This window comes from Aptenodytes patagonicus, chromosome Z (assembly GCF_965638725.1).
Source record: "Aptenodytes patagonicus chromosome Z, bAptPat1.pri.cur, whole genome shotgun sequence".
NCBI lineage: Eukaryota > Metazoa > Chordata > Aves > Sphenisciformes > Spheniscidae > Aptenodytes > Aptenodytes patagonicus.
The window spans coordinates 74,400,480-74,472,568 of record NC_134982.1 but is presented as its reverse complement, the minus strand read 5'-3'; the positions used below and the strand labels follow the sequence as shown (position 1 = coordinate 74,472,568).

Genomic DNA, 72,089 nt, shown 5'->3' with positions numbered 1-72,089 from the left:
GTTTGTACATGTTAATTCAGAGAAGACGACCCACAGACTGGTGATCTGTGGAAATCTGGCTGTTCCTCTGAAAAGAGTCTCCTTTTCCTAAAATACCTGTAAAGAGACATCCTGGGTCTGAATTCTACCTACTTTAGCAGGTCCTTGATACCAGCATGTTAGGGCCTGGCAAGGAATTGTACAGTTTCCTCTTACTGTTTCAAAAATACTCAGAAAAAGCAACAAAAGCCAGATCTGCATACTCTAGGGCAGGCCTTTTCAGAAATGGGTACTGTAAATAACTCTCCCTCTCAAGTGCACTGCCTAGACTTTTACTGAATGTCAAAGATTCAGCCTTGACAAAGCATCTGTAGAGATGAGTTCACTAAATTACTACTACAACAAAAAAGTATGTAGTACAACACAAAAACAATATGCTTATTCAGTACAATTTAGCCCACTCATTTGAGACAATTCAGTTAAGCCCTTGAGACTTATATAAAGTACAGCTTCATTAGATGGACTAATTTATGTGATATAATAAGCATAAATTCATCATGTTTGAAATTCTAGGTCACTGTGCAATGTACTAAGATAGAGTACTTGAGAGCTCATCAGATTATCTCTAAGACAACCCCAAGTGTTCTTGTAGTGTTGTACCAAGCTGTTTTCCATTTTATATGGTCCACCATTAAAAGTATTTGTTTAACTTATTTAACAAAGCTGCAGGGTTTTCTACAGCTTGGGAATATCTTACATTCTACAAGGCAGTAACAGTCCATGGTAACCTTAAAGATTTGCAAAGCGCATTTGTAAAGATATCTAGTCATAACCACTGTACATACAAAACTATAAAATATTTTTATAAGTACCTATAGAAGAGCTGTTCCATATATATATTATTGTCCTGGTTTCGGCTGGGATAGAGTTAATTTCCTTCCTAGCAGCTGGTACAGTGCTGTGGTTTGGATTTAGGGTGAGAACAATGTTGGTAAAACACGGATGTTTTAGTTGTTGCTAAGCAGTGCTTACACTAGTCAAGGACTTTTCAGCTTCCCAGGCTCTACCGACTGAGGAGGCTGGAGGTGCACAAGAAGCTGGGAGAGGGCACAGCCAAACTGGCCAAAGGGACATTCCATACCATGTGATGTCATGCTCAGTACATAAACTGGGGAAAGCTGGCCCAGGGGGGCCGCTGCTCGGGGACTGGCTGGGCATCGGTCGGCAGGTGGTGAGCAATTGCATCGTGCATCACTTGCTTTGTATATTATTATTATTATTATTATTATTATTACTATTATTATTATTTTTATTATATTTCAATTATTAAACTGTTTTTATCTCAACCCATGAGTTTTCTCACTTTTACCTTTCTGATTCTCTCCCCCATCCCACCGGGGCGGTGAGAGTGAGCGAGCAGCTGTGTGGTGCTCAGTTGCCAGCTGAGGCTAAACCACAACAATTATATTCATAAAGGAAATTGGTATTTTATATATAAATATATTCTACCCTCATACAAATAGAGCCCCAAATTACTGTTGTAACTGTAATACTCCTTACACTGCAAAGTAAATGTTTCATACCTATGCATATGTTCAGAAGTGTACTCGGCCATTTTTTATTTTTCATTTTTAAATTCAAATACTGATTATGAAACGAAGTGGCCAGTTTTCAGTCACTTTGAAATACAAATTAGGAAGTACCTGAAACTTCCACAATCTTCTAAATAAAATACAATCTTTGTAAATAAAACACTATTGAATGTTTTCAAAGTAATCAGATTACTACTTCATCAAACAACAAACCAAGTGGTCATTTGCCAAAAAATTCTTCTGTGCTTTTAGGGTTGGGGTTTTTTTCAGTTTTTTACTAAAAAAGAGGTCCTTATCTTTAAGATGTTTCCTACAAGGAACTGAAGGCAGAAATGCAGCAGCCTTATTCTCCTGCCACAGCAGAGTATAAAATGCGTGCCTGTTCTTTTACAGCTATAACTGAAAGCAAGGCAGTAAGGGAAGTTAGGGAAGGAGTCTTAGTTTGACTCTTGAGTCAGGTAGAGACAGAACAGCCTTAGGCATAACAATGTTTTCCTGTGTTACTAAAATCACTTTCCTAGCACTAAAAGAAAATGACTCATTTTAAGACTTTTTTGTTGTTACAGTGCAGTCTATATGACAATTTCTTGTATAATTTGGTTACAGTTCATTCAGTCTCTCTTAAGATATTCATCAATTCAGTGAACTATATCCAGAAATGAATACAGAATGAGGTTCAGATTCCAACCACTGGTGAGACGTACTCATAACGGGGCTGCTAACTCAGGAGCTGGGGAACAAATGGTTTCCCCACTGCCACATATGCAGAGTCCACAAATGTAATTCTTTAAACAAAACAACTCGAACAACACTTACAAATCAGACACAAGCATATTGTTATCAAAACCAGCAGGTGATAAAAGTCAGTAAGTATTCCTGTATTGATGTGCCTGTATCAAACACTCGGCTGCTGCATGAAGACGTGAGCAACAGTGTCAATATCCAGGGCAAATAATTCTACACCTAGATTCTTCCAATTTGAAGCTGCCTCATCCTACATTCTACTTTAATCTGAAACTGCTAATTAAAAGCATATGTAAACTGACATCCTCTTGAACAGGGTATTAGCATGTCAACACAACACTCAGGCCTCCAGAATCTTCACATCAAAAATGATGGATTATGAAATAAACTGGATTTTATGGATTTCTTTGGTGACCCTTCATGAAGTTCCAAAATTATTCATGGATGACTTCTGCAAAATTCATTTTCATCTAGCTCTCTCTACAGCAAATTACCATCACCAAAACCAAATTTGCAGATTATTTAAAAATGATAATTTCACAAGAGTAACCAGATTAAGCAAATCCATAATGAAATATATATCCTCATTTTTGAAAGTAATTTAAGAACAAGCATTTCACTTCATTTTCATTATTAAAAAAAAAGCCCATGTTGAAAAGTAATTCATGCAATAACTTCAATATTTTCTTTCAATGAATTTATAGTTTTGTCTTCCAAAAATATTTTCTGAAAATCTCAGGCTAAATATTATTGTCTTTTTTGTGATTGCATTTTACAAACAAGAAAGAAAACTAAACTGATAACAAAAAGCTTTAAAGAACTGAAAGAATAGCCACTACATTCTGTATTATAATAAACACTTAAAATTGCCATGATGGAAAAAAGGCTTTCATTTAAAACTTCCCAATCGTTATACCACACAGTATGAACACATGGGAGTGTAAATTTAATTTTCACCAAAAGCTAGATTGGTAAGTCCTTTTTCTGGAATAAACCCCCAAATCACATGCACAGCTCCAACCACCATTATAATTCCAAAGGGTAGAATCCTTTGCAAATTACAAGCTCAAAATTGAGTGTCTAACTCTTTAATCATTCAAAATTTGACAACAGCTAATGCCTACTGGCTGCCATTACTGACAGTATTGCCACCTACTCTTGAGAGAATCCCACAGTGAGTTTGATGTTAAGAGAATCTCAGTCAACTTCAGGTTAAAAAAATGACTGGCAGTACTTCCAGCCAGAAGAACTGAAGACACTCCTGAGACAGCTTTACTGGAGATCAAAAGAGTTCCATTTATATGCAGCCATTAGACAAGTGTACTCTTTTATACTGTTCTTCAAATAAACGAAGAACCAGACAGGCCTGGAGCCCCACTGTGCCAGGGTGTCATAATAACAAAACAACAAAATCCGGGAGTAAAACAGACCAATGCATAAGGACTTTTAAGATGCTATCCTGTACAGAAGTCCTACCAAACTTCGTTACCATAGCATATTTAACCATAGTGATAGACTCAGTGATGGCACCTTAAACTTCGTAAAGATGCCACATGCAAAGAACAGCTCCTGCTTCCTTCTTTAGGCAGGGTATTGCTGCTGATGGTTTTAGGTCTGCTAGGCTCTTTAACTCTGTGGTTGCTGTTCAGTAACAGTGTTGTTGCAGTAATGATGTCCTAGGCCCACTTTTGAACTGGGGGGGGAGTTGTTAGAGCAGCCTATTCACAGAAGTTTGTTGAATAAACCATATCAGCCATACACCTTGCTAGCGCTCCAGCAACAGAAGGGATTAAGTCTTCTTACATCTTCCTGTTCATTATGCACTTGGCTAAAGGCTGCGTTGACTGCATTGACAACTGAGCAATTTAAGATTAGAAAAGCTAGAATTGTCAGCTAGCAAATTTAGGATTACATGACCACCTTCCTGCCAAGAAGTAAAAGATATACTTACCTGCTGATTTACAACTGGAGAAGATATCAGCAACACAGAAATTGAAGAATATTCTTATTGCGGCTTTTTGGCTGACATTTTTCATTCACTAGTCCTGGAGTAGAGACTGTCAAACAGCATGTTTCTCCTCTTGCCAAACACTTAACCGAAAAAGCAACATGTTTAGGGATCTAACTTTCCTCAAAAGTTATTTTAGTCAAATTTTCCTGCCATTTGCCACAAATCCCAGAGAAATCATACCACAAAACCAGTAACAATTCACTATATCCTCTATCAGAAAAGAGAATTACTATTTTAAGAAAAGGAAAATATAACAACTTACAAAGACCATAGAGCAGTGCCATCTAGTGATTGCCTCCATAAATATAAACATTTGTATTAATACATGCTGCGAGTGAATATTATCAATAACTGAGCTTCACTCCTGTTTTACTTTCTGAGGCAAAATATTTGTGTAACAAGCTGTAAGGGGAATAATGAGTTATATCAGAGTTCATGCACTTACCACTTCAATAGAGCTCAGCATTGGTATTTCAAAGTAAAAATGCTACAGGTAGCAGGTTCACAGGAAGAACCTACTATCATCCCTAACTACAAAGTGTTAGGGAAACAGTTAATATTTTCAGTACTCTAAGAGTAACACAGAAGAAGTATCAGTGATCAACATCTCTGTTAGCTTTGAAGGATGTACTGATAATTATTAACTGCAATTAAACTAAAGGAGAAAGAGGAAGGTACATAGTTCATACACAAGTCTAAATTATTTTCCTGACAGCTGCAGAAAATGGCCCTGCTGGTACTCTAAGTGAAACACCGCAAGTGTCTAGTTAGGAACCCCGAGTGTAAATATTCTTAAATATTGGATTGCTTGGATAAAAATTCTTATCCAAACACAGGAGGGAATGCAGAAAGCAGAAATATTTCTCATTTTTTAATTTATCAAATATTTCATGATCAACAACTGCTGTAAACATATTTTCTGTATACTTTCTTCTAGGGTATACTGTATACTTCTGTATACTTGTTCTTCCAGATAACAACTACAAATCACTGAAATAGTATTTTGGGTCTCAGATTTCAAAGCTGTGCAAAAACGCATGCAGAATTGTGCAGAATTCCTTTAAAAAGGACATCAGCTTGACTTATGAGATGAGTAACAGGTCATTTCTGCAAGCCAGAACACAGAATCATAGAGCAGAAGTTTGAAAAGAGCTTGAAGCTGTGCATCAATCTCCTTACTGTAAATTTCAGTGAGCCTTAGTATTCTAAATTCTTCTGTTGAGTTCAAAATGTAACTAATTGTTCTAACTTAAATCAACAGAAAGGACCACACTATTATGTCTATATTGCAGTATTACTTTCTTCAGTTTTCTATTTGCTTCAGAAAGACCGAACAAACAGTAAGTTAGAGTTTTGTCAGTTGCATAATCTATGTGTAATAGAATGTACTGGTGACTTGTCAGGCCCAAAGGCATTACCTAATTTTCACAGGTATTCACAATAAATTTCAAATCAGAGATACGATCATATTGCATTCAATAAAATGTTACAGCAGAACATGTTGTACTTTGACAGCTGCTGAAGAAGACATATCCATGATACAGTTGCTCCAAACTGACTTTGCATGTCTGACACCATCTTTGAAGAGGCTTTAGGAATTTCTAGGTATATCCTACTTCAGTGTCTCACTGTTCTCCTTTTCTGCCTCCATGCTGATCCAAGTACATACCCAGGGTGACTGTACCTGAAGACAACAATAATGAAATCTGTTTCGATCAAGAGCAGAAAGTTTAAAAAATACACCTGTTACCTGCACATCCTCCTCTCTACTGTTCTGGTACAGTGTTTTTTCCTGTGTCCAGAAAACCCATGAAATATTACTAGTACCAACAGAAACACCATACAGTTAAGACGGGTAAATTTAAAGCAGGAATGTAAGCTCTTGGTATATTACAGGCACTTATTTAGTGTTCTTCCATATATTGTTAATACCTAGCTAGCATGTGAATAAAATAAAACTGTAATCTTGATTACAGATTTAAGTGTAAAATCCAGTAGCCATGGACATAATACAGAGTTCTCATACCATTAGAGAACACCTACAATGACAAAGACGTTCCTCCTATATGGAACGTCTCCTTACTTCCAGTAAAACTCCATTTTCCAGCTAAAGAAGAGCATCTCTCAACTGCAAACTACAGCAATGGCTTCATTACTTTATAAGAGACAACACTGAAAAAAAGTCATTATCTTTAGATGCACCAAGTATTCAGTACTGTTACCCTAAATTGAACGAGCAATGAACTATTGGTGGCTGGCAGCTGTCAAATCTAACCATAATCTGTTTTCTTCAGCTGCAGCTCTCACCTGACCTATATTCAAATGAAACAGAAAATCTAAAATACTTATAACAAGCTGCTTTAAAGTAAAATCAAGCAATACTAAGCAGAAGTAAAAAAATTAAATTGAGCTATTTTTTAATCTAATATGAAGATTCTGTATTGGTATAGCATACTACACAATTATAACTAGGTGCTAATGTAAGTATTCTGAGGCTACTGTCTACCTACACTGCAAAGTAACATCATCTCAACTGCTTTTAAGCAAGACTACGAAGAGTAACGTGCTGGTCAAACAGCCATGTAAGTCAAGCTCATTAGTGGTGCAGTAACCAAAAGAGAAGCAATTAAATTGATGATCCTTACTGTCTGGTACCCTTCCTTTAGAGCGATGTAAATTGCTTCAGCAGAACAGCTAAACCCCCCCAAACACAGGCAACCAATTGTATAACATGATGTAATGCAAAAGATTTTTTACGGTATTCAGAGGATACACTCTTTTTTTTTTTTCTTGTTTTGCTCTTCTACTGCAGTTAAAAAAAGGTTCACCTGGATATAATACTTTTACAGTCTTGGAAGAGAGAAACTCTCCTGAAATTCTTACTTCAATACTGTTTGGTTAATGTATTATTAATTTTAAAATATTTTGTAATTCAAATGTCTTTTCCCATCATATGACTTTTTGTTTGTCTAATGGGAAAAAATAAAATCATAGAAACTAGGATATGTAGTATTAAATATCCTCATCATATCTCTACCTTTTCCATTTCAAAGCTTTAGCATGTTAATCTCAATGTATATGTAGGATTTTAATTATCTACTCATCACAATGATTTTTTCTCTTTTACCTTTGTCTGTTTTCAAAACTATGAGAACTGTTCACATAGGGACAGTCCAAAACAATTACTGAAATAGATCTAAGTAAAATTTTTGTATCCTCCTTAATCACTTTTTTCTTTTAATGTACAAACCATTTTAACTTGTCTTTTCATTGCAATTGTTTGACAGAAGATATTTGATGACTTATTTTGCAGTCCCCAATGCATAACACTGCCCAGTACTTAATTAATGTTGAAGCAGAAATTATATCTATTTCTTCACAAGAACTAGTTTTTCCAAAATCCCAAATGACTCCTGTCCTGCAAACTCTATCCCTAAAAGAAGAGGAAAGACCTAACGACTCAACACAACTTCCATTTGCAGAATATGGTATGAGCAAAATAAAAAAAACTTACAGAAGTGTTTGCTGTAAACAACTACAATGTCAAATTATTTACAATCTTTTTTTTTTTTTAAAGAACACGCATGTAACTGTTGCTTTAATCAAGCTGTTCATGAAAACATATGAACAGTTTGAAGGAACATGTTATCAGTAAGAGAAGCGTTTGATAGTAAGACTGCAATTGTACACTCACTTTAAGTCATGCTGACAGTGAGAAAGAGGTTGAACAGGACTATTTCCACCAGCAGTTCTGCATACTTGTCTCCTTAAAGTGAGCAGCAGCCTTATGTCCTCCTAATATGTTCATCTAGGTGTTTGAGGATGTTGACTTAATTTATTTTTCTTAATGTTTGGGGTTTGACATATTATTAATTCCTGACATCATTTTTCTTCCTAATAGTTGGCTATCCTCCAGGTCAGACATAGTATTTAATAATAAATTATAGATTCAGAAGTCACTCAGATGCTCAGCTATGTATTTCCTTCAGAAATCTTGGAAGCAAGCCATTGCACCCTTATGATCTACTGCAGTTAATTTCTGCAATTGTTCCACTGCTTTTTATCTTGATACCTCTCTTCACTACCTTTGTAGAACTCTAAGGTAACTACTTCCTCCTCATCCTCTATGGAGGCAACAGAAACAAGGATTTCTTGTTTTTTAAGCTTTCCTGAATCTACTTATCTACTTTATAACCTAGTCTCGCAAACTCAATCAATTCCCAATTAGAATGAATTCTTGTTTGCACTAGGATGTGCTTACACTGAGAACACAGAGAAACTTTTATGTCATATTAAACTGGTTCACTCACTCTTTGAAGGCTCCCACTACCCAAACTGCAATAAATTAACATCCTCTGTTCTTCACATGTTTGCCTATAACCCAACTGCTTCTTTTGCATTGTAAGGTGTGCCAGTTCACGTGGGAAAACAGTCAAAAGCTGGCATGAGACAGGTATTTTCTCACCACATTTGGTTGGTCACACTCAGTATTCCACAAAAAAAAAAAAAAGATGACAATCAAAAGGACTATAAAGCCATACACTAATGTAGAATTCTGCTTATTCTTCTAGACTATCTTGTGTACTGATCTAAACAGAACTCATTTCTCATTGGTTCCTCCCCACATACATTATTAACATTAAATTTTGCATGGATTTCAAATCAAAAAGCTACTCCTGTAACTACTGGTGAATGTAATCATTTCTATTCAATAAAATTATAAATGTCTTTTCTTCTCTATAATTGCCCTAGTCCGGATAGCTACATGTAGCACTGGAAGCACTCAGAGGAACCTCTAAAGCAAGTCTTGTACTCAAACATGGCCCTTAAAGATGTGTTTAGTTTTCTGAATCTCGTGACACTTTCCAACACCCTTGACAGGAACTGCAACATACTCTCTCCTTTCAGGACAATTATTGCTATGCCTAGAAAACCATGTCACAATTTTTAAGCTTAAGTGCAGTTGGTTACTTTTGAGAACGGCCAGCCACGTTGGTGCAGGGAGGCCACAGGCTTGTCTGGCGCTCTCATTCCCAGACATACTGACAGGCACACAGCACCGTCGTTCCCGCTTCAGCCTTCCCTATCCCTTTCCCCTTCAGAAACATGAGATTTTGCTTCAAGCAGCCACAAAGCCTACCCCTCTTTACTGGGGCTGTCAGCTGCAGTATGTCCCAGCTAAGGTCTGCAGATGATTGAGTGGCAAAGTCTCACAATCTTGAAATCTCTCCCTCCTTTTTTTCTCCAGGGCCTAAGAAGCAGCATAATTTCTTCTTCTCAAGGAGCTTGTTTCTCTCCTTGTCTCTCTCCTGATGTTAGCCACAGTCTTTATAACCCAGTCAGTCCACCTGGACAACCAGAATTCCCAACTGCTACCTCCCAGCCTGACTACAAATCCTTCTGACAACCTCCTGCCTGGCAGCACCAAGAATTTTCTACACCATAAGGAATGAGGTCTCAGTAATACATTTAAATACTTACACATTTGTAAGATACAGGTATTCATTGAACCCACCTTTGGCTGGGAATTAACTAAAGACTTTGATAATCCTGAGAGCTTTTTTTCCAAAATAATTTTAAAAGTCTGAATGGTCTTCTCTCTTTCAAAGATCTGAACCGTATGCATATAATTTCTCTTCATAGCTGTACCATATGACTTCCATACAAAAAACTCAGGCTATAAATTAGTTCCTGACATAATCATGGGTTCGCAGACATTCGTATTACCCTGGGTCTATCAACAGAGTGAACTACTGTTCTAATAAACTGAAACTGGAGCCACTGGAATTAACTGACCTTCGCTGGTATTTCCCATCAGACAGCCATAACAGCAAACCTCCACAAAGACTAAGCATCATTCCTGAAGAAAGTGTTTTAAACACACAGCCCGCTACCACCACTTAAAACCTAATGGGCTTTACTACCCACTACTGTGACAAATTAATGTAGTCCCATGGACTTTAACAGAGCTTCACTAATTGATACAGCTGAAGAACTTCCACTTTTTTGCTGTATTCAGGGAGAGTCACTAACACAACCCATGACCCACGTCTAAATTCAAACTGAAAGCAGAGGTTGCAACAGGACCCAAAACAGGGTGAGCTCACGGAGTTCAACAAAGAACCGTGCAAACAGTATTCACAATAAGATGAAACACTGTAATTTATTTCCTAACCACAAGTGAATTTGTATGTTATGACTAGGTACTTTTAGCCGGACATTCCAGGAGAACTCAAACCCTAGGAAAATACTCCGGGACTCTGGACTGTTTAATCAGTGTGACACATCCTTAGCAGCCTGCTACTGCTAAGAGGAGTACACTGTGTTGCAGTAACAGTATGATGCTAATGAACTGCCGGGTGTAGGCCAACCATGGGAAAATCTCAGCGCTGAGGCCCACGTGCACCGCGAATGGGAGTCTACTTAACGGCTTCTCACAGAGGAACATAAACCTTTTTGCTCTGCAGGAAACAAAATCCTGAAAAAGCCAAACTGAGCTTTTCCTCAAAAGATTCTCTCTTGCGAAGCTCTTCACAGCCAGTATCTACTGCTGTTCCATGAGGACTTCACCAAATCACAAGTTGAAATGCAGTTTATGAAGCACAGCAATCAAGACATAAATACCATTTGCTGAAAAATTTATGCTGTTTTCTCAGAAACAAGATAAAGTGAAGGAAATAATAGGAGGAAAGACTAATCAGAAGTTGAAAAGAGAACAGAGGATGACAGGCTAAGTAGCTGTCCAGTTCTAAGGCCAGCCTATTTGGTTTCTCTAGTGGTGTGGTTCCCCATATCACACTCTCAGTTACAATAAAACTATCAGAGAAAGGACCCCAGTGAAATCCCACTCTTTCTAGAGATGGGGCTCTGCGTTCATAGGGCTCGAGGATGGCCTTTGCCCTGCCTCAGTAAATACCACCCCTATGGCTCTTAGGAGTTTTCAACACAGAAGACAGGTATACTTAAAATGATTTGGGGGGTGGGGTGGGGTGGTCCTATTAAGGTCCTATAACCTGAGGTGGTGACCACTGGTTGCTCTTAAAAATTAAACATGAACATCAGAACAAATGCAATTTTTAAAAGTATAATTTCAAATGTAAAAAGTATATTATCATTGCATGTAAGAGTTAAGATATCTTACCTACATTTTTACACAATACCTGTGATTTTTTTACCATTTAAAAGAAAATGTCTTCACCTGAAGAATGGCTTTAAGAAGACATACAATTTTTATTTTAAAATGTAAAAATAGAGCATACATTTATTAAAAGTAATAAAATATTAATCACAAGCTGCTGTTGTATAAATCCCAGCTAAACAAAAAGCGATAGGACTGTAGAATAATTATTCTTCTTCATTCTGACCAAAGGACAGACATTTTGCAGTTAATCAAACAAACTCCACAATAAAGTCAGATTTTATACAGACAGATCTTTCTGTTGAATTTAATTATGTTCACTCCATTCAAATACATTATAGTTTTATTACTGATGATGACAAAATTTTGCTACTCTCTTATTTTCTTTTTCTTGCACTGCAACTTTAATTTTGAGATTGACAGCTAATAACTTATGTTGCTTCATCTGTATAACTAAAAACCAATTTTCTCAATTTTCTTTCTTTTTGGGAAATGTAATTGGCCCATCAGATGAAAACTCACATCTGCATTTTCTTCAGACATAATTAGTCTTCTGAATTTTTTTTTTTTTTTTAAATCACCCTACTTTGACAATGTCATTTAAAATCCTCGAAGTATGGTATGATTTGGCATATTCTTGCAATCCAAAACCAAAGGGACTTTCTTGTCTATTATGAAGGGACTAAGAAAAAGATCAGCTAAAGTGCTACTCAACAGTAAGAAGCAGTTTAAAATATTTCCACTTTAAATAAAATATTCATTTCAATGCACCCTTACTTCTATTTGTATGTAATTAGGAGTATTTCTGGAAGATAGGTTAAACTCTCCACTAATTCCATCTCACAGAAAAGATGTTCACTAAGTATCCACACTGACCTACTATGACTTTCATAATAATCATCAAGCTGAAAACACAAACAGTATAGCAGTATATAACAAGACTTGCCTACGATCTGCTGATACACATATCTACTTCAAGTTTCAAAGGGAATGAGAGATTAGACTTTAATCAAGTAACAACTCTGAGCAGTATGATTATAAAAAATCTCATGAACTACTGCTTCACAGTATAGTTGCTGAAAGGAAGAGGAAAAAAGAAATAATCACAAAATTTGCATTTTATCAACAGAAAATAGGTCACCAAAATGTCATTATACAACACTGATGACAGTTTCTCTTCTATGTTTCCTCCCTCTACAGATTTTCATCATTAAGAAATGGAATTGTCCCCAGGAATCCAAAGGCTTATGAGATGGCAAGCAACTCAAACATGAGCTCTACTCAGCATATCTCATGGGAATAATATTGATATCTCAGCACAGAAAGCATCGATTAGTATGCTGCATGAACATAAGTCTTGAGGAGCAATGCCTATAAATTTCAAATACTTCAATTTCATTCTTTATGGAGTTATCTCATTTGTTTTAATATTTTTCTAAGATAACAGAGAAGCCACTCTTTCCAGAAAAGAAGAAAAAGCTTGTTTTTATGCTTTCAAATTAGGGAAAAAAAAAGTTCCTGGCTGAAAATACATGAGCTAAAAGATTTTGGAAAATAAACAGTTAAACTAGTCACTGTACTAATTAGAAATGAGCAATAATTTGTAAAGATTCATAATTAGACACAGCTTAGCCAAATCAGCCTTATAATGACATAGGGATGTCAATCAGTGACTAATTAGAAATAGAATTTTCTTAAATGTCCTGAATATCTGTACAAAAAGTTAAGAGAAAGTACAGAGAACTAGAATGTATTTAACATAATGTGTTATAGAACTAGTAGCCAAACAAACTCCTTGGCAAAAGGGGAATGCAGCAATACACATACCTAGTATTGTATAAATTTACTGAAACCAATCCACTTATCACTCCACTTGTCCCTCATCTGGATTTTTAATTATCAGCAACACTAGAAGGAAATCTACCTTCTCACAAAGGACGAGCCAATGAACCAACAGATGACCGTATACCAAGCCTTCAGAACTCCCTAACCTTTTTCCCCGCTTTATTCCCTGAGGTTTACACAGCCAAACAAAAAAAAAACCAACCTACAAACAGGCAACAATCATACCAGCATGAATTATAAAAACCACCACAGGAATCCTCCTAGAATCCTCATCAATACACTCGATGATAACCACACCCACCCTGTGTTTATGTTATTCAAATGGTCTTACACAAGATATGAAAAAGCCACTAGCATAGACTTACGTTTTTAAACTCATCACAGAGTCACTAATATTCTAATCTCCAGACCTCCTTACCTTTCTGTGTTGGAAGAAAATGATACGGCTTCAGAACTACAAACAGCAAGTTACTTTGGTCTTTTTTCTTAACTGCAGGATACCCAAATCCACAGTATTAGTTCACAGTGGCATGCCAACATAGTACTAATCTCAGTACTTGTGGACAGCTGTCTAAACCAACAAGCTTCTCTAATACTTTGTATTCCTTCACCTCTTGCTGCTACTATGCAGGATAACATTTCCACCTAGAGCCCTTTCACAGAATGCCTGGATTCTAGAACAATAACAAAAAATCCCTGATATCTGTTATACTACCAAACCACGCTGTTCATATGTAGCTGATCACACCTTATTGTTTGGTCTACATAGGTGTTATTCCTGCTTTCTCAGGAGGGAATTCAGAACAGTAAAAATGGTTTTCAGGGATCTTCTGTTTACCTAAAAGGAATAATATTGCTATTCTGCTGCACACAGATGAGCTACTGTCAAAATCACTACATTTCAAGTAAGAAAAGTAAGAAGGTGGCACAGTAGCTGAGGAGTCAATCGTTTTAAGTGCTGATCTGAAGGAAAAAATCCCAAATCACATTTTGACTGGAATATTTACACATACATAGTAGGAGTAGGAACATACTGATGTTAGTGTACCCTCCTGTGTGGTCCATTATGTAGCAAAGTAGACCACACTGCAGCTTCACCTTTACAGGGAAGCACTTCCCAGAAAGGGTGTAGCCCCTAATGGCACTACCGGTGCTTTGGTCGTATACAGCAGAGAAACTGATCATCTCTTTTAATTACGTGGTTTTCACTGGAAGGTAGAAGCTCAGGAAAGTATACCCTTTTCTTCCACCTCCTATAGGATTTTTTTTTTTTTCATGTGGATGCAGCTGTTGTTGTTCCTGAATGATGAATAAAATGCTATGTAACTCTTTTAGGGTATATACAGCAGTTTCAGGTGAAATCTTCTTAGACACACTTTACATTGTAGACCCCTCAATCCCAGATGCGTCAGTATAGGAAGCAGAGTAAGGCTTCAGAACTACTGGGTGCATGCTTTACAGGTCATGGCTTACCTCCCTGAACGTTACACGAACTAATTTTCACTTCTATTCCCTTAGTGCTGTAGTTTTGACTGAAATAAAGACTGCATGGCTCATTTTCATGATAAAGCCACAAAAAAGCTGTGTGTTCCTTCCCCCCTGCCCAGCACTTGGGAAGCAATGCAAGTTCAAATATTTATTTTTGAAACATTCAGACGTTTTCCTTTCTAAATGAGAAGGTCTTACTTCTGAAAGAACAGCATTTTGAAATAGCAGCATGTAATGAGAAAGCACTGCGGTTCTCTGCTTGCCAAGGAAAGCTATAAGGGAAAAACGCTTAAGAACATTTGATGTTTGCTCCAGCAACTATGGGACAGGACTTGCAAAACCCTGTAATTTAGACTCATGAGACTGGAGAAACAGTGTAATGGCAGGTGATTTTCTTGCCTTTGTTTTTCTTCCAGGTACGTTCAGGAGCACCTGTATGTACTTCGAGCTGCTCCTTTAAACCGGGGATATTCAAAATTTGCTTTGCAGAAGGTAAAACAGTGTCTTCACTGCCTCCCCCCCCACCCCCTCAAAAAAATAAAAAGCCCCACTTTATTGATGCACGTACTCCAGCGAGCACATCCACCGTGGCAGCGGACACAGGTGTGGAAGCATTTCTGCGCTGGCGACAAAGGACTATTGTGTTTGTGCCACGTCGCCTGGAGCCCCCGGAGGACTCCTGCCCCCATCGCACGGCTCCCAGCCCAGCAGGGGAAGTTCTTCCCCAGGAGCGGGTGTGATGCTGAGCACCCCGACCCCCCCAACCCACCGCCGGGCGGGCAGCGCCATCCGCCGCTCACCCGAGAGCGCTCGGGGGGAGCCGGGAACGAGGCCAGCCGGGAAGGGCGGCGCGGGGGGGGGCGCGGGGACGAGGCCGGCGCGGAAGGGCGGCGGGGGGGAGTCTGCTGCGCCCCGTCCCGCCGCCTCTTGCCCCCCGCAGCCCCCTCCCCGCCAGGGCGCACGGCGCACGGACCGCGCTGAGGTCTCCTTCCCCCCCCGCCCCCCGAAAGTTACTCTGCCCTGACGGGCGGGCTCCCTGCGGCTGCCACCCCCGACGGCACCGGGGGGTTCCCCCGTCGCTTACCTGGCGGCTGCCTGGGCGCTCCCTCACGGCGAGTGGCGGCGGGGCGCGCCGCAGCCGGGGCTGCCTCTGCCGCCACCTTCACAGCCCCCTCCCGAGGTGAGCGACGCGCGGGGCGGCGGCGGGGAGCAGCCGGGGAGCCGTGACATTTAACCGGGCGTGAGCAGGGTCGTGCCAGCCCCGCGGCGCTGGCGGGGGTGCCTCTGCTTCCCGGCGGGCTGGGCGGCCAGTCACCGCCCTCCTCTCCGCGGGCAGGCTGAGACCGAGGGCGAAGCCCAGTCCATCCCCGGAGACTCAGCCGCAGCGCGCTGCCCGAGCCGCCGGCGGCTCCTCTCCTCTCTTCCCGCCTGGCAGTCGCCGCTGCCCCTTCCCTGCGGCGGGGGGCGAGGGGTGCGGCAGCCGCAGCCGGGCGACGGGGGCGAGGGCTGGCCGGCTGCCCCTCGGCGGGGCCCGGCACCAGGGGGACGGTGGCGGGCGAGCGGCGGGCGAGGCTGCAGCGCCGGCAGCGCGGGGAGGCAGCGCCAGCTCGAGGTGAGGGCGGGCGGGCGGGCGTTGGGGGGGCGCGTCTCTGTCAGAGGCGGAGCGGCTCCTTCCGCGCGGCGGCTCGCACACCGGCGAGTCCCGCCGAGGCGGCGGCGGCACCTCGGGGAGGCAGAGCGGGTGCGCAGAGGGGCGGGCGCCCGAGCCCCCACCCCGGTGGCTGGCGGGCTGCGGCGAGGCGCCCCCAGCCCTGGCGGCCGCTCCCCGCTCGCCGCCGCGCCGTGGGCAGGCAGCCGGCCGGCCGTTAGCCCTCCCCCGCCGTGAGGAGGGGGCGCGCGCGGCTCCCGCCGAGGCCCCCGCAGCCCCGAATCGCGGCGCCCCCGCCTCCCGTGCGCGGGCGGCGGCGCGGTCGATACCCCTCTTCCACCCCTGCTGCCGCCCCGCCGCTTCCCGGGGAGACCAGGGCGGCTCCGCAGCGCGGAGGTCGGACACCCCACCCCCCCCCACGGTGGGGTGCCGCGGTTTGGGGGTGTGTCTCCGCCGGGAGCGGGGGGGCGCGCGGAGGAGGGGGAGACCCGCGCGGCTGGGCAGCCATTTCCAGCGCGGCGGGGAGAGCGCGGGTTCGCGGCCGGCGGGGCCCCACGGCCGGGGCTGGGAGCGTCCCGTCCCCCGTCCGACGGCGCCGCTCGGGGCAGCGCCGGACGCTCTCGGGGAGGGAGCAGTGGGAAAGAGGAGAGCAGTGTCCGGCGGGCACGGCGGAGCGACGGGGTGCCGTCTCTTCGGGGAGGCCCCAGCGGGCGAGGGCTGGGGCCGGCGCGGCTCCGTGGCGGGCGTGGGACCGAGAGGACGCGTGCGGCGGCTGCGAAGCAATGAGAATCGCTCTCGGCCTTGTGTTCCGCAGGTGGCCGCGTCCGAGCCCTCCCTGAGACCGTGCTGTGGAGAGGACGTTGGCCACGTCGGTGGCGTGAGGGCGTCTCCGGCCTCTTCGCCGCCTGCTTGGCTTGTGCTTGCTGCTGGAAGAGCTGTTGCTGCTCCGGTTCCTCCCTGCATTTGCAGAAGTCAGTGCTGCGTGGTTTCTGGAGCTCGGTACCCCACTTTCTGTCCTTTGCATACTTTGAAGTAGTTGCATTTAACATTTTTTTTTAATCGAGGACGTGGAATGTCATGTTCGTATTGAGTAATTCAGAGGCAGCAATGCCAGTTCCGTAAGACGATTCTAAGAATTATCTTTTATTTCTTTCTAATTTTTTTACCATCAGCAAATCGCATCCCTGTCCGTAGAAACCTGGTTGGAGGCTGCAGTCCTCAGAAACCTGCATATTAGAAAACTGATGAAAAATTGGCACATTTAAGGAATTTCTCTTACCAGTAGGAGCACTGACATGAAAGTTACAAATAATTGAATGATGACTGTGAGTTGCTCTTTTTTTTGGCACTCTCCCTTCACTTTCGCACATGTACAAACGTGTGCATGTACACAGTTTGCATAGCTTTTTGCTAACATAGAGGGGTAGGAGGTAAATGAAAATACACATAACCACATTCTTCAAAACCCAGGCACAGGTTTTGTTGACTATGGAAGACTTAGAATAAAGGAGGCTAACACGAATGAAACATAGTTCTTTGTTCTTTTACTACCAATGTTTTGTCCAAGGTTTGTTTTTTTCAAGAAGCATCCCAAGCAGTAGCCCTTGTAGCCGTACTTCAGAGATAAGAAAACTGTTCTCTTTGTAGCGGAAGCTTTTCCCTTCAACTTGTGTAGCCAGCTTCTGTATTCATTTCAGTGCTATCAACACTGCCTGTTTTCTTTTGTCTCCACCGCCCCGAATAAGGATGCTAATACCAAAGAAAAGCAGTTAGCTACCTTTAGCCACTAATAAATGCGAAACTAAAGAGCAGTGTCTTGACCTTGGCTCTGTGTCTAGCAGTGCTGTAATACATGTAATACACTCATCAATAAAAGGAAGCACTGCTAATCCAGAATCACATGCCATACAGCTTATCCACACAGGAGAACTATGGCTTATACTACGTTATATGGAATATCTTAGAATTGAAGAGAAACATTAGGAAGGAATAACCCGTAATAAAATGACTGAGAGTTCCTGCAAAGTCTGGAGAAGAACCAGCAATAAATGATACCTGGTAAAACTATTTTCATAAAATAAACTCCCTGTTGTGAACCTGTTGTGTGGATTCAAAAGCAATTGACTCATGGACTTTTTCAAGTGAACCCATTTTTAGAAAGTGCTGAACACATGGTGCAGGGTTCCTGCAAGTGGTCTCAAATTGGGTACCCAAAGCTGTTAGTTACTACTGGGACCCAGCTGTTGAGCTGTAATTAGTGAAAAAAAAAAAATTGCAGGAAACATTGCTGCGGTTTCTGTCGAGTGCTAGTAATACAAAGAGATCGCTGTTCAGAGGAAATTACACTGATGTTTTCATACCCGATGGAAATTTTATACTGCATATAGAAGTATCTAAAATTTGCCAGTTAAGTGTAATTTTTTTGAAGGTTTATAAACAGCAAGATAAAGTACTCCATCTACTCCAAGAAGTGTACTGACAACAAGATAAATGGAAGTCTCTCCTGGATACTGCCACCTCGTGAGTGTTCTCTAAGTGGAAGATAAAGCAGCATAGCTATATAGAGGCTGAATTACTACAGGCTAAAAATAGAAACAGGAAAATACTAAGGCTATCACTGTACCCGTTGGGGTTGTTTGTGAAGTAAGGAGATGCTACAAGTGAAATTTGAAAAATAAATGTCTCTTAAACTTTGCATTAATTTAGAGACTGAAACTCAAGGAGAGTGGATCACCAAAGGGAATTTCATCAAACGATCATGCAATAGGAAACCTTAAGAACTCTCCTGCATCTTATGAGTCAAATCTCAGCTGTGATGACCAGTTCAATGCGTTGTACACATTTTGTGAATCACAAAGGAAGCTTCTGCACTAGGATACTGAACCTTACTGTAGCTTGAAAAGCTTGCCATTTCCTTTCAGTTGTAGGTATTCGGCTTTCAGAAGAGCTGGAACAGCAGTGCACAACAAGAAGCCAAATGTTTCCGTACTGCTGGCCATTCAGTCAGGTCTCCATATAAAAATCGAAGCTGATGAGAGACTTTTTTTGCTCTGGGGAATTATGTGCATAACGCAATCTAAAAGCATTTTTTAAAAAGCCCATTAGCTCTTTAATTGGAAAGGGCCTTTGAAAGGGTGTTGTACTTCCTTTTTGCCGTAAGTTGTGGAAAAGGAAGGAAAAAGAAGATCACAACTATACTTTCTTTGCAATTAACTCTGAAAATGTAGTTCCTATAGAAACAAGAATGATTATGCATTTACCTTCAACTGTATCGTAAGATTACAGTGCCTCTTCAGAACAAATGAAATTAAATAATCTTCAAATCACTGATAATTTAGCAAGAAGTGTTGTTGTAAACATTTCCTCCAATCACTGTTCTAGCACTCTGAGGTTTCTGTAGCAAGAATTCAAGCTTTTTAAAGTGCTTTTCCTATTGTTTTGGGTATCTAAAATAAGTATTTTCAGGTTTTAAAAATGCTTAGCCTTATGAAACTCTGAAGAGTTGGGCTCACCATGGTATTCTCATGTTTTCTTTGCCCCAGTTTTTAGCATATTATTTGGCATCGAGGTAGAATGAAATCATAGACTGAATCATAATTTGGACTTTATCATTAAGTGTGCCTCTATCTATAAACAAAGAGAAAAATAAGAAAAAAGCGGTTTAGCACCCACATACGCGTATCAGCATATGGTTTAAAGTTTCGAACAATTGCTTCTAACACTAAAAGAACTCAAAACTTCAAATTTTAAATATTTTGAGAGTATATTTTTTAAAAATGTTGCTCATACAATTGTTTACAATTTCTTGTGAAAAATAATAATGTTTTGAAAAATTAAGATCACTTTTATCAAATAAAATTATTCCTAACCTTGAAAGAGAACTCAAATTGGAAATCAAAGATTGTTTTTTCATGTCCTTTTTACATTGCCACCATTTTTAATCAGCAGCTAATACCTTCTTAGTCCAGCTGCTTTTACATATGCACGCCCTCCATTTGACTGTTTGAGAACAGTTTGAAATGTTCTGTTGAGTTAAAAGTTGGTCAGCAGATTTAAATGAGACCCTAAATGAGAAAAAAATAATTTAAAGCCCCTACTTGCAGTTTCTCTGCATGTAGCATGAAACCTGTGAATAGTGGTTAAAACCCCTGAATCCAAGAGTGGGCACATTGGTGTTGGCGCATTGCCTAGTGGAGCTGGTGGAGGTGGGACTGTTGCCATCCGTGCCAGAGGCAACATTCTTAGTTTGCTGAACGAGAAAAGGACCTGTGCAGGAGGTACAGTTGCTGCATAGATGAGACCTGCATTTTTGTGACATGATAGATACAATTTAGAATTTAGTGGCGTGAGATGTGCTGTGTGAGAATCAACACAGGCACATATCTGTGAGTTCAAATCATGATGTTTACCAAAATAATACCATTCTGTAGTTCTGCATAGCTTTTGTGCACGCTGCAGTAATTCCCCAGTGGGAATCCCTGAGTTTGTCCTAGCCATACCAGTTTTCAGTGTGGTAGACAGCCCCCTCGCCCCAGCCATCACTCAGTGGGGAAGGAGGCTTCATAAAATATGTGTGTATATATCACTACTTACTGTTAATAAGTTCAGACCCAATAAATACTCTGTTCTGGTTTTTTCATCACAGTGGTGAATGTTTCACCATATTATACTTTTAATCACCTTTGAGGTGTCCCCATTTTATTAAACAATATTCAGCAAGCATGAATCATGTCTTTAGAAACTACAAATCAGAAATTTTATTTTATGTTTTTAGAGGACACAAAATAATTCTGGAGGAGAAGCAGTTCCTCTTAAATACCAGTAGGAAGGCTAGCGAAATAAAACCACTGCTCATTTACTAAGCGTCTAGTTCCCAAAAGCTGGAAGATAAGCTTTTTTTTTTTCCCTCAAAGTCAGAAAGGCCAGCATTACATGCATCTCTGTCTGCACAGAATGATACATTGTCTTCTGTGCTTAATTACCCACCTTCTCTTTTATTTGTCCAGAAGCAGGGCCATAGCAAATGTAAAACTCTCAAAAAATTAAAGTTATGATGTATCCCTGTTCACCTGCTTAAATTATAGATGATGGACATAGAGGGGCATTATATACTTCCATTTTATTTGAGGATTACATGGATGTTGGAGGTAGAAAGACGCTGAGAAAAGCACTGAACTATTCTTAAATCACAATCATATGAAATCTAGCTGAAAGAAAACTAGCTTACCATTTTCTTAAAATAATGTTTTCTGGATCTTATTCACTGTTGCTTTACTTCAATTTCTATGAAAAGCGTGATGTCAATAGCATTCAGAGAGTGTAATTTACCAGTGTAAAATAGGAGTATCTCACAGGTGAACCCAACCTGCATTTTCAAAATTAGCATTTTCTCTCAGTGATTTCAAAGACCAGCTACAGAACATTCATACTCTACTAAGGAACAGGATATAGCTATTGCTGCTGTTCAAAAGCTCCTCTAAATCATAAAATGTTATTTAGGGTTAATTTTACCAAAGTTCTAGTACTTGTCATATACGTAAAGCAGGAAGAGCAATAATTTTATGGACAGACAAGGAATAAAAAAATCTGTGACATCATTTGTTGGAGAGAGGGCAATTTAGGTGGGCAGCTTAAGGCCAGTAGTATGTACCATTACTTCCAACCTTTATTCAACATATTCTGTTGGCTTCTTTTTAAACCTTGATATAGTTGTTAGTTAACTTATCAGTATTTTTAATTACAGTGCACATACGCAATTCAAAGAATATGAGCTACATACAAGAAAGCGTGTTATGAACATAAACTAACAGAACGTGCCTTGTGACTACATGAAAGTCTCAAGTATGATGGCAGCTGATAAATACCTGAGTCTAAGTTTATCATATGGTAGAAAAAAGGGCTTATAGCAAGAATTTACAAATGCTGTAATGAATAAACACAATTTATTTTCAGTGATACCTGAAACTAACTTAGATTCAACTAAGCATCCATTTTTGGCAGTATTTCACTGAGTATTATTGGAGCTACTAATTTTAACACGAGTTTCACGCATTCAGAACAGTTTCTCTAACCCACAACCATTTCTGCCGTCGTCAAGATTCTTCACACAGAGATGGAAATATTCCAAAAACATCAGTGCATTACATAATAATCCCATGTATGGCAACTGCAGACAGCAGAAAGCCGAAGGCTTGTGTCACTCGGTAAACAAAGTCACAATCTGATGTCTTCTCACACTTTGGATGGGTAGGAACAATAGCATCACTCTTCCCAAGCAGTAGGACTCTTATGCTAGTGAATTCAATAGTCCTGGGGGGCATTCTGTGGCCTAGATGGCAACTAAAATGGTCTGGCTACGCTCCTACTATCAAACCCTCCCAGCCTCCAAACAAGGGTGGCTACATCCAAACGCTGTGTGGTCCCAGAAACCGTCTGGGAGGTTGTTGGTTGAGCCAGCCAAAACCAAGCCAGTTCCCAGTCTCTCCTCCCCGAAGGTGCAGCTGATCAAGTTCCAATGCCTGTATCCTTAGACTGCTTATTTTAGTACTTCATATGCAGCCCTTCAGCTTCTGTTTACCTTACAAGTTTCATGGATGAAATTCTCAGAACCTTCAGTTAAATTTGTCGTGTGACTCTGTCGCTTGACTGTGAGGTACCAGATGGTGATAAAGAGAAAATAGGCTTTGTTGCAGTTCCGTAATTGAAAGCCAGATGGTGTTACTAAGGCTGATAAAGGGAAAACAATAATATATCCCTGCCCTACTCTGCCTCAGATTTCCAGCTATTGCTATGGAGCTGAAAATCCATCTGTTCAGACATTACTCACACTATATCATGCAGCTTTTTTGGACACAAATTTCTGAAAATTCCAACAGGTGCAAGCACTTGCAAACTTTTGTAAGTTTCAAAGTACATTAGAATAATACTTCAGGTGCAATTTTAAATCCATTTCTGTCAGAAAATGAAAATATTTGAATCTCTGCAACTAATAACAATCTTGTATTTTATACGGAGAGACAAATCCTCAACATTAACTGAATAAAATTGAACTAATCTAGTAGACTAGTCACCTAGGAGAAACATGGTTTCACATTTAATGTAATGAAATCTGAACTTTTCTCTTTAAATAGGTCTAGAAAAATGGCTATTCTTCTATTTCAAATTTGTCAATGCTTTATTAGAAAATTTAGCTGAGTTTACTGATTCGGTTTCTTTTGTATGAGAAAGTTTTCATCAGTCATCAGTGGTTGCATCACCAAAGTAATAGAATGGTTGTAGACATTAAACAAAAGTTGAAGTTGGCAGGGAATCAGTGAAACAGAAGAAACAAAAACATGTTGTTCTCTTAGCAGAAAATATTTTGCTTAATATTTAGGATGATGTTAATTTCCATAAATAAATTTGTAACTCAAGGACATATAAATAATTAACTAACTGTTTTCATGAACTGATTAGTGTTGTTTTTATTCACAAAAAGGGTATCAACATTGCATATATTTATCTACAAATCTAGCTACTAAAAAATTATTACGGATGCCCTAAAAACTGCACCCAATGATTTTCATTTTCATTTTTCGTTTTTGGTGCTGTAAAAAGGGAAGGACTGGTGTCTGACTTGTTGCAATCCTGTACATTTCAGGACTTGTGATGAAATTCACCCTCACTTGACTGTTTAGGCACACACTGTGTGAGAGGCAAGAGCTAGCTGCTGGACCACCTTGTGTCTTCTTTGCAGGGGGTGTGTGCTAGGTAGTGTCTTGGTGTGTGGTTTCAAACTTGGCACCACCAGCAGAGAAGCTACTTGGATTATATCAGCCGGGCACTCAAGTGTGTTTTGCAGCGCTCTAAGCAAAGACGCAAAGCAAATTCATACCTCAAAAGAGCTCCTTCAGTAATTTCATTTGTTTATGTAGGTGTGCCCACCTTGCAAAGAATTTATAACCAAAAAAAAAAAAATAGAACATTTCAAAAATAAACTGCTTGATGTTGATAAAAGGAATGCTGTTGCTGTATACTTACAACTACTTTCAATTTAACTAGAGTTTGTACAATATTTAAATATTTGGATATTTGAGTTCATGGCCCAGATTTGAAAGAGAATATTTTGTAATTCATGAATGAGGTGAGTAGAATTGCCCTTAGCTAACGAAGGATATCTCGCTCAAAATTTAGGAATTTATCAAAGCATCCTTGACTTGGAGACACAGATGGTGATTGGCACAGACAACTGAAGAGGAGTCACACTTACAGACCAAAAATGAATTCAGTGGAAGTGCTTAAGTGTTCCACTCCAATCCATTCTGAAGGGGTAGCAGAAGTCTTCTGGTTCAGCTGGGAATTGCAGAAAAGAGAGAGATATAGTCTGTGAATCCCCCTTCTCCCAAGCTCACCTCCTAGTAACTTTTGAAGTGAATAGGCCAGACTCAAAACTCAAGGTTGCCTAAACTGTCACCATATCTCCACCTGCAAAGACTGACCTTCATCAGCTAATTATTTTGGTGTCTCCCAGATGCAGCTTATGTAGTTGAAATACACGTGGTGACAAGTTCATGAAGCTGCGCTCAAATACCTCTTTCTACTATAAATCTGAGTAAGACAAAACCTTTTTTTCCTGAAAAGGCTAAATACAAGCTAGATCATACTCTTTCTGAAACTCGTCAAAGGCAGGGGAGAAAAAGTATTCCATATTTTTAGTTTTGCTGCCTGGGAGGAACTGGAATGGTGATAACCCATTTAGCGGTGATTACCACTGAAATGCCACACCTAAGTTGTGGTTGCATAGAATTTCTTAAGTTATAGGTAAGAGCTACTCTGTGACTTCGTATCAGAGAAGTCACTTACAAACGTGAGGATAAACTATATTTGGTGTACTCAACTGTTCTTTAATATCTCTAGACCCATGCAAATGCACAAAGAAACTTGAAAGAACACTTCAAATGGCCATGTTTTAAGGGCATACATATTTCATGCAAGAGTTTCTTACAATAATTGGCAAAGCAATTTCTGTTGAACCTTGCAGCTATGTACAACATTTTCTAAACCAACATTGCTTTAAAAATTCTTCAGCAAATAACTCTCTTTCACATATGTTGACAAGCTCATTCATCACTCTGGGTTTATTGGGAAAATAGCAGAGTAATCAGGAAAAAGAAGAGACATTGGAGCTACATTCAGGTAACTTCTTTGTTCACGGAGGTGCTGTAGCCATGTGAAATTCATGAAGGCATATGAGTCAATCACATAATTTGGTTATGCATGTTCTTTTGTTCTTTCTCTCTGCCTTACTGTATGTAGTATTTGTAAAAGTCTTGCATTTTCAGGAAAAGTTACTGACTTGCAGTCCTTCAGTGTTTTCACTAAGGACTGGTCCTTCAAAATACACTTACTATTTAAAAATCAAATCAAGTAGAATATTTAAAGCTTGAAACATTCAACATTGTTAACTGTTACTGAAGGGTTAGGTGCACGTGTGCATGGATGCAGACGCACTGTGTATCTTATTGCATACCATAGCCTAGAATGCATGCAGGTTTCTTTATTAAAACATCATACTGGTCATGAGTGATAACACTGCCAGCAAGGTAGAGGTAGACATGGATATGGATCCCACAACAGTGCCATCTGTTAGAGTAAAATTTATCATGCCAGATTTGACAGCCTAATGTAGATGAGGCTGCTGCAGCTCCATGTCCCCAGATCCAACCAGCAGTATGGCCAAAGATGTATTCACAGTAGGCACATGCACACGGAGTGCACATATACAGCACATATATACATACATACATTTCCAGCCACACAGATCACAGACAGACATTCCCTCTCCTGCTCCCCTCTCTGGCCGAATACGATGGAAGTTCACTAGGGAGAATATATATGTATATATTTATACACATATATACGCGTGCAAGGTGGATCCCCCCAGCAGCTGGGCTCAGATTCTCAGTCTGCCCAGTAGCTGCCTCTGGATCCCAGTTGCTGGCACCTGGATTCCCGAGACCACAGCCCCACTCCAGCAGCTGTTGCAGAGTGTTGTGCACACACACACATGCACACATGCACACTCAGAGCCGAACAGGACTCCCCTGGTCCTGCAGCCAACCCCACTGCACTCTTGCCCCTAGGGATGTGCAGATGCTCTCACCGCCATAGCTGGCCCATGGGGACCCAGTCAACCCCTTGCTCCCAGGCTACCTTGCCTACTCACTGGCTTGTCCACCTTAATCCTTGCTAGTGATCACGCAGTCACTCGCACACCCGCACTGCTCCAATCGCTAGCATCACCTCACCAGCACATAGAATCATAGAATCGTAGAATAGTTTGGGTTGGAAGGGACCTTTAAAGGTCATCTAGTCCAACCCCCCTGCAATGAGCAGGGACATCTTCAGCTAGATCAGGTTGCTCAGAGCCCCCTCCAACCTGACCTTCAATGTTTCCAGGAATGGGGCATCCACCACCTCTCTGGGCAACCTGTGCCAGTGTTTCACCATCCTCAGCGTAAAAAATTTCTTCCTTATATCTAGTCTGAATCTACCCCCCTTTAGTTTAAAGCCATTCCCCTTGTCCTGTCACAACAGGCCCTGCTAAATGTCTGCCGCCATCTTTTTGATAAGCCCCCTTTAAGTACTGATAGGCTGCAAGAAGGTCTCCCCGAAGCCTTCTCTTCTCCAGGCTGAGCAACCACAACTCTCTCAGCTTTTCTTCATAGGAGAGGTGTTCCATCCCCCGATGATTTTTGTGGCCCTCCTCTGGACCTGCTCCAACAGGTCTGTGTCTTTCTTATGCTGAGGGCTCCAGAGCTGGACGCAGTACTCCAGGTGGGGTGTCACCAGAGCAGAGTAGAGGGGCAGAATCCCCTCCCTCGACCTGCTGGCCACGCTGCTTTTGATGCAGCCCAGGATATGATTGGCCTTCTGGGCTGTGAGCGCACATTGCTGGCTCATGTCCAGCTTTTCATCCACCAGTACCCCCAAGTCCTTCTCGGCAGGGCTGCTCTCAATCCCTTCATCCCCCAGCCTGTGTTGATACCGGGGGTTGCCCCGACCCAGGTGCAGGACCTTGCACTTGGCCTTGTTAAACTTCATGAGGTTCACACAGGCCCACTTCTCGAGCTTGTCCAGGTCCCTCTGGATGGCATCCCATCCCTCTGGCATGTCGACCCCACCCCTCAGCTTGGTGTCATCTGCACTGTTGCTGAGGGTGCACTCGATCCCACTGTCTATGTCATTGATGAAGATATTAAACAGTACTGGTCCCAATACGGACCCCTGCGGGACGCCACTTGTCACCAATCTCCATCTGGACATTGGGCCGTTGACCACTACCCTCTGGATGCGACCATCTAACCAATTCCTCACCCACCGGACAGTCCACCCATCGAATCCCTAGCTCTCCAGTTTAGAGAGAAGGATGTTACGGGGGGACCGTGTCAAAGGCCTTACAGAGGTCCAGATAGACAACATCTGTAGCCCTTCCCATGTCCACTGATGTAGTCACTCTGTGGGCCCCCTGACCCTGTGCTTGTGGAGATGGGCCTGTGATGGGCTGGTGGCTCCCATGAGGAGCTTAGGAGCCGCCAGGGCAGGGTTTTATTTGGGGTCCCTCTCCTGCCAATGTCTCTCTGCGCTCTTTTGGGGATGTGCAGACAAGCTTTTGTCATGTCATAGAATCACAGAATCATAGAATCATTGAGGTTGGAAAAGACCTCTAAGATCATCGAGTCCAACCGTCAACCCAACACCACCATGCCCACTAAACCATGTTCCTAAGTGCCTCATCTACATGTCTTTCAAATATTTCCAGGGATGGGGACTCAACCACTGCCCTGGGCAGCCTGTTCCAATGTTTCACCACTCTTTCAGTAAAGACATTTTTCCTCACATCCAATCTAAACCTCCCCTGGCACAACTTGAGGCCATTTCCTCTCGTCCTATCACTAGTTACCTGGGAGAAGAGACCAACACCCACCTCACTACAACCTCCTTTCAGGGAGTTGTAGAGAGCGATGAGGTCTCCCCTCAGCCTCCTTTTCTCCAGGCTAAACAACCCCAGTTCCCTCAGCCGCTCCTCATCAGACTTGTTCTCCAGACCCCTCACCAGCCTCGTTGCCCTTCTCTGGACACGCTCCAGCACCTCAAAGTCCTTCTTGTAGTGAGGGGCCCAAAACTGAACACAGTATTCGAGGTGCGGCCTCACCAGTGCCGAGTACAGGGGCACGATCACTTCCCTACTCCTGCTGGCCACACTCTTTCTGATACAGGCCAGGATGCCATTGGCCTTCTTGGCCGCCTGGGCACACTGCCGGCTCATGTTCAGCCGGCTGTCGACCAGCACCCCCAGGTCCTTCTCTGCTGGGCAGCTTTCCAGCCACTCTTCCCCAAGCCTGTAGCGCTGCATGGGGTTGTTGTGGCCGAAGTGCAGGACCCAGCACTTGGCCTTGTTGAACCTCATACAGTTGGCCTTGGCCCATCGACCCAGCCTGTCCAGGTCCCTCTGCAGAGCCTTCCTACCCTCGAGCAGATCAACACTCCTGCCCAACTTGGTGTCATCTGTAAACTGACTGAGGGTGCACTCAATCCCCTCATCCAGATCATCGATAAAGATATTAAACAAGACTGGCCCCAGTACTGAGCCCTGGGGAACACCGCTCGTGACCGGCCGCCAACTGGATTGAACTCCATTCACCACAACTCTCTGGGCCCGGCCGTCCAGCCAGTTTTTTACCCAGCACAGAGTACACCTGTCTAAGCCGTGAGCCGCCAGCTTCTCGAGGAGAATGCTGTGGGAGACGGTGTCAAAGGCCTTACTGAAGCCCAGGTAGACCACATCCACAGCCTTTCCCTCATCCACTAGGCGGGTCACCTGGTCATAGAAGGAGATCAGGTTGGTCAAGCAGGACCTGCCTCTCATGAACCCGTGCTGACTGGGCCTGATCCCCTGGTTGTCCCGCTCATGCCTTGTGAGCGCCCTCAAGAGGAACCGCTCCATAATCTTCCCCGGCACCGAGGTCAGGCTGACAGGCCTGTAGTTCCCCGGATCCTCCTTCCAGCCCTTCTTGTGGATGGGCGTCACATTGGCAAGCCTCCAGTTGTCCGGGACCTCCCCCGTTAACCAGGACTGCTGATAAATGATGGAGAGCGTCTTGGCGAGCACCTCCGCCAGCTCCCTCAGCACTCTCGGGTGGATCCCATCTGGCCCCATAGACTTGTGAGCGTCCAGGTGGCGTAGCAGGTCATTGACTGCTTCCTAGCAGTCATCTAGCACCTTCATTTCATGTCTATATGGTACCTTTCCTCTTGTTAGCGAAGCACAGGCGCAAATCAGACCAGCAGAGCACCACAAGCGGTCAGTGCAGTTTGAGGGGTCCAGAGGTAGCAGTGAGGGAGGTGAACCCATGCACTGGGTTATAAGGGCTAGCGGCCCATGAGGTTTTGGGGGAATCCAGCCTGCCAGAAGCAAGGCCCAGCTCTGTTCTGTGATCTGACATTATCTGGGTAGTTAGTGAGCTGAGAAACACACCCATCTGCTCGCAGCAGCCGCTGAAACTTCACAGCTTTCCTTGCCCAAATAACTTTTTTTAAAAAGTCCCGGTTTCACGATCGTAAAATACTCAAGTGCTAACTACCCTTACTAAAGTTGTCTCTATCAAATGCTGACAGAAAGTTGATCCTCATCACAACCAACAAACATTCTTCACAGGCCACATACAGCAGAAAAAGAAGTCTTCCCAAACCTGTCACCAAGTTTTAGATACACCTTGTATTCTGCCTTGAAACAGTGTTCTCAGCATAAGCCCCACTGAGCAGAGCTTAGAGAGAAAGAAAAATTGAAACTAATATGTGTAAAGTATTTAAAAAAGATGAACTAAAATTTATTTTCTGGACATTAATATGCCATAATGTAAGGAAGGATAGTATGGGCTCTTCCACAGTTTGCAGTAAGTGACGTAGTTCCCAGCAAGAAGTTAAGCTTTCCTTTTCCTCAAAGAAGTGACATTCCACTTTTTGACCTCCTGGATGTCAGACTTTAAATCAACAGCTATTTGCTAGAGGACCAACCTTCTCACAGGGGTTAATCTAGCTCCTTTTGGACCTAGGGGATTAAAAGACACATCTATTCTAAGAGTGTGGTGTTCAAAACGGTAGCTGTTGGATACTACTGAGGGGTCTGGAAGTTCAGAGTAATTTTGGGGGAAATGGCCAAGTAGGCAAGAGGTGGGGCTGCATACATGGATGGTTAATTGGGGAAACATGCAAAAACAAATGTATCATAAAATTTTTTCTTTACCTCGCCGTATACATTTATTATACTTACATCTTAACTGTTAAGAGTTATAGCATCTCTCCTTCCATACGTTTTAGATGTGAACCTAAAAAAGATTTATGAAGTCTTTAATTTAATGCACGACTGCTTAAGCAGAACAGGGGCTTTTGCAGTAAATTCTGTTATTTGTCCATGAAGAAAAGATTTCAGTCATTTAAAATACTATAAAAAAGGGATTTAAAGCCAGCAAACACAGAGCAGGTAGCTGCAAATTTGCCAAGACGTTATTCTTATGCACCGGAACAAACCCTGAGCTAGTTTTTGTTTTAAGCCAGAGCAGAACCAACATGGGCAGCCTCACACCTATTTCCTCCATCCATTATACCCATGGCACAGCATGTGCACTCTGTTCTTACCATCCATTTAACAAGGTATTTCTTTGCAGGCCAGATCTTGAGCAGCAGTTTACCTTTCCAGGCTTCCTCTACTCCAGATTCTTTAGAAAAGCCTGTCCCCAGGTAATCCTAGTCTGCCAAGACCAAGCCCAACAGGTGCACTGCACAGCTCCTTCAGCTCTCGGCCAGACAACCTGCGCAGGCTGGGACTGCGGTTGCCTCTAGTGTGTACCCATCCCTGATCAGTGTCCTCTCCAGCAGTGATGGCTCCAGCCTTGGCTATGGTGGAAGAATAGAAAAAAAAAAACAAAACCAAAATAAGCCAGATCAGATCCTTCACCCAGCAAGAGAGTCATTGCTGGTAGATTTACAGGGCAAACTCATTTTGGGATCCAGAAATATTTTCCACCTGATGCCCCAACAAGGATTTTATGTTTTGTGAGTGACCATAATCCAGGAATTCCTACAGGAATTGGAGGGGAATACCAGGTTTTGCAGACCATTGTCGTTCGAGTTCCTATCTTTACAGCAAGAAGGCTGGGATCAAGACAGGCACACGCATATTTAGTATTTGAGGCATGCCCTTTCTCAAAGCTCAGTCATCCACCTGAATGCTTCAATTTCTCTGTTTTCTCCAGAGGATAGTTCTCAACCTAGGTGAGAACACAGATAAAGGCACCTGAGACAGTGTCAATCACTGCTGTCAGGCAGCAGCCCTCTTCTCCTCTAAACTGACATTTCTTGTAGTGGGTTTAATCACATGATCTTAACCACAGGTATTCTGCTGAAGCCTGACATCCCTCAATTTCCCATTCCTTTGTACTGACTGGAGCAAAGTGGTCTGGAAAGCGAAGAGAAGCCACTCTTTCTTCCTCAGCCTGTTCTTGCTCTGATCACCTATCAGGTGATTGGGCACCGCTTTTTCTCCGTTTTCCAAAGGGAGTTAAAATATTTCTAGACTGCCCGTGTAACAGCTCTAAGGCTTTCAGAGGTCTTTTAAAATTAATGATGAGTGTGTAACAGACACCTTTGGAAGCAGCACCAGAAGGTTCTCAGACCCAACCCATATGCTGGTTTTCACCTGCTGTGGGTTGTTTTGCTTAGTCAGTTCATCTCACCAGTGTTAGACTCTGCTTTTTACAGGATCACTGTGTGGTCACAGGTTTTTCTTCCCTCCTCTGTTCCCTGAACTCAATAGTTGCAACGGGGACTTTGGAGAGGGGCTCAGCCTCACAAGTTGTCATGACACGAACACGCGTGGGAGCATACCCAGAAAGAGGAACACACCATACTTTTCCTGTAGCGCCTTTCTGAACGTATGAAGCTTGCTTTTCAGAAGAGCAAAGGGCCCATCACTGGAGATAGTTTCTGACTCTCCAGTTCATTTTGAGGGTGAATGGCTACAGCTAAGGCATCACTTCAAGCAGCACTCAATAGGGCAGGGTGACCTTTTCTATTGTCTGGATTCAATCTTCAGAATAACTGGGAGCAATACACCACGCGGGGGAGGATTGAGCTTTAGGGGTCTAAGAATTGTTTGGCCTTCACACAGAGACTTGAAAGATACCTGTCTTCCTCAGAAACTGCGTGAGAAGAGAGAAAAGCAGATAGCTTAGGCATTTGCTCATATAAAGGGAAGACTTCCATCACTCCAAGCATTAGCAAGAGAGCCTAAAAAAAAAAAAAAAATCAAAGAGCAGTACATGAAATAAAAATGTGCAAAGGGAAATTTTCCATCTGTCATCTCTGACCGAAATGTTGAATACAACATATTTTTCAGGTACAGCAGGTCAGTGTCAAAAGCAAAACCATGTCTGTTTCATATTCAAGGACAACCCCTTAGCCAAGGAAAGCTTTGTTTTGTATTTAAAATCTTTGGAACAGAGTGTCTAGACATACAGCTGGTATGTTTGGGTATTTAAAGGACTTTGCATTTTTAGCAGTGCATTTTTATTCTGCTTCGCTGTTCAGGGGGATAACCTATGAATTTCTCATCCACAGAAATAACAACCCTATGGAGTATCCTACGAAGTATTACCAGCTCATTTTACATACAAATGAATTTTTGAAAATCTTCCCTAACCTTTTGCATCAAATTTAAAAAAAAAAAAAGACAAAATGTTCAGATGCTGGTCTTCTCAACAGTAGCAGTCCAGTTGCAACTTCATGACTGTGTAGCAAGAACAGGAATTAGAACAATGTCTCAGTGAAAGTAAAGTTGGTATCTGCTCGGTTGTTTGTGCCAAATAGCAGCCCACATAGGAAGATGGAGCTGACAAAACAAACCTTAGAAATCTACAGCTTGCTTATAGCACATGAAAAATGTTGGTAGTCAGGGGTAGAGGCCAGATGCTGGTGCTAATACAGAAGATCAGAAAAAACACCTTGATAACTGTAGTTACAGAGACAAAAATTTAAGATAAACAAAGAATGTTTTATCTGCACTTGTGACTATTACAATGCTTGTGTCTGAATCAGACCAGATCAGTATCTAATGCTTTGGTTGACAGAGGTTTACTCTGTTTTCAGTGACTTTTAAAATGTACTTTTAGTGGCAATTCTAATTCAACAATATATGTCCTCTAAATGCACTCTGTAGCATTTCCCTCCCACGCCATATGTGAGCTACATTTTTATAACAAGAACAAAGAGGAAAATAATGGAGCTTTGCTGCTGTTTAGTGAATGGAAACTTTCAGGGTTGCTGGATAGCGCTGCATTAGTGGTGGGAAATCAGGTTTTCCCACAGGGGCTGAAATATTCTGACTGACAACTCTGGCTTAAGGATCACTCAGGAAGGAAGCATGCTGCATGTTAGAAGACAATCCCAGTTATTACTGTGCCACAGATGCTTTTCTGGAGGTATGTAATTCCCATTGGGCTGTATGAGTGTTTCACGAACATTAGGTTAGATTTAGCCTCCTTCTCTCTTACTAAAAAAGAAAAGGTAGAGGAAAGGCAAAGCAGCAGAACTGCAACCTTTTTCCTTAACTATCCAAAGCCAAACTGTTAGTAAACAGGGAAGATTAATGAGGCCATGACAGCAGAAAGTGTCTTTGTCTTCTTTTAAATAAGTGACTACTTGCAGACAACCGGGCACAAAATAAAAATATTACAGAATTGAGTTGTCACAGTTTTTCACCACACAATTCCTTTAAGAGACGTGTAAAACTGTATCCATATTTCCTGGCTGAAACTCGGATTTTCTTAAGCTGGATTTGTTTGGAATCGTGGCATAGCTCTTTGGGAACTGAAGACAGATAAATTGATATTTTACAGCTTCCATTCAGATTCTTACACAGCCATTAATTTATTCTTACAAAACTAGAAACTGATTGGAGGCCTACAGTCCATAGTCTTCAGGCTAAATGTTCATTAGTCTTTGTCAGGAGTTTTGCCTGAGGAAAGCTCTAAAACCTGGCCTTTATAAAATGTGGACTGATTTTAAGTTTCAGAGAGAGAAATCTTCTACCATCCTATGGTCACAGAAATAACGGGAATTCAATTTATCTGAGGTAGAGCAGGAGCAGTTTATTCCTATAGCTATAGAACAGTTACAGGGTTTATATACCTTTAGGGTGTACAACCCATTCTTCACCAAACCCTGTCAGATAAGCAGGACTGTAGTACATTGCAACAAAAAGCGGTAACGTGGGTTAGTTCGTACAGGGAGGCTCCGGACAGTCAGATAAGGAAGCTCTAGGCAGTAGCTCTTTTTTACAAGTAAGTCACTGCTTTGTTAATTAATTTGTGCTGACTCGGTTAGGTCATGCTGACATGTATTTCTTAACTAGTGAGGCCTGCAAAGGATTTAAAGGATTTAAAGCCACTGTGAAATTCGTGCTAAATTTGAGAGTAAATATTTCAGTTCTTGAAGGCTGACTTTGATGAAATTTTGCACTGAAGACTCATTCTGCTGGGCTGCTGCACAGAAGAAGGTCCCTGAGGCACCAGTTTATGTATGAAAGGTTTTCTCGGCTATGGTGAGAGAAGAAAATTGAGGTTCACACTTAAATTGGTGGAAACTGTGCTTCAAGACAGATGTGGAGGGATTTTTCCTGGACATCTGTGCAGTAGTGTAAAGCACTTGGAAAGACCTACTTACATCTTAAAAAAACCCTGGATCGTTAATTCTACAGAAAACGGGTGCAGGCATGGAATAAACATGTACCTAGACAACGGCCACCTGCCAACCCACAGATATTATGCAGTTTGGCCAACAGGAGCGTAAGGCATGAATAGAAACCATTCTGTCAATTCCTTGCCTGAGTGACAGATCCTAAACGAGCACTGAAAAACTACTGTGTAAATCCAACTCTCAGCATAAACAAATCTTGAACCCCTAGTCTTTATCATTCATGTAGTATTCAAATGTCGAAATATTCAACCCCAAATTTGTATGGCAAATAGGTCACATGGCGAATAGAATGAGGGACATTTCAGGAAGAGGCATAATTAATCTTCACTTTTTTCAATGAAAGGAACAATAAAAAGTCCCAGTTAGCTTTGCTTAGCTGGTTAGGCACAGAGCAAATTAATATTCAGTAAATATCCACACTTCTTTTGTCATGAAAGATTCCTTCCACACAGCAGATTCTGACACAGGTCATCACCCACTCTCCCCCTCTATTCCTCAAAATGCTATTTTAATGGTTGGCTTTTCTCTCCCCCTTAAATAGCTTTTAGCCAGACATTATGACTTAAACAGCAACTGAGACATGAAAAACAAAGTAACTGTAGTGTGAAGGTTAGATCAAATGACAAACCATTGGCATCTCACTGCTGAATTTCTTCTTTTATCACAAACTGCAGTTTTCCTGTTACTGCACTTTCCGTATGTTATTTTCAGTGGAAAAGGAGGTTACTCATGCATAACTGGTAGTGTATGGTCTTTGCAGCAGTCCTGGAATCCTGGAATCAGTGTGTAGTATAAGCACAGGAAACGTCCAGAAAACTGTCCTATATGTATTTGGTGTAAGCTTATTGTATAGTTTTGGAATAAAAATTTCCTTTATTTATTTTTTGAAGATTCCTTAGAGGATTAAGAAGCCATGAGGAAAGGAGAGAAGTGAATGCATGTTTTCACAGGCAAGATACTCGGTCATCTTCACTAGCAGGAAATTGTCCCTTTTCTATTGCTTCTCCATGTCTTTGCAAGACTCCCACTCTTAGATCTAGGTTATAAATTCTCAAAGGAGGCTCGAGGATCTTACTTTGTTTGCTTGAACCATTGCTATATTCTAACTATTTAGATTAAAATTGCCTGGTTTGATTACTGCTTTTGTCATCTCAATATCTGGCTTGTTTAGCTAATGAACTGCTCAGAGGAGAAAGAATGCACTTTCAGGTACCCGGCATGGGAGGGCTGTTCTGTCCAGCCTCTCATTCCCAGTCATGGCAGCATCCAAACCTGCTTTATTTCTAACTTAAAGGTTACTGTCAGCTGAGGAAGACCGACTAGATTTCCAAAGCTCAACAAAGTCGATTAGGAATTTAGCATCCTGAAAATAATCAGGCAGTTTGGCAGCTTTTCTGCCTGTATGACTAGCAGCCTGTAGTCCCCAAAAACAGGACAGAGCTCAATTAATTTAATCTTTTCTCAGGAGTCCAGGAAAGACAAAAGTAATAGCGATAATCACATGTGATTTCAGTCTGAAACACAGAGGAACATAAAGCTTTCTGTTACACTCTTCTTGCAGCAACAGTAGTGTATCCCTATGTGATGCTAGAAAGTGCCTGTACAGTCACTGCTTTTCAGAAATGTCCTTCCTTCAGTCTCCTCAAAAATAAAAAAGGGGATTCCTCACTCCCCAACACACACAAAAAGACATTACAGGCTACAGGTACTATTTTATTTGTTGGCATTTAGGTGCAAAATGCCTGTTTTTTAAGAGATGGAGCTCACTTAAAACGCCATGTGAAACCAGCTGATCTACATACAAACTTTGCCTATGCAATCTAACACACCTGACAAAGACTATAAATTAGATGTCAAGGTCACAGGCTACAGCACCTGTTTAAGCTGACAAATTTATGTTTTTAGCATGCAGTAGTTTTCGCTCCCAACAGTAGTCTGTATTTCAGTTGGCAGATTTCCACACATAAGGAATGACGTGCTTATACTGCAACTAACTTATAAACACGTCATGTTAACAGAGTAATTATAGACTTACACAAGCAACACAATTTGCAAAACAATTACTTTACTTTTCAATGCTAGATGGCTTTATTGTGTTCCAGAAAATAATTCCAAGTTTCAACATATCTTGCTTTCTATTGTGCATCTTTGAAATGGAAACTTTGCAGAGAAATGCATAAGGTTCATTCATCATTGAAGGACTGTATAAAACTCTTACTGACTCTCGCTGCAGGGGTAAATTGCATCCTAAATGCACATAAAAGAGTATTGTGAGTAAACAGTAGACCTGTATGACTAACCATCCACAGGACTCAGAGTTTTCACTAAATATGGGCTGAAAAAAACACATTTAAATAAAAATAAAAACCACAAGCCATTCAAGAACATGAAGAACATCTTCTTTCTATAGAACTGAAAGAGATTTTTAAGTAATCTTTATAAAACTGAAAAATTGGTTTAAAAGAACAAATATAAAAAATAAATCTAGTAAATTAGTGTAATGAATCTTGTGTTTCAATATCTGAAACACAATACTATCACTATTCAGAATATGATCACTACTCAGACAACATGTATGGTTTATGATCAGCAATTAGTAGCTGAGGATGAATGACACCCCCCCCCCCATTACCCAAACCAACAGACCCCACACTCAAACAAACCCCATCTGGCCAAATGTATCCAAACTACTTACTGTCTCTACATGGAGGATCTGTTTCATTTTGGGGATCCTATTCAATAAGGCTTACCTAGACTTGACTTGGCTTAAAATCTTCAAATATCTTTTGTAAATACCACTTGTGGAATAACATAGTAGTGTAAAATTAACAGATGGAGATTGTCAAATAATTAATATAACATCTTAGTTAATATTTGTCTCAGGAGTTCAATTGTTTTCCAGGAATACAGTTTGAGCACATGCCTGTTCAAAAGGCTAATAATGCAAAGTATCTTCCTCCAGTTACCTGTCATAATACAGTCTTCACAAAAGTATCATGAGTCTGCAAATACTGATGTCATAGTATTATCGAGTGCATGAAAAGTCCTCAGTACAATATTTGTACCTTTTTATGGATAGACATTTCAGGATTTCTAACAGAAAATACTGCAGAACTTGTGTACAATATTACTGATTTATTACAATGTTCAGGGCAGTGTAGTTCGTGCCTGACATGACCAGAAAGCACTTGCAATGGCAACTGAACACTCATTGTGTGGAGGTGGTATTTCCACCGCTGTAGGCATGAGTTTAGCACTTCTCAATTTCCCCCTTCCTTCTGCAGGGCCGGCGGAATAAGAATGGAGCTACCTGCCCTGCTCTCTCTGTTGTTTGCCACAGATAATCCTTTTTCTCAGGACATCAAACAGGACTGTGTTGCCCTTGTTCCTGGGCTGTCACATAGCAGGGTTTGCATCCTCATCTTTCTGCAGACTCAAGCTGTTTGCCTTTCCGGAGCATGACACCAGAAGGAGCTCTGGTGGTCACTGAGGATAGATGACAGCATCATACTGGTCCAAGTGGTGAGCCCTGTCTCAAGCCCTGTGTTTCTGCTGGTGCTGGAACACGTCCTCCTCTCAAAGAATCCTAGTCCTTTTCCTTTCTTACTGTCTAGGTTTGCAACTGTTTGTGAGACCTCATAGCTTCAGGAGTTGGCACCGCTGCAAGAACTTTCCAGCAGCATGACCAGCTTCTCACCACCATCCCTCCAGGTCCCATCTCTGATCCTGTGCCTGTGGTGGCATTCCTGTCTTTCTCTTCCTTTAGGTCAGCATTAGGCTGTAGGTCTTTTTCACTCATCATTCAGGCTTTCCTCTAAGCCACATGTCTCCAGGCAAATGCCTAATTTTCAGGAGTCAATACAGTTGGAAAGCCAATGCTGTCCTCCCTAGGAGGACTTACAGACTTGCTGCTTTGTGTCCTTCTTGTATCAGGACCCACTCAAATGTCCTTTTGATTCATGGTTTGAAGTAGGCAACACAGGAGAGTGAACAACCATCATTTCACTGCACTGTGGGTGGGGCCTGGTCCATGTTGGTCATACATAGAACTAGATGGTCTTTTTTTCTTTGTAGCAGGTAAGGATCTCTCTTACTGAGGATTGTAATTTGCAGAAATTCTTGTAAGCATAAAATAAAGCTGTATTCAAGTAGAAGGTACAACCTTCCAGGCTGATATTAATAGCAGAGTGCATGATACATTCCCTCAAGAAATTACAGCTGCAAATATACCACCAAACGTTTAATAGGCAAAACACTTGTATTTCTTTTGTGCAACAATAAGCCTTCAGCTAGTTCATATACTTGTGTTGAACTTAAACCTCATTTTTCTTTGACCTAAATTCAGCTTATGTATTGTTTTTTCTTTAATAGCTAAAATGTTTTTACTCTTTAAATATTTATATCTATACATATAACATACAAATAAAGGTTTTGTGTGTTCAAATGTGCAGCGCAAGTGCTATATAAATCTCATGCTTCCCTGTTGATGCAACTAAACAGCAGTGGAGCAAAGCTGATTTACATTAAATTAAATCGTATAAATTTCAACGTTCAGTTTCAAAGCTAAAAATCTTAAGGCTACTGTGTTCACCTCTTCAGACAATAAACTTGTATTAGTTTTATATTGGCTTTAATAAAAATTCGAACAGATGGATCCAGATACTGGGGTGTGGCTGAACTGCAAATGTCTTTCCTCAGTCTGGGACAGGCTAATGACAGGGTCACGTTTACAGCCAAGTAACACAGGCTCAGAACTGTTCCACATCAGTCCATCAAGCAATGGCTCAGACATCTAGACACAATCTAACACTTGGACTGTTGCAGTAGAATATATGGTCACCGTATTCCTGTTCATCAGCTATGCCACTAGTTTTCGAAGTCCAACATCACAGAATGCAAAATTCCCCAGACTCCCATGAAACTGCCTTGTTACTGCTTTCTGCTGCTTTCAGGGCACAGAAAGGAGAGGAGGCTCCATTTCTCTATTTATACAGTACCCTATTTCCTCTTCATTTTTTTAAGAACTATGGCACTGGGTAAGACTGAAGAAATGCCAGTGCCATGCCACACTTGAAATTCTGAATTTCTCAGTATAAAAGTGCTTTCGTAACTGCACAACACAAAATCATGGAAATATGATGTGCTGATAATGCAATTGCGTAGTCTCCCAATACACTGTTGAAAAGTTGCCCTCAAAATAGCTCTGTCATGATGTTCTTACCTATATTAACTGTGTAGCCAGTTGTTGCTCAGAACTTATCTTTGGGCTGATTAGTATTGATGAACATCTTCTCATGTTCAGAAGGTGCATGAGAGTGGGAAGTATGGGTTACAGGGTCTTCCAAATACAATGAGTGTTGCAAATCACTGAAAGCCAGTAATACAATTTTTTTACCTCTACTCCGTAATGGCAGGGAAAAAGCTATTGTTGCTTTTGGCCTCAGGTGTTCATAGTCTGTGGCATTGAGCATGCCTTCCCATGTATGTGTTCCCCCTTGGGCTGAGGAGCAGTAGGTTCACTTAACTCATCCACAGAAAACTCTAAAGCTGTGTGGTACTTGGTCAGAATAAAAATCAGGCTCTGCTGATTTCTTGACCAGCTGTTGACCCTAGCTCACAGTCCTGTGTATAGCCCTCACATATAAAGTTTAAGAATTTCAATTAACTCTCGGCACTTAGGATTTTACATTGAATTACCCATGGCCTGACTTAAGGAGATGCTGAGCATTCACAAGCTGAGGTAAAGTTAAAAAAAAAAAAAAAAAGCTTCAGGGACAAATCTTTAAAAACAGGCTCTTGGTATCTGTGGGTCATTTAACCAGCATCTGAAGCACCAGAGATCTGTAGCCACTTTTGAAAGGTCTTACGTGTGAGGTGGTAACAACAGTGTATTGTCTCTTACACCAGCAAGGGAAATAAACAAAAAGAAACAAACAAACCCAAACAATGCAGGGTATTCTAGACAAGCACAGATTTATCAAAACTACTGCTCTGCCTTATCTGTTTAAATAAACTTCTGATGAAATAAGCATGCCTTCTGCCAGGTTACCTGCCAAAGCTGACTGAGGAAAAGGACCCCAGTCATTCTGGAAGGAAATCAACGTTTGCCTGTCCAAGATTGGCAAATCTTGGACAGGTGAGTCTACGTATTTCTGGTATATGGGAGCTTTTGCAAAGGAAGAAGAAAAACTAAAGAATGAGCCATTTTGGTGATGAACTGTTCATTTGTGAAGTGGAACAAAGCCTCGAGTAGTTTCCCCAGATCTGCTCATTCCTGTAGCATCTCTGCTTGGGTTGGCAGAAACCTTTGTTCTTCTCCTTAAAGCCTGCTATGTAGCCAAGCTTGGCTGTATACTCTGTCTCTTACGACTATTTTCCTGCTTGGAGCTGTATGAAAAATTAACAAACTTATTCATCTGTGTACATCCTACCAACTATTTTCACATGGCTAGTCCAGTTAATTGATCCAACAGGAGTGTACTGTCATGCCTGAAGCAGTCCAGGCTTTAACGGATGCCTTGCACCCCAGCTTTTCCTCTGTTGGCCTTGGATTAACTTGTGTATTTGTCACAGGAAATATTAAGAGATCCTTTTCTTCCCCAGAATTATGCTAATACACAAAGCTGCCTGGAAACATTTAACTCGCTGGAATTTGAAGAGCTCCCAGATCTACTGGAACACATAGGAAAAAAAAAGTGTAAGAGCCATTCTGTGAATATTTTCTGTAGGTATATTTTATCTTTTTTGAGCTGGGAGTACTCAGGTTATTCCCAGAGGGTCAGAAATGCTGAAGAGCTCAGCAGCCGCAGTGGAAGACAGACTTCCAAAGCAGTTTACTTCCCATTCTAGACATCAAAATAATGACACCCTCATTCATAAAATTTTACAGCATGCTAGAGTCTAGGTCTTTTGAAAATGCATCTATATGTGTTTGTCATGGTTTAACCCCAGTCGGCAACTAAGCACCACACAGCCGCTCACTCACCCTCCCCACCCCCGGTGGGATGGGGGAGAGAATCAGAAGAGGAAAAGAAAACACGTGGGTTGAGATAAGAACAGTTTAATAAGTAAAGCAAAACCGTGCATGCAAGCACAGCTAAACGAGGAATTCATTCACTCCTTCCCATGGGCAGGCAGGTGTTCAGCCATCTCCAGGAAAGCAGGGCTCCATCACGCGTAACGGTGACTTGGGAAGACAAACACTGTAACTCCAAATGTACCCCTTTCCTCCTTCTTCCCCAGCTTTTATCGCTGAGCACGATGTCATATGGTGTGGAATATCCCTTTGGTCAGTTTGGGTCAGCTGTCCCGGCTGTGCCCCTCCAAACTTCTTGTGCACCCCAACCTACTCGCTGGGGGGGTGGTGTGAGAAGCAGAAAAAGCCTTGATGCTGTGTCAGCACTGCTCAGCAATAACGAAAACATCAGTGTGTTATCAACGCTGTTTCCAGCACAAATCCAAAACATAGCCCCTTACTAGCTACTATGAAGAAAATTAACTCTAATCCAGCCAAAATCAGCACAATGTTTTATCTAAATGGTAAACTGAAGTTGAACTTTTTTTTTATTTTTAAGGGAAAAAATTAAGAAGTAAAAATAAAATAACTGAGCACCTGAAAAAAAAGTCTTCAATCTCTGGAAAATCTTGTCTTCAGTGGGAACCATGAGCTTTTCTAACAGTAGAGCATGAGCAGATTCCTCATTCTTAGGTTATTCTAGTTTCCTACAAATTCAAACACACCTTTCATCTTAAATCATTTCTGTGTCATATCCATTATTAGTGCTTGATTCTCCAGTCTGCTGAATTCACCCTTTGGACATGGGTATCTCTCAGAGATGTCAAAAAATCTAAACAAAATGTAGACAACTGAACCTAGAGTTTGAGGCAAATAATTATCTGGATAAAAATGGCTGGGTTCTATCCTACTTGTGGAGGCAATAATGACAGAAGAGGAAAAAGGTACTGTCACAGGTAGCTGTGATTTTATTCTTTTTTGAAACCAGACACTGTATGTTTTTCAAGAGACTGTACAGTAGCTAAACACCAGGTACACATCTCTGCCTAAATACTTAAACAGCTCTATTCCTGTGCCACAGCAGCTCTGGCACATCTTCGCTTTTGTTGCTGCAAAACTGGGTAATATTATTTTGCAATGACAGCATCACAGGAAATTCAAAAGCTAGGGCTAGTTCAAACTCAGCCGTGGAGCTTCATCTGCAGAAGAGCCAATATTAGCATTATTAGCAGAACCATGTATTCTGGCCCCATTTTCTCAAGTCTTCAGTGATCTGCCAGATTACTGGTCGCCAGACTTGTCAACCCAGGGACTTGAAAGTCCTCTGTCCTCTTTTGTCATACACACTAGTGCTCAACATCTGGCTGAAAATTCTTAGCTTGGTGAAATATTTTCTTTAGTTTTCTTTTGGTAACAATGTCATGGAATAACTGCAAAACCTAAATCTGCCATCCTAAATCCAGGCCCTCTCCATCTGAACAGAAATTCAACTGGGGCAGGGGAGAGGAATTACTTCCAGCTGCAACTGTCTATTTTCTCCAGTTTTCCCTTCACTGTGGGTACACACGCCTAAAGTATTTCACCATCAACATGACGAGAAGAATGAGCATGGCAGAATCTTGCTATTGTTAGCTTAACACAAAAATTTCCTTGGAGGAGAAACAGCAACATTACTTAATTGCTAGAATGGTCCCCTTATTTCAGGGGTATCAGAACAAATTCATCCTTGAGACACTTAACTGTCAGGGCCCTGAGGGCACTCACAAGCCTTAATGGAGCTCAACAGCTTCCCATGGATCCTCCCACCAACCTTGCCCATGGCCCAGGAGCCCCATTTGAGCACCCCTTGGGACTGCATGTTGGGGTGGACATGGCTGGCACTGGGATCAGCCTGGGTCCCGGCTCTCCATCCTTGAGGGAGCAGACAGCTCCCACTGTTTCTGGACAATAACCTGCCTGGTTCATGCCATTTGAGTTGCTCACTTCAGAATTAATGTGCAATTTCACTGACTGCTTTCTTTAGAAGAAATGTGAAATTATGACATGGAAACTGAGTAGAATAGCATCAAGCTATTTTAATAGAGCACCAACATGTCAAATTATCAGGTATTAATTTGATGCACCACAATCTGGAACTTCTGAATATATTATGCACGTGTGTATAAGTGTTAACCTGGATACGTGTGTGATTGCTTGTGCATGCAAATAACCTTAACAAAGAACTGAAAACATGCAGTATTTCAGTTCACTCATAATATCAACCTAAAGGTGAATGGCATATGATGGCTTACACAATATAGCTTAAACTGATCCAATAGTTTGCTACCAACAACTGCGAGAGTTTCCACTCCTTCATCCCCTGCCCACTGCTCATTAATGAGACCATATTGAGCATGAACACAGGTGCCTTCATCTCACTGGGAAAGAGTGTGTAAACTAAATAAATAGTAAGAGTTATATTACATTTCTAAAATTCTAACACTGAAACTAAATATTTTGCCATTGAAAATGGCACACATGATGGCTACAGCTTTTCATAAAAAGTAGATGGATTCCATCTTGATTTACAGCTATTTCTACTTCAGAATGGTAAGAACATATGTAGGTAAAGCTTTAGATTAAAACAGCAATTGCATTGGTAAAATAATGAAAATTATTATGATAATTCTTCATAAATTATATTAGAATTTTTACATAACTAATAGTACAATATAGTTATACGATTAAGTTTATTATATTCCCTTCTTTTGGTAAGGTCAACTTAATAACAATTTCTTGACGAAAATTTCACAAGTGCTATTGCCCTAAGAAAAGGAGGTTAAAGATATTTGTCCTGTTTATGAAAAAGAAGTGTATGTCAGAATTAGCTTTCAGATTAGAAAATTACAAGAAAAGGAGTTACAGCTTCTTTGTATGTTGACTAGCCACTAAGGATGGGAATATTCCAAATAGTTGTTTGGAAAGGGAATTCTCTAGGCAGCGTACTTAGCAGGAGGTAAAACCAGCATGTTACATTCTGGCGAATGACTGTGAACTCTTGTTATATAGAGAAGCAGAGAAGAAGCAAAGCAATGTAAATTTACATCCTTCTATTATTCAGAGAACGGCTGGTGTTAAAGATTGAATTTTGCTGGATTTTGCAAAGAAAGGGAAAAACTGTTCAAAAAAATCCTCCAAGAATACTTGAAGAACAGCGTCTTCTTGCTCTTAAGATTAAGGACAAGACTTTCCACTGAGGAACACTGCTGTAGTGGTACTGGAGTCAATGATAGTACATTAATTTACAATAGCTGGTTATTCATGATGCTTTGCAAACAAGTGAAAACACAGACATTCCACTCATATGAGGCTGTTGCTGTGTTGTTCCTTACAGACCTACATTCTCATTCAGCAGAGCTACTGAGAACATGTTTAACAAGAGGTCAGACAAATTTATGGAAGAGTATGAAAATCTTCTTATTACTTATGCAGTGCCACATGTATTCTCAGAGACTTTCTGTCAGTAAAGAATAAATTATGAAAACAGAAAACAACGTCCCTTGACTCAAAGACCTTCCTGCTTCTGAGTGCTAGAGGAGTATGCACTGGACATGCAGTTGATGCAGATTTGGAAATGCTCTTATGAATAGATTATGAAAAGATTATGAAAAAAAATATTTTCACATGATTTCAGATCATCAAAAACCAGCAGGTGAACTCACTTGCTTTTTCTGTAGTGAATTTTCCAAAACAGACTGAAAACTTTGAAAGTCGAAAAGCCATGTTTGACACAACCTTCACAGAGACAACACACATGTTGACTAGGTCAGATGGAAAAGTGTTATTCACAATTCTTCCCCTGCCCCCTTAGCCCTCCCATGCAGGTCTATTCTTGCAGGCTTGATTCGAGATGACCCACTTTCCTAAGTGGCAGCAAACTTTGTCCAGTCATGTCTGGTCATCAGGAAGGTTTCTTCATCCTTTTCAAAAGCCTGGCTGGCTTCTCCCCAGGGTTTCTCAGTCTTTCTCAAAGAAAGGCTCTTTTCCATGCTGGATCGGGCTCTGTGTGCTGTGCTCCACAAAACTTCTCTGCTGGGGTGGACCCATGGCAAAGAGCACACTCTGGTCAGAGGGTGTACTTGGCCTCCTCCTCCTAAAAGAGTTTAAGCCAAACAAATAACCTGGTAGATCAAGCATTCATTGTACAGCTGTAACAAGTGTATGCACTGGAAATCTCCCTTCCTTACTTTCGGAGTATTTGTTACTATGGCATCATGGCAAATTTTGGTACTTTCCTGTTAGAATATGACCAGAGTAAAAAGCAAGGTAAGCTACATAAAGAGAAAATATACTGGTTTGGGGCAGGGATAGTTTTAGTCATATTCCAGTTCCTAGTGATACTAAATCTTGTTTTCCATAATGAGTGTCTGTATGTGCTGCATGCACTGTTTCCACTCCTGCTGTTTTTTTCAGTGAGGTATATGGCAAGACAAGTCATACACTAGTGCATAAATTGATCCAGAAAACTGAAATAAGTGGTCATAAGCAAGAAGATTCTGTAACTTCAAAGTTACAGAAGTTGTAACTTGGCCTTGAACTAAGTTTTCACATGCATGTAGCCCAAAACAGCTAAAGAGCTATATCTTAAAAAGTATAAACCAGGTACATTCTCCCAAGTAACTAGGACGAGAGGAAATGGCCTCAAGTTGCGCCAGGGAGGTTTAGATTGGATGTAAGAAAAAATGTCTTTACTGAAAGAGTGGTGAAACATTGGAACAGGCTGCCCAGGGAAGTGGTGGAGTCACCATCCCTGGAAATATTTGAAAGACATGTAGATGAGGCACTTAGGGACATGGTTTAGTGGGCATGGTGGTATTGGATTGACAGTTGGACTCGATGATCTTAGAGGTCTTTTCCAACCTTAATGATTCTATGATTCTACATCCCTTTCTGACCAATTAATATAAAAAATAGAGTAGTTATCACCATTTGCTTTGCAAAATATGATAAAAAGTCTTCACTATGAATTGCATGCTATCCTAGCAGAAGTTGGACTCGCAGTTTCTGAGAAAGATAGGCAAGCTTCTACAAAAAGTCTGAAGTTCTAGGCAAAAGTTAAACCTATTTTTTCCTTAGGCAGATTAAATGTCTAATCTGTACTACAGTGGTTGAATGATTGAAGCCTTACAGGATTTTGAATAAGGTCTTCGGTTTACTAATGGCATGATCCTTCAAAAACACAGTGTCCATCATGTTTTACCATTTAGGTTATTGATCTCAGTATGATTTGCAAGCATTATTTTTCTGTATTTTCAAATCTGTATATGTGCCAGTATATATTCTGCTGAAGAGAGAATGTTCATATGTCAGTAACACCCACATCCGTATCATAACACCAAAAACCGCTGTTGTATACGATACTGGAGTTTTAGGGCAGCATCATACAGAACACTGATAAAATTCCAGCATTTTAGGATCAACTAATTTCAGTTTCTAGTTATATTTTACTAATACAAGTACAGGGCTAATAATAAGCATCTAAACCCAAGACGCTTGTTAGCACTTTCTAGACTTTCCTGTTCTTGTCAACAGCAATACCTGAATTGCTGGGAAGAATTCAGGGTTTTTTTCTGATAGGAGTTAGAGGTGGAAAAGTATGAATGGTAGAATCTTTCCTCCTAGTTCTGTGGTCCAAGACCTCATTTCTAAAAGAGTGTGAGAATACAGATACAGAAAGGAGAGATAGAAATGATTTAGAATCTAGAAACAAAAGCTAAAATTTAGGGAAAAAACCTAATATGGATATTTGTAACTGTACACATTATTAACCACTGAACACTTTATCAAAAGCTATAAGCACGGCAGAAGTTAGGGACTCTGTTTCTGGGTCTGAATGTGAGCTTCTGTGTCTTAACAGACTTTAGCCTTTAAAAATCTAGTTGTCTTTTTTTAAGAAGTTTAACATTAAAAGGTATGAGGTCTTCAGAAAAACAGTTGATATCTTAGGCTCTGAAGAGCCATGAAAACAGTGTCTGCTGCATTGTCTGCTAATTTTCCATTTATTTTTCTGCTTTCTTAACTTTAATTTTCTGGGGGAAAAATAATTATTTTCTTCAAGTAAGGACATTCTAAAAAAAATATATGATCTGGTATTTTCTATTAGATAATGGAGTTAATTCTTATTTGCCATTACTTGCATGACTTCTCTGTAGACTTTACCTGAATGATGTTTCTTAATTACGTGTGGTAGAAGAGTTGTTAAATGCAATGAAGGACCAAAGATGTAGTGGAGCCATTCAGCACAAACTTTGGAAGAAGTTCCTGGACGAGTAGTATTAGTGCATATTACCTCTTACCACAACCCATAGCAATGGGTTACCCACAAATATTTGCTTTGCAAATGGGTTTGCAAGCAGGCCCATGTTAGAAGACATTAGGAGCTCAACATCGCCTTCCATTCACTGAAAAACATATTATTGCATAAGGAGAGCTCTTGAGAGACATGACACTAGAGAGAGTCTGGTACAAAAGCAGATTTTATCATATCTCTACTGAATTGAATAGCAAAACCAAGGTCACAGTTCCTTGTAGTAAGACTGCACTTTCTAAAGAACTTGAAAACAAAGAAAGGCTGCAGTTAAACTTCTTTACATCATTTCACCACTGTCATGCCAAAGGGAAAGCTAATGGGAAAAAACTGGGGTTTCCCAGTATTTCCTTACTGCATTTTAGCGATTCTGTTCTGTGGCAGACTCTGAAAAGATGCCTATGCTATGTTACACAGCACATGCTGAGGCTTCAGAGCAAGCTCCTAATGAGCCAATAAATATCTGTGGCAGAGAACAGTACTGTAGGTCTCAGAAGCAGTACAGTCTTGTTAGCCCAGGCGGAGTTAAAGCCATCAGCTTTTTAACAGAGCTGAATAACTTGCAGGGAATACTGCCTCAGTGCTCCTCTGCTCTTGGTCCGTGTAGAAACACGTAGAGCATCTTTGCAAAACAGCATATGCAGACTTGAATTTTAGAGCTGATTGAAAACGGGGCCAAGACAGAAGTGGGAATAGGTACTGAGCTACCCACATTCTCAAAAAAAGGCAGAGGAGCACTTATACTGCTACGTTTAAACTGCTGAATTTGGGTAGAGGAAAAAAAAGGATAATTTTAACAAGACACCAGCATTTGAAAAGAGAAGAAAGCAGAATGTAAACTGTATAGAGTCCCAGTGTCAGCAGCCACCATGTGACACAGGAGCTCGCTCTGCTACGTGGTGTTACTCACCAGTGTGATTGATTACTCATGAATTTACAGCGTTCTGCACTGAGCTCCAGGAGCTCCTCCTTGTTGCACTCCAAAAGGGTGTTGACTCCAGCTTCACACTGCACCATGCTTTGTTCTTAGCCACAGTCTTCCTGCAAATTAAGGTTGTCTTTAGTGCTTTAGTGTAGTGCAAGCCTGTAAATTCAGAGTGCAAACTACCACACACTGACATATTCATGTTGGCAAGCCCTTGGATTTCTGGAAAAAATAATTGGCTATCACACCAGGTATTTTGAAACTTCTTTAAGTAGGGTTTGAAAGCTTATAAACAAAATTCAAAACAATACTTGGAAGATAAGAGAACAGAAGTTTATTTTTAACTTTTCTGAGATGTGACAACAATTTCAAGTGTTTTAGAAGGGCATTTTTTTAATTAATATTTTATCTGTCATTTTCAGAGGCTGCAGGCATACTGCTGTCTTGTAAATCCATTTGACCACTAAAAAAAAATCCTCTGCTTCAATGACACTTGTTATTTAATTCCTGTTTTTTTCTATCATTGAACTCAGTAACAGTTATGTATGCCCTATCTTTTTGGATTGAAGATCTGTACACTGGGACTTGTACTATCCTCTCTCAATAAACGCAGATAGAACAAAAATCTGGAACAAGGCCATTCTGCCCGCTGTAAATCTTTTGGTATGATATTTACATTAAAAATCCCATTCTATTCCATACAATGCTAATAAGATTGCATAGTGGATGCCCAGTCCTTGGAAAAATAAGGTGGAATCATGTCAAGTGGCATACTTCAGTTCTTTACCAGTACTTCTGCTTTGTTGAGTAGTTGAGAGAAGAAGAGGTTTGTTTCTTCCTAGCTGCATGTAGTTTAATAAAGACTAAGTATTAGTTCAGGATATCATCTGTTCTTTAACACCACATCTACATGAAGTTCTGGAAACAGTAGAGCTGAAAAAGTCTGCACTGACAAATGTACCCACTGGATGCTTGCAGTCCTCCACCTGCTCAGAGATATACTGACAGTGATACCAGAGCCTTTTGCTATGGGAACAGTGGTTTGACTGTAAGCTTGCATATTTCTTAACTACAGCATGAAACATTGCTTTTTGGCATTTTCATCACAGCAATAAAGAAAGAATAGAGCTAAAAATGTAGTGACTAGACAATCTACTCTCTGGCCGGGAGAGAGTTTCGATATTGCAGAAACTGCTTCTTTGTTAACATTTGGAGAACACATATGTAAAGTTATGACATTTGTGGAGAAGTAGACATTTAGTTTTTGAGAAAAATACTTTACCTACATTACAGCAATACTGTTAACTTAGGGTTTTAAAATGAATGTAAGGAAATGCGGGGCTTGCTGCAATGATCATGAAAAGGTAAAACCAAATTAAGTTGCCAGTACAATACTCCCAAGTCACTAACTTTAAACTTTCAAAAACTGGGTACAATAAGATGTTATTATGGTTTTATTGGAAGGACGCAGCACTTCTAGGAGATGTTAATAGCTGTTTTTTTCCTCTGGAAAAAAATTCTCTGTTCTCCAAGTGTTCCAATTCTGAAATCTTTTTGATTAACTTGTGTTACTTTGTAATCAAGTGACACCTTTAATATGAGAAAACTCACACTTTGAAATTTCAATATTAAATATTTTTTTTCCCCCAAATATGATTTTTTTTTGTTAAGTTTAAAAAAGGATATTTATATTCACTGATACTGGCTTTGAATGGCACTAGATCTAATTTCAACCATTTTATTTGCTTTTTCCGTATTTGATCAAAACAAATCATCTTCCGGTTGAGTTTTTTCTATTTTAACTGAAATGATTCTGCTCAGTCAAGGGATAACCAAGCAATTTAAATTGCTGTACATTCATTTTTATGCATACTTGTCTTCACAGAGTTGCTTCATCTTCTTGCTCATTTGCCAAGAAACCAGTGATTTATAACCATGAGTTTGAATTAGCGTACTACCTTATAGTTTGCTTTCACTTCAAAACAATCAGGCAGCAATACACTTTTAACACTCACACACACGTACACACAAACACACGCACAGTTACAGCATGAACGGAAACACTGGGCACAACCAGGGCTTGGGTAGGTGGGTGAGCACCTGACCAAGAAGTTTGCAAAATCATTGGTCCTCCGCCTGCCTCACAGGAGCTCAGCTGAGTACAGGATTTCTTTTAAAAGGAAATTACATGAAGTAAACTATGTGGTAAATACCACTAAAATCGTAACCAAGGAAGCAAGCAATACTCCTTGACAGATCAGCCTCTAACAAGCTTTTGACAGAAATCTCCATTCTTTATGCCTGACAGGCAGACTGAATAAAGTAGTATCAGTCTGCACTGGAGGAAAGGAGACTGCAGAAGATGAGAAGTAAAGGTTGTGGGGCCAAATCCTCCATTTGAAAACGTTCTGAAAAGTGAGACAGTATCTGCGATGTCATCCATTCAAAAAAAACCCAAGCCACCAACCCAAAACCCCAAAATCACAAGCTGTGGCTTATCAAAAAGTTCTTTTGAGGAGCACGGGAGAAACTATATCTAGCAGGACTGACTTACCACTATCTGAAAAGGGATCTATCACAGCAAAAGCACAGAAATGACTCAAACACTTCTTTTATTTCAGTTCTGTGACTTTGAGGAAAGGTTCATAGGAATTCCTCTAGAACAATCATTTATATTGACTCTAAGAGCCCTAAGTTTGTGCAGCTTTTATCTTACTACAGCATAGCACAGGAGAGAACCCTGTACGTTTTGCAGTTTTGCTTTGCTACTTTTTTTCAGTGAGGCCCCATGTTAATGAATTGTATAAAAAAACAACATTATTAAAAAAAAAAAGAAGGGCTAAGTTAAAAATACAGTTTGTGGATAGAAAGGACAACAGTTACTTGCATTTTTAAATAATTTAAACGTTTTTGATACACTCTTTCAGGATGGCTTTTCCTCATATAAGAGAGTAAAAGCTATGAGAAGCAAGTATTAATAATAATCAAGGCAATAGAAGCCATATTGAGTTTTATGCCAGAATTGCATGGTAAAGAAGCATATTACAAAACAAGTTACCTACAAAAGGGACAAATCTCGAAGCTGTTAAAGTTTTCCATGTGGCCTTCATTTTGAATCTGTTACATGCAGCATTACACACAGGAGGCCCTAGATGGTTAAGAAGCAAGGCAGCACAGCAATACTTTGCATTTAGTCATGCTTATTTCCCTGACACAAGCAAATTCAAACTACTTCTGTGCAAGATTTTAAGAGCAGAGGCTTGGGAGACATATTGGTCTCTGTTGTGGCTACACATCATCAATGTTATTACCTTAGTTACAGCCACAAAAATCTTTGCTATGGATGGTGATGTTTGAACCAGAATTAATCCTCCTGACTTTGCAATGTTGGTAGGTAAAGAAATAATAATTTTACCGCTAGTCTGAAAATTTTCTGTGCCTGCCAGTTGTATTTCAAAGCACAATGGATGTGAACCAGCATGTCAATCTTCAGTAAATCATATTTTAGAGGCTACATTTCAACAATCTGAAAAGATCACTTACCTATCCATTGAACAAACACAGATACAGTAAGAAGCTGGCCAAAATGTAGAAATCACAGAGTTTCACTGTTTCTTGTGGTTCTATGTGGGTGTTTCAGGATGTGAATGAACATTGGCATCTTTACTTCGGTACAGTGCTGAGGTCTAGTCTGAGTCTGAGGACATCAAAGGAAAGAGCGAGGTCATGGCTCCATCCCCATCTGCAAAACTGACCACTATGGAGATGAAGAGCATCATTCATCCTTTCAAGAGGAAGGTGCAAAAGATGTGTTCATATACGTGTAAAGAGGAGGAATTCTAGCTGGCTCAGCCTGAATTTCAGCTACAACAGACGAGTGCTATATGACACTACAGCTTTTCAGTCCATCAAAACCAAGTCATCCCTGCTCTTGCTTATCATTTTCAGAAATGCAGTTACTTGCCATGTAATACGTAAGGGGTATGTTATTTTTTTATGTCTTTTTTTTCTACTTAGGCCAGTGTGACATACTATAGCAGTGTTTTCAAAAGGGCAGTACCTCAAATCTTAAACCTCTGACTGTGAAAAGCTCACTTTTGCACAGTATTGTTCTAAATGTTAAGCTTTCACCCAGTGCATATAACACTCTGAGGGAAAAAAGCTAATTAATGGTTGAGGCTAAAAAAGTAAATTGCAATTCTTGTGGATGGCGTTTTGAATAGAATCTCAAGAATTTTTGCATCATTCTTTCAGCTTGATATAAGGAGCCTAAGTTGCAGAGGGCATCTCCTGACCCTCAGCAGAATTTTAAGCAGATATTATCCAGTTTTCATTTCATTAAAGGGCACACTCACAGGTGTTCTAGGTAAATGCCTCCTGTAATGAATTCAGTCTAGCATCCCTCTGAAGAAGGGGACAATTATTTTATACATGGGTACTGTGACACCAAGGAATTAATCGTGATAGTCAAGGCAACACATGAGGTCTGGATTAGTTTAAAAAAAATTTTTCTCCACTCTTCTGCATCATACAGTGGGACTTGAATTTACAAGTTCATGACTTCCTTCTGTGCTCCAGCTATACAAACGTACTTGTGAATGAAAGATGGATTTGTAGAACACACAGAGCAGTATATCATGTCACGCATAATAGTTTTGAATTTAGGAGACCACTTGTCTCTGAGCTGTATACTAGTGCACTGCGTTTCAGTGTTGTTACATAAATTTTCTTGCATTCAGACTGGGGAACCCTGATACTGTCCAGTTTTACAGCTGAGTGCTCCATTTGCATATTCTGCAGACAAATAGCCACAAACTGATAACAACGTTAAGTTTTCACAAGACATCAATATCCAAACAAAACCAGACAGACATTTAAGTCACTGCAAGAAGATTTCCTGAAGCATAGGTAACGTGTGTGCATGTGCACATGGCCACAGCCTTGACTTCAGTAGATTTTTGAGCCCAGAGCCTACGTAGCAGAAACCGAACTGAAGATGAGAAAGCAGAAAGTAGATATATGCAGTTTAGCACTTTTGCCTTCACTTAAAACCTATACAAAGGGCAACTCACCTCTAAGGTTTTACCTGAAAATGGAGGCAACCCACTGTTTATGAAAGCAATTTTTCAAAATTAGCATTTCATGTTACTTCACTCAGTCTTTCATCATGTTTAGGTGAACATCTAGCAGTCTTTCGCTAAGATTCCTTGCCTTCTTCCCTATCTAAAATAATTAAAGACTGAATTGCTATGAAGTATTGTTAATTTGGAAGCATCTATAGATGCAGATATATCAGCATTCTATAGATGTTGAGTTTTTACTGCCAGGTGTAGGATAAGAAGTGGCCCAGCTGAATAACTGTGTGGTAGAAATTAATTCAGACTCTGAGTGTTTCATAACAGCCTCAGGAGAGTAGCCTGAGCCAGACGTTTTGCCACTGTCACATGCTTATATCCCATTAAAACTGTCTTAAGGGATCTGATCACCATAAAAATTTTCAACTTCCTACAAATAATAGACTTAACCAAAGCAAGGATAGAAACCCTACATAAAATTACAGAAAAGTGCTAGGAAAAAAATGCAGTAATCTTTAACTCCACAACCCTGATGACATCAAGGCCATGGATCTACATCATTCTTACTGGTTCAGTATGCACCTCCTTTAATGCATGAAGACATATTAGTCTTCTTTTTTGAAGTATGGCTTTGCAAAGACTAATGTCTATGTGTGAGGATGCTAAAATCCCCCCTTTTGCTATGGCAATTTTGTCATTTTGAATCTCTGCCAAGCACAGATAATTAATTCTTACTTCTGCCTCCTGACAAGAATTTCTTACTACAATCACAGTTCTTAAAACAAACTGTGGTTCATTTTAAGATTCCAGTTTTAACGCTTCAGTACACCTTTTAATATAAAACATGGATTAAGAAGTATAGGCATAGAACATCTCTGGAAGATGTTTACTCAGATAGGCCTTTGAATACAGTAAATGGCACTTTTGCTTTATCATTAATGAATAATTAATTAATTATTAATGATTAAGTGTAATACAAGAGATTTGCTAAAGAAAAAACATCCTCTAATGAAAGAATATTTGTGCACCACTTTCTAAGATGATCATGTGATACTGAATATACTTTATTATGTTAAAATTATTTTCCCCTCTCTTTCACTTTAAAGCATAGAAGAGACTCACAACTCTCAAGGCTGTGACAACTAGCCCTGAATCTTGCGATAGAAGTTTCTGTGCAAGCCTGCAGCTTCAGTTGACTGTTCATATGAAGAGTCACATAATGTGGTCTTATTAGCTACTTATTAGCTTTTTGTATGAAGAAGAGGCAGACTGATATTTTATAGAAACCCCTGAAAAAAAATTATACCACACAACGTACACTGCTGCAAATTAATTATACTATCATTATCCATCAGCAACATCCCTAGAGAAGTAGGCATATAAAAGTGCTATCTTTCTTTTGCAGATGAGAAAGTGGAGATGTTAATTTCTGCTTTTCTCCTCAAGCTGCAAATTATGGTAGTGCATATATCAGAGTCCCTGGGCTGATTGTAGTTTTGATCCATTCTGTTCGCCTGAGGGTGTATTCTGAGATCAATACCAGTTAGCTTGTGCAGCCTGACTTACCTTCATTACCTGCACTTCTCTTCTTCCAGGAACAAATGGTGCAATAGACAAATGCAAAATCCTCTTAAAGCACAATATTATTTATCTAGAACAAAAGACCCTGAGAGAGGTGTCCAAAAAAATGAAATAGGCTATGTAAATATCTAAACTTATCCAACATGTAATCATTTCCTATATGACAACTCCAGTAGATACAGCTTTCCTTCCACTATGTACATCATCCTGACACTGTTTAGTCACTTTGCTTTTCCATTAACAGTTTTTCTTCAGTTCAAACACTTAGTGAAATGATAATTATAGTCACACACAATCTTATCAACTGTATCAGACTGCTATTCTTAGATAACAGATGACAGCTACACAACTGTTGGCAGGGATACCCATACAAGATTTGGTTTTGCCAGTTTTCTCATCTAGGGGTTCAGCTGTCTGATGAAGTGTATTGTCTCTGAGCTGGTAATATAAAGCAACAAGTATATTTTTAATAGATTATATGTTCACACTGGTTTTATATTATTTAAGGTTTCAGTAATAGTTTAGATTTAAGCAAGAATTTAAACTTTCAGCAAATACAATACACAATATACATATACTTTCTGTGCTTTGTTAATTTTCACATCATATGAGGAAAAATTAAAGCTTGAAAGAACACATTTTACTTTAAAAAAAAAACCCAAAACGAAAATATAAGCAACAAAACATGACCTGCTTGTCAGATACAGGGGAACCTGGAAACAAATAAAGAGACTTGCAAATAAGCAATTTTACATACAGTAGCTAATTAAAAAAAATAATAGTGCTACTGACATTGAGGAGGAGATTAGCATATAAGCATTTGAGACAATTTCTTTATGCAAAGTGTAATTAAATTAGAACTTTCAAAGATATTGAGCTTTTATAGTTTTCTCAAGGCAAAAGCCCTAAACAAGCACAACACTGAACACATGCTACTCTTATCACCACCAGGTATTTTGTAGCTACAGCAAGATTTTAAGCAGATGCTTTCAATTCTCCAGTTAATGTAGAACAGCATTAGAAGTGATAAATCTGAATGCCATGTAGCAATGCAGAAGAAGGTTGCAGTCATGGTAGAACTGCTCAGGGAATATGACTTGATATGGGACTTAGGGCAGAGGAATTAGTTGTGCCCTGTTCCTCCTGCAGAGAATCACCGTAGTTACTAGGATCGGTAGAGATTTGTCACTGATTACCACGTGAGAGAGACATAGGCCAACACCTACACCTACCAAAGGCAATGCTGGGGGTCCTAAAAGTGGACACAGTTGTCAGTCGTGTAGGAAACATGGAAAATATTTTCAGCTTGTACAAGAGTAGCAAAGGAAGACGTCACTAAGCAATACTGTAATTCAACTATAATCACTTATCAATGGCACTGCACCTGAGACTCTTTAACAGATGAGACATCTGTCACCATGGCATTGTACACACACAGACTTGAAAGCTAGTGTAGACTTATTTAAATGGTTATTTAGAACATTTTTAGACCATTTTTCTAAGAGAATTTTTTTAGCTTTTACATTACCCGATCTGTACCTAGCTATGCATACTTTTTGGTATTTTGTAGTTTTCATCTTGCAGGAATGTTTGCAGTTTGCAGTTCATAATTGCATGTTTGTAGAGAAGCAATACTATACACCCAATTATGGATTAGCACAGCAGTGTTAAACAGTTCTAGATTCATTTTTCTATTTTAAATTCATGCTACTCAGACTCAAGATTTGTTATTATAAGAATGCATATATCTCGGACATATAAACCTATATATGTACTTTTGAATTTTACAAAGCTGCTTCCTACATTATGAAGAGCAAAAGCTTTCGTTTGAAAGGACAAATTCAAAGAACTGACAGATTATGTAACTCTGCTTCACTCCCTGTTTCAAAAAATATTTTCCTTTCATGAGGATCAAATATCTACCTTCAGCCAGTTAAGAAAGGAATAATATGTAAAATTAAATATTTTTACTTTTATGCCACAACTGTTTACCTTGTTTGCTATAAGAAACCTCTTATTTGAAGGAGCTGCATGGTGCTCTGATTTTTATTTTTATTTTTTTCCTGCAAATTTAAGTTAGGTATTTCTTCAAAAGGTCAGCATGCCACTCTTGACTGCTGCAAACCTTAACAGTCCTATTTCTTTTTAATTATTAATCTTATTACTATGGATAAAAATAGTTCTTCTACAGACAAAAAAAATTAATTCTGTAGTTCATAGTCATGAAACTTGTCCAAGGGAAGAGAAAACCCTCAGCAACAGCACTTCTTCAGCCCTTTTACCTATAAGAGATTGCATTAAAATCTGAGGGAAGTGCATATGAAATAGGCAATGAAGAAGAAAGTATAAAAATATGGAGTAAGTAAGTTAAGAGTGTCAGACAGACAGAATTAGAGATTGAACCCATTGCTGCCATTAGGAATGGTCCTTCACAGGACTGCTGACAAAATCATATCTACTCCTATGGTGGTTTCATTAAAGTTCTGTGGACTTCTGGAGGGCAGACTTTGGCCTGTTTAGAGGCCTGGTTGACAGAGTCTCTTGGGAGGAAGTCCTGAAGGGCAAAGGAGTCCAGGAAGGCTGGACATTCTTCAAGAAGGAAATCTCAAAAACACAGGAGCAGACCGTCCCCATGCGCCGAAAGATGAGCTGGCGGGGAAGAACCTGCCTAGCTGAACAGAGAGCTTTGGCTGGAACTCAGGAAAAAAAAGTAGGAGGTGCAGGCAGCTCAGGAGGACTAAAAAGATGTGGGGCTATGCAGGGAGTAAATTAGAAGGGCCAAAGCCCAAATAGAACTTAATCTGGCTACTGCCGTAAAAGACAATAAAAAATGTTTCTATAAATATATTAACAAAAGGAGGGCTAAGGAGAATCTCCATCCTTTATTGGATGCAGGGGGAAACAGAGTGAGAAAGGATAAGGAAAAGGTTGAGGTACTTAATGCCTTCTTTGCCTCAATCTTCAACAGTAAGACCAATTGTTCTTGGGGTACCCTGCCCGCTGAGCTGGAAGACAGAGACGGGGAGCAGAATGAAGCCCCCATGCTGTGATTGATGGCTAGAAACTATTCAGAAGGGACAGGCAAGGAAGGAGAGGTGGGGGAGCTGCCCTCTATGTCAAAAAATGGGATTGATTGCACAGAGCTATCTTTGAAGAACAGCAATGCACAGGTTGAGAGCTTATGGGTGAAAATTAAGAGACCAAGCCAACAAAAGAAACTTTGTAGTTGGTGTTTACTACAAGCCACCCGATCAAGAAGAGGAGGTTGATGAAGAGTTATTTCTTCAACTGCAGGAAACATCATGCTCGCAGGGCCTGATCCTGAGAGGGGATTTCAGCCACCCAGAGATCTGCTGGAAAAGTGGAACAGTGAACTGCAAGCTGTCCAGGAAACTAATGGCGTGCATTGAGGACAACTTCCTAGTACAGATGATGGAGCCCAACCAGAGGAGAGGCACTGCTGGACCTGTTGCTCACTAATGTGGACGAACTTATTGGAGAGGTAAGACTGGAGGTAGCCTGAGCTGCAGTGATCATGCCCTGGTGGAATTCTCAATCTTGAGGGCTACAGGACAGATAAAAAGTAGAGTCAGGACCCCAAACCTCAGAAAGGCAAACTTTTGGCTGTTTAGGGTGCTAGTGCATGGGATCCATTGGGAAACTGCCCTCAGAGGCAGAGGAGCAGATGAGAGCTGGGAGATGTTTAAAGACATTTTTCTTAAGGCACAAGAGCTCTCAGTCCCAATGTGCAGGAAGTCGGGCAGGGGAGGCAGGAGGCCAGCTTGGCTAAGTCATGACCTCTTAGCCAAACTAAAACACAAAAACAAAATGCATAGGCAGTGGAGACAGGGATATACAACCTGGGGAGATTACAGGGATATGGCCCGAGAGTGCAGGGAGGGGATCAGGAAAGCCAAGGCACAGCTGGAGCTGAACTTGGCTAGGGATGTGAAAAATAACAAGGGTTTCTTCAGGTACATAGAACAACAAAGGAAGATGAAAGAAACTGTATCCCCCACCGATGAGTGAAACGGGAGACCTGGCTACAACCAGCATGAAGAAGGCTGAGGTATTCAACAACTTTTGTGCCTCAGTCTTCACCGGCAAGGGCTCTAGCCACGTCGCCCACCTCACAGAATCCAAAGGCAGGGACTGGGAGAATGAAGTACTGCCCAACATAGGAGAAGATCTGGTTCAAACCGTCTAGGGAACCTGAATATGCACAAGTCCATGGGACCTGATGAGATGCATCCGAGGGTCCTGAAGGAACTGGCAGATGAAGTTGCTAAGTCACTATCCATCACATTTGAAAAGTCATGGCAGACTGGACTGCCACATTCCCAGTGACTGGAAAAGGGGAAACATAACCCCCACTTTTAAAAAGGGAAAAAAGGAAGACCTGGTGTTGTGGTTTAACCTCAGCCGGCAACTAAGCACCACACAGCTGCTCGCTTACTCCCCCCCGGTGGGATGGGGGAGAGAATCAGAAGGGTAAAAGTGAGAAAACTCCTGGGTTGAGTTTAATAGGTAAAGCAAAAGCCACGCATGCAAGCAAAGCAAAACAAGGAATTCATTCACTGCTCCCCATGGGCAGGCAGGTGTTCAGCCATCTCCAGGAAAGCAGGGCTTCATCATGAATAACAGTTACTTGGGAAGACAAACACCATCACTCCGAACGTCCCCCCCTTCCTTCATCTTCCCCCAGCTTTATATACTGAGTGTGACGTCACATAGTATGGAATATCCCTTTGGCCAGTTGGGGTCAGCTGTCCTGGCTGTGCCCCTCCCAGCTTCTTGTGCACCTCCAGCCTTCTCAGTCGGTAGAGCATGGGAAGCTGAAAAGTCCTTGACTAGTGTAAACACTACCTAGCAACAACTAAAACATCGGTGTGTTACCAACATTGTTCTCACCCTAAATCCAAACCACAGCACTGTACCAGCTACTAGGAAGGAAATTAACTCTATCCCTGCTGAAACCAGGACACCTGGGGAACTACAGGTTGGTCAGTCTCACCTCTGTGCCTGGCAAGATCATGGAGCAGATCCTCCTGGAAACTATGCTAAGGCACATGGAAAACAAAGAGGTGACTGGTGACAGCCAACGTGGCTTCACTAAGGACAAATTGTGCCTGATAAGTTTGATGGCTTTCAACAATGGGGTTACAGCATTGGTGGATAAAGGAAGAGCAACTGACGTCATCTACCTGGACTTGTTCAATGCATTTGATGCTGTCCCGCGCAACATCATTGTCTCTAAAATGGAGAGACGTGGATTTGACAAGTGGACCACTTAGTGGATAAGGAATTGGCTGGATGGTCGCACAAAGAGTTGTGATCAATGGCTCAGTATCCAGGTGGAGACCAGTGACCGGTGGTGTCCCTCAGGGGTCTGTACTGGGACCAGTATTATTTAACATCTTTGTTGGGGACATGGGCAGTGGGATTGAGTGCACCCTCAGCAAGTTTGCGGATGACACCAAGCTGAGTAGTGTGGTTGATACTCTAGAGGGAAGGGGTATCATCCAGAGGGACCTTGACAGGCTAGAGAGGTGGGCCTTTGTGAACCTCATGAAGTTCAACAAGACCAAGTGTAATGTCCTGCACCTGGGTCGGGGCAATCCCAAACATGGATACCAGCTGGGTGATGAGTGGATTGAGAGCAGCCCTCCAGAGAAGGACTTGGGGCTATTGGTGGATGAAAAACTAAATGTGAGCTGGCAATGTGCGCTCGCAGCCCAGAAAGCCAACCATCTCCTGGGCTGCATCCAAAGAAGCGTGGCCAGCAGGTCGAGGGAGGTGATTCTCCCCCTCTACTCAGCTCCCATGAGACCCCACCTGGAGTACTATGTTCAGCTCTGGGGGCTCCAGCATAAGAAAAACGTGGACCTGCTTGAGTGGGTCCAGAGGAGGGCCATGAAGATGATCAGGGGGTGGGAGCACCTCCCGTATGAGGACAGTCTGAGAGTGTTGGGGTTGTTTCACCTAGAGAAGAGAAGGCTCTGGGGAGACCTTATAGGAGCCTTCCAGTGCTTAAAGGGGGCCTACAGAAAAGATGGGGAAGGACTCTTTATCAGGGAGTATAGTGACAGTATGAGGGGTGACAGTTTTAAACTGAGAGTAGATTTATATTACATATTTGGAAGAAATTCTTTACTGTGAGGGTGGTGAGACACTGGAACAGGTTGCCCAGAGAAGCTGTGGATGCCCCCTCCGTGGAAGTGTTCAAGGCCAGGCTGGGTGAGGCTTTGCGCAACCTGATCTAGTGGAAGGTGTCCCTGCTCCTGGCAAGGGGGTTGGAACTAGATGATCTTTAAGGTCCCTTCCAACCCAAACCATTCTATGATCCTATGATAATCCAAGGGGAAATGGTTAGTCACCTGCTACACCACTTAGACACACACAAATCTATAGGACTGGATGGGATCCACCCAGTGGTACTGAGGGAGCTGGCAGAAGTGTTCACCAAGCCACTTTCAATAATTTGTCAGCAGTCCTGGCTAACCGGGGAGATCCCAGTTGACTGGAAGCTAGCAAATGTGACGCCCATCTACAAGAAGGGCCAGAAGGAGGATATGGGAAACCACAGGCCTGTCAGCCTGAGTTCAGTGCCAGGGAAAGTTATGGAGCAGATCATCTTGAGTGCCATCATGTGGCACATATAGGAGAACCAGGTGATCAGGCCCGGTCAGCATGGGTTTATAAAAGGCAGGTCCTGCTTGACTAACCTGATCTCCTTCTATGACAAGATGACCCTCCTAGTGGATGAGGGAAAGGCTGTGGATGTGGTCTACCTGGACTTCAGTAAGGCCTTTGACACCGTCTCCCACAGCATTCTCCTGGAGAAACTGGCTGCTCATGGCTTGGACAGGTGTACTCTTCGCTGCGTAAAAAGCTTACTGGGTGGTTGGGCCCAAAGGATTGTGGTGCATGGAGTTAAAACCAGTTGGGGATTTAACACAAGTGGTGTTCCCCAGGGCTCAGTATTGGGGCCAGTTCTGTTTAATATCTTTATCAATGATCTGGATGAGGGGATCGAGTGCACCCTCAGTCAGTTTGCAGACGACACCAAGTTGGGTGGGAGTGTTGGTCTGCTCGAGGGTAGGAAAGATCTACAGAGGGATTTGGACAGGTTGGATCAATGGGCCGAGGCCAATTGTATGAAGTTCAACAAGGCCAAGTGCCAGGTCCTGCACTTTGGCCACAACAACCCCATGCAGCGCTACAGGCTTGGGGAAGAGTGGCTGGAAAGCTGCCTGGCGGAAAAGGACCTGGGGGTGTTGGTTGACAGCCAGCTGAACATGAGCCAGCAGTGTGCCCAGGTGGCCAAGAAGGCCAATGGCATCCTGGCCTGTATCAGCAATAGTGTGGCCAGCAGGAGTAGGGAAGTGATCGTGCCCCTGTACTCGGCACTGGTGAGGCCGCACCTCAAATACTGTGTTCAGTTTTGGGCCCCTCACTACAAGAAGGACGTTGAGGTGCTGGAGCGTGTCCAGAGAAGGGCAACAGAGCTGGTGAAGGGTCTGGAGAACAAGTCTTATGAGGAGCGGCTGAGGGAACTGGGGTTGTTTAGCCTGGAGAAAAGGAGGCTGAGGGGAGACCTCATCGCTCTCTACAACTCCCTGAAAGGAGGTTGTAGCGAGGTGGGTGTTGGTCTCTTCTCCCAAGTAACAAGCGATAGGACGAGAGGAAATGGCCTCAAGTTGTGCCAGGGGAGGTTTAGATTGGATGTGAGGAAAAATTTCTTTACTGAAAGAGTGGTGAAACATTGGAAGAGGCTGCCCAGGGCAGTGGTTGAGTCCCTATCCCTGGAGGTATTTAAAAGACGAGTAGATGTGGCTCTTAGGGACATGGTTTAGTGGTGGACTTGGTAGTGTTAGGTTTACGGTTGGACTCAATGATCTTAGAGGTCTTTTCCAACCTAAATGATTCTATGTTTCTATAATCTCAATCAAAGCCAGCAGCATTTGAGCTGTCTTAATGCTGAATGAGAACAGGTTAAATTTATTAACTATGTTGATAAATGCAAGGTAAGCCTTCACCTGTACTACTTACAACAAAGACAGTTCAGGTATTTTCCCATTGGCTGCTAAGCAATTGCCAGGAGGATCACTGGAAGGCACTTACTCTCTGAAAAACTGACTGCTGACAGGGGCTTGTGCTTAGGGGAATCCTTCTGCACTCTTTTGTTCTGCCGTTCCTCAGTTCCTCACTCGTTAAAGAAAGTTTAGGTATTTTATGTGCAAGGATTCAGTTTTCTGAGTTGCATCAGGTCCTAAACTCCAGGTATCAGACAGAAATATTCTCACGGATTGTCACTGGTGATTAGGCCCTTAATTGGAAATAGAATCATGAGTATAGATTTGCAATCAGAAATCTACTGAAATAAAACTGTTTTCATCAGGTACATCTCCTCCCTGTCAAATAAGTAATTCTGAGAGTGACAAGAGAGATGGTTGTGTTCTTCACAGTTTTATGAGCACTGTATGTTAACCTGTTTCAGAAGCAGCACAGTGGTTTATTATTCCATTCACAGATTTAAACCTAATGTCTGAATTAAAAAAAAAAAAACAACCCAGTTGCACACTACATTTTTTCATCATTTTATTTAGAAGGCAGATTAACTGATTAATAGAAATGTAAATTGCATTTCCCCTCTCAAATTAACTGAATAAATATATATTGGTTTAGAAGTTCAAGTTTTGATGAATTGTACTTTATCCTGTAGAACGATGAAAGTCCTTGAATGCGCTGTGCAGAAGCCTTACCAGAATGACACACCGTTTTAATATTCTGGCAAATCTTTGGAATTATTTCTAACAAAAGACAAACTATTTAATGGGCATACGGTAAATGCAATTTATAAATTTTTGCACAAACATAAATTCTTAAGATTAATGTACCTTTTGCTAGCCAAGTATCTTATTCATTAAAATTGATTATGTTGTGGCTCTATTCAAATGGAGAGTAGAAGCTATACTTTACTTTTCTGTACAACATTTGAAAAAATGGGAAGGCAAGCTCCTTAGAGAAAAATCATTTATAAGTGAATATAGTTAAAGAATCCTGTATCAACCTTACCAGTCTAAGGAATTGGAATTATTTTCCCATGGGTTTTCAAAGCCTTCATTTCTGGCTACTGCCTGAGGACTAGTTACAGCTTTTGGTAAAATTGTACACTTACTTCCACAATCTTCTGTCTGATGTTCTAGTTGAGACAAAGATACGTGCCTGCCTATTCAGTACATCTGGCATGGGATCAATACCCACTCCCTTCTGTGACACATAAGCTGTAATTTTGAACTTGCTCTGTTCCACACATGTCTTTCTCCTGACTGAAAGCTTCTGTTTGTTTTTTTTTTTAAAATCAATTAGCCTAATTAGTCACTTGACCAAACAGATTTAAAACTCCTGTTCCCTTGGGACATCACAAACCGTGGAAAGACCTGATATCTTTTCTGTAATCTAACAGAAGTGCCTGTCGTTGTTAAGTTGCCAATTGCATCGTATCCAGTAACAAATGAAAGTAGAACAGTTGTGGTGACATGATGAAACTTAAACAAATAATTCAGAGAAACTAGCATTTAGAGTCCCAGTCCAACAAAACAGTTCAGCACTTACTTAAGTGAGAGCACCCTTCATTTATTTATAAGGACAGACATTTCTTTTGTGTTTAAAGCACACATTTTCTGAAATGTTTTGGTTTTCTGGAGCAATAAGCATTAGTTCCTTGGAAGAAGAAGTTCTGCAGACCATTTAGGTAGTTAAACTCTTGTACCCTTAAGTTTAAAAATAAAGTTTTTAGGAGTAGAACATGTAAAAGTTGTGCAGGAAGGTGCAGTGACAAATCATGAGTTTACTTAGGTATTACAAAAGACATAATCACAAAAACATTTCCTAATTCTGCATAGGTCCACTTCTGTTTAATCAATTTAAAATGCAGCATAGCTGTTACCAATGCAAGATTGTTTCTGGCCAATGTAAAATAGCAATACTGGGTTTGTTCCCTTTTGTGTATTGGCAGGTGCCCAATTATTTGCTCCACAGTTGCACAAAGACAGAATTACATGTCTTTATTCAGCGGGACAAACAAAAGCCGAAGCTCTTTTTACATTTTCCAATTTTCATGCATCAAAACATTAGTTTCAATGTAGCTCAAACTGCATTATGTAATCCAAGCAGCAGTCTAAAGAGCTGAACATTGAAAGGTAACTCGCTCCAAATATATTTTTAAAATTCTCAAGTAAAAATTTCTTAAACAGAGTATGATGGCAGTAGCTTCAAGTAATTCATGTCAGTTTCAGACAGAATTGTGTAATGGAATAGTTCACTCAACTTATACTATTTGTAAGTTTATCCTTTTCTAGTACTTACTCGCACAAGTCATCTGTCTGTCTGTCTTTGCATGTTCCATCATTCAGCATCCAGCTGAATGTCCTTATAGCTATCCAAGTAAAAATGCTTGCACGTGCCATGAGTGACAATCCAGTCCCTGCAATGACAGCAGCTCTGAAAGCCATGCAAACCCTGGGCTAAGGGGATGCTGTCTCCTGCTCCACTCTGAAGCCAGGCACCTAACAACAGCCAGGTGAGCCGAACCTTACACTGGTTCTTTGAAAGACAAGCAAGGTCAAGAGAAGAGTGTCTGCCCAGAGACTTTGACAGATACCCCTTAATTGTCCATACCAGTTGTATTTGGTCATTAACATCACAGTCTCACACAGGACAAGACACCTTGCTACAATGTTCTGCCACTTCATCCTCCAAAGCAAAACTTTGGTATTTCATTGGGAAAAAATATTTGATCGGGAGAGAAAAGCTCAGAAAGCCAGCACAGGAGGAGATCCGTTGTTCTTCCCTTCAGCTGTAAGATACATTTTTTTAATGTCTCTGAGAAACCAAGTGGCAGGGAGGCAGGTGATTTCTTGCACACAGCCACTCTGGTGCAGCAATGCATCTGTGACACCCTCTGCTCCCCCAAAGTGTCAGGGCTGGGCTGAGGAGGCTGTGATTACCCTGGGACTCAAACAGGCAACTCTCACAATCGAAAGAAACATCTTTTACAGCAGAACCACACTATGAAAAGCCAACAGCAAGGGCACTAACAGTCCAAGTATTGACATTGATCTTTGTGGGGGACAGTGACAAAGTCATTCAGAGTGTGCGATGAGGACAAAGCCTGTCCTCTTTTCTAATTTCTCCTTGATTCACCTTTGCAGAAGACTCTTCAAAGTTTAGTGTGCAAATGCACTGGACACTGAGATGTCTTCCTGAACAGCTCCCCTGTCCTGAGAAGCTGTCTTTGCACTGAAAATACAAAAGCCAAACGAGACAGCAAGGAGGTCAAATATAGGCAAGAGTATGCTTTACCAGTAAAAAAGCGGTGAAATAGGTGAAGAATGTAAAGGCCATCTGCAATCACGGGACAAAACCTGACCAGTGTTCTTTGCTGTTTTTTCTTCCAGGACTCAGCCAAGTCACCCTGTAACTGTTCAGACACTGCTGAGTCCCTGCAACAAGGCGCTGCTTGAAGAGACATGTATGGACTGCACATGGCCACACAGCACTGTGCATTGGAGTCTATGCAATGCACACAAATGAAAATCTTTCTGTTTAACTTTTCTCCCCTCTGTGCACCTGTGTATCTGCACATTCTGGCTGTAGGTTCTGTTGCTTGTTAGGAAGAACAGTGCCTGCACAGATGACAGGCTGCTGGCTGCAGGAAAGCAAAGTACACACAGTCAGATGCCACCTGCAGCTGAGGGGAAGATTAAGCACATTTGCATGTGATGTAGGACATCTAAGCACTCTGAAGAGCCATGACTGGCCAGGTACTTGCATCACTGGCTCCTCCATTCATCACCTGCAGATTTATTCTTACTAGTCAGTAGCAGTGTAGAAGGAGGGGTGGGCTAGCTGGGTCCTGGAAGACCGGGAAACAGGTGCTCATCCAAACTCAAGACTAAACGGATGAGACAGTCCCAGAATGAATTATGGAATTCTGCGTAACCGTCCTCTGCAGAAGAACCCTCTGCAGCACTGGAGACCTCCTGCCCTTGTACCACAGCAGTAGTCCAGTTAACTTACCAGCCCCTAAGGTCTGGGAAGGGTGTCTAGGCTGAAGAGTACAAGGCAGAAGTGTTACTCACAGGAGGCTGTGTGTGACAGCAACTGTATGTTGGAAAAGTCCGACTGTCCCATGAGAGGAGCCCAGAGCTACTCATGCATAGGTACTGGAAAGTCCTGGAAGCACCAGCTGAAGCTGAGGTATCTCCCCATTCCCCAATCTCTTGCTGAGACTCAGTGTCTCTAGGAGTAGAGGTGAAGGCAGTGTGGGTGATCATGAAACTGTGCTTCATAACCACCCCACAGCAACATGACAACTTAAGTACCAGCTCACAGGCACCAGTGAAAATGAGCTGCACACAACTAAAGCATTTCTTAGCTCCGTAATGCAAAGAAACTTGGAAAGCTGGGGGGGGGGGGGGGGGCATGCTTCCATACTGCTACTTTCCCCAGACTGCCCCACCATATCAAGTGATCCCAGCATATTCACCAGACTCATCCAGATACTTTCAAACCTGGATGGAGACAACAGCCACCACCTCTTTGTGTCACAAGACTACAGCCAAATGGTCCTACAGTGGCTCGAGGTGTAACTACATACACAGCTGACAAGCTGCAAGCAGGCCAGGAAAGCTGAATGTTAATGCAATTCCAGACTACGCAAGCAAGCTGCCCCATGGGAAATTTACAAATATCCAGTGTTCTCTACAAAAAGGTAGTAAAAGCCTCTTATAGGACTAGAGGCAAAATATCTCTCTGGCTGTCCTCCTATCAGGCAGCTACTGAAATATAAATAATATTTTTAAAAATGAGAAAGAAAACAGCTAGTCTATTAGGAGAGGAAAACAAAAGTGCTGCTTGCCCCAGTACATCAAATCTAGTAAAAGCTCTTTGGAAGAAGATACAAAATAATGACACACCCCCCCCGAGGCATTTTCCCTAAATATCACTACATTTTGTTGCTTTGAAATTACAGTGTATAGAAAACACAGATATACTGAGATCATATGTCTCATTGTGGGCTTCTGTTTTAGTGGGGGGAAAAAAGAGCAGCAGAAAGTGTGAAAACAGTTATATTAGATTATCATGAGGGATTCATTTTTGTGGTCTTACTCATAAAGTCTTCTGGGATACTTTCTGGCTATCACAGGGAGCACAGGACGGCAGGGATTGCAAAACTGTCTACACTGTCTCTTTGCATTGTGTGGGCTTGACTTCTTTTTATTTTGTACTTATTCACAGTTTACCAGTGGAACTTGGATTATTCAGCAGTCTTTACCATGCTGGTGAAATAAAGATTTCTAATAGTCCTCAAATTGCATGTGTGTTTAAAGTTATACACTTTATGCATTGATTTACTGACTTTCCCCACCCCCACCAGGATTTTGTCTCATGTTAATTACATCCAGGTTCTGCTACTGATCCTCAGCAACAATCAGCATCAACAGAAGAGGTATTCCTCGTGTAAAACACTGCATGGTGAGTGATGGTGGCAGGTTCTGGCAATAACTATGTAATTACCTGTGGAACTGTATTTTGGCAAACACACTGCAGAATGACCAGCTGTTCCAAAACAATGGGAAGCAGACCTCTATACTTTTGGTGACACATCTATTCTATCATTCCCTTCTTGGTAGGCATTAGTTTTGTAGCAAAATCTTCCAGTAAAAACTGGTTTCTAGTTTTACAAGTGTTTCTTCACAACTCACAAAATAGACAAAACCAACATAACCAGACCTCCAGAGTCTGTACGCAGCCTGAAGGCTTGAGAAAATCAGCTATTTTATCCATTCAAAGGATTTATTAACTCTGAAACCTAATGATAGTGATTTCTAGTATTTATGCTAATTTCCTTCTCCCCCCCCCCAATATCAAGATAACGGGTTTCTCCTTAAAATAGGAGCCAACTCCATTAGTCACAAGGAAATCAAACCTCACCCTTGCATATGGCTTCCCCACTCTGCTAGCTTTGGGAAACAATGATATATTTTGAAAACCAAAATCTAGAGTCATTCCAAAACAGAAAAACTTGAAGATAATTTTATACTAATTTGGTAAAGACTTCTGTTAAAACCAGATCATCTTAATTTCGTGCATTTTTCCATCAGTTGTCACTGGTGCCATATGAGTCGTGCTACAAGAATCACAATCTTGGCTGCAGAACTAAGGTCCAGTCCATGGCAGACTCTGCAGAAGGTTTCACTTCTTCAATTTTCAATGGCAAATGTCTAACCCTTTTCTTGGAGAACCCATATGCAAGAGGCTTTTCACACATTTCATGTTCTTCAGGACAGAGGATCCAGTAGTAAAAATTAATAATTTCCCTTCTTTCCCATTCTTAACTCACCTTTTGTAATTTGACGTTTGGGGGCCTGAAAATGCAGTGTGCTGCTACTGACTTGACTAGCTTTAATCCTGTTGAATAAGGATGTAAAAGTAGAATTAGGCTACATGCTAATGACCATATCAAATCCAAATCAATTAATACTATTTATCTAATGGAAAGTGCCAAATGCCAATGCAACAATACTTATCAGCTTTTCAGTTTGTGTTATGAATTGTTGTCATACCATATATTACACTGTATTTAATCTTCTGCCCCAAGCAGTTTTTCTTGTGAGAGTGCTAATAGATATTTCATCTCCTTGTAGCTTGGTTGCTCCTCTAGCAGACCCAGTTTAGCCTCAATTTATCACTGAAACTGTGTCTAAAGCAGTTAATTTCTGGTACTGTCCTCGAATTTCAAGGCTTATTATATTTATTCTGTGTAATGCTAAGCCACATAATTCTGTGCTCAAGTGGACAGACAATCAACTCCAATGATGAAACTTTTTTGATACTAGGCTTCAAAGAAGCTATTAAATACACATTTGCATGATATGGCTCTTCCTGGTGAGATCTTCAATATTTGAGGGTAACTGGATGTGCAGGAGACAAGGTTCAGTCATTCTGGGGTCTGATCCTCTTTGAACATAAAAAGATGATATTTCTTAGATTCTTTTTCACTAGAGTGGCTTTTAAGTTGCTGATGGCTAAAATGCCAATATTTGCTAGTACAAATTCCTTAATTTTTGAAGAACACGATTTCCTTGTAGAGATGGTCTAAATTATAGTTTATTCTTAAGCTTATTTTAATAATGAGCACATAGCAATACAATCACACATACAGCTTGACTCTATTAATTCTGACATTTGTTAAAAAAGTACAAAACCTTTTGCTTTGTTTTTATTAATTTTAAGATTTTCAAGGGGAGGGAAGAGATTCCTGATCCTGACTGAGATAAAAATAAAAAGTATAATTTGCTTAGTGTCAGTTCAACTGAAATTTTCACACAGCAATAAAAAAAATCTGCAAATATTTTACACAAAGAGCAAAAGTTACAGCATTGCTTTAGAATACATATTTACCATATTTTACAGAACAAAACCCAACCCTTACTAAAAGATAGTAGTTGCAATAGGATCGGTAGCATAAATGCCCCAATTTCAAGGGACTCGACATGTTATCCAAAAAATAAACAATGAAAAATTGAAGAACCTTTTCAGAGTTACCACAATAGTAGCAAAAATCAGCTTGAATACACATCTTCCTTATAGCTTTGTCTGTTAACTTTTAGGGAAACACGTTCTGCTGTACATTTCAATATTAACTTCTAACAATATTACAGTGTTATGAGGTATACAGCATTAGGTGGATTTTGCAGAATGCAGCTAGCTCTTATTTTGTTATGTGGGCATACCTTACCTGCTTGGTACTCTCATTGGATAAATGAAGTCAATAGGACCTGTCAAAGTACTTGTAAAATTCCAAGCTTTTTTCCTGAAAGATTGACCTGAATGTTCATTC

At 41.1% G+C, this 72,089-nt stretch overlaps 1 long non-coding RNA gene across 1 annotated transcript; it reads left to right on the top strand.

Annotated features, from left to right (window-relative positions):
- Window positions 1–17,267: 17,267 nt before the first annotated feature.
- On the top strand, window positions 17,268–68,584 carry LOC143172659 (uncharacterized). The gene is made up of 3 exons (XR_012997383.1): window positions 17,268–17,444; window positions 59,474–59,681; window positions 67,642–68,584. It is a non-coding gene; the product is annotated as an uncharacterized LOC143172659 (long non-coding RNA).
- The last annotated feature ends 3,505 nt before the right edge of the window (window positions 68,585–72,089 follow it).